We start from the raw sequence: 72089 nt of genomic DNA, 5'->3' as shown, positions 1-72089 counted from the left end.
ATCGCCACACTGTGTACCGTGATTTGTCACTCCACACAACGTTTTTCCACTGTTCTATCGTCTAATGTGTATGCTCCTTACACCAAGTGAGACATCATTTGGCATTTACTGGTGGGTTATGTGGCTTATGAGCAGCCGCTCGACCATGAAATCCAAGTTTTCTCACCTCCCGCCTAACTGTCATAGTACTTGCAGTGGACCCTGATGCAGTTTGGAATTCCTGTGTGATGGTCTGGATAGATGTCTGGCTATTACACATTACGACCCTCTTCAACTGTCAGCAGTTTCTGTCAGTCATCGGATGAGGCCAGCCTGTACGCTTTTGTGCTGTATGTGTCCCTTTGCATTTCCAATCACTATCAATACCACTAGGGATGTATAGGAGTGTGGAAATCTTGCTAACAGATGTATGTCACAAGTGACAGCCAGTCACCTGACTACATTCCAAGCCCGTGAGTTCTGCGGAGTGCCCTATTCTGCTCTCTCAGATGTCTAATGACTACTGAGGTCGCTAATATGGAGTACCTGGCAGTAGGTAGCAGTACAATGCACCCAATATGAAAAACGTATGTTTTTGAGGGTGTACAGATACTTTTGATCACATAGTGTATATTTTTCTTCCATGCATTTACATCCAAGCTTTGTTTCTGCTAACAGAAGGAATTAAGGCACCATATTCATGATTTCCTTTTCATCAGTCAACCGATAACTTATCATGATATTGATCCAGTAATCAGTAAATTTGCTGCAAAAAAATTTTCAAACCACATCTGGTACTTAGTTTCAGAAACTATGGCCTTAGCATAGTTTGATGATGATGTTCCAACATGGGTCAACGCAAATATAACTTATTTTGGAATTAGAAGAGCTGGCCAGGATGGCCGAGTGGTTCTAGGCGTTAGAGTCTGAAACTGCGTGACCACTACAGTCACAGGTTCGAATCCTGCCTTGGGCATGGATGTGTGTGATGTCCTTAGGTTAGTTAGGTTTAAGTAGTTCTAAGTTCTAGGGGACTGATGACCTTAGAAGTTAAGTCCCATAATGCTCAGAGCCATTTGAACCATTTTTGAATTAGAAGAAGGTCAATACAAGGAAGAAGAAAATATCAAATTGAAAGATACATTATACACAAAAATGATCTTTCTTCTTTTATGATTAATTACTTTTCATCTTTTATAGCATCTGTTATGAAAGCTGTCTTCACAAGGTCTTCTATCAGTACCATTTTTATGTACAAGAAACCTTCAGTATGGGAAGATGACTCCCATTACAGAAGTGCAACTTAAAAGTGGAAGAGAAGGTTGTTGTGAATGATATTGCAGAAAGATGTGTCAAACTCATTTGGGACTACAGTAACATTCTCAGAAGAGATGAAACTGTAAAACAATTTGTTTTATATATTGTTCTGGAAGCCCTAAAAATCACTCAACTGTTACTAAATCTCCTCTTAGAAATAAATAATGTTTAGTGTTCATTCAATGAAATTATCTCTTCACTGAACAGAAACGAATGATGTAAAACAATTATTGTAACTAAAAAATTCCTCCAATTGCAAAAAATTGTGCATTATCAAAATGAAACTTGATATTTCTTAAATTTTTCATGCAGTATTTTGAATTCCTTGAAGGATCTCTTCAGTAATAGAGGAAAATGATTTTAAACAATTGCTGTGTTTGCTTGAAGGTCCCACACACATCACTCTCACGAAAGGCAAGTATACAGTGGAGATAAGGAAGAATAGGTCTTGTGGATGCTATGTTCCAACTTCAGGGCATTTGAGGGTCACATAGAATTTGTTGGAGTGAGATGAACATTTTCACAGGCTGTTCTTTCCTTTCTTTTTTTTTTTTTTAAAAAAGTGAGGGAGTGGCAGAAGCAAAATTCTAACTTTCAGAAAATTATGTACAGCTTATGTCCACCCTAATAGACACATTATGTTTGAACTGATGACGATTACTAGACCCCTTAACTCTTTGCTTTTGCTGCCCTTTGACACAAGACAGTAGGTTTCCCAACAGATGAAGCAAATCTCACTAGCTCAGTTTCATTTCCAGTGGAAGACAGCTCCTGCAACCTGTTTGTTAGTTGGATGGATGCAGCATCCCGAGTTCTCACTGACACCTGTCTCCTCTGTACAGCACGGACAGATCTAGCATTGGCATGCCACTCACAGCCAAGTGGACCAGAAATGAAAATGGAGTTAGGCATTTCTGCTTTTGCTTTGCCACTCTCAGTTCCATATTCTGTTTCATCCATGAGTGACCAGACTCTTACTTTGATGCCACTAACAGCCTTTAAATAAGAACATCCTTGGATGCTGTGAAAGATCTTCTGACGATATTTTGCTATGGTAGTTATTGATGGCTTCACACATTGCTCTCTTGACTGCCAAATGCATTTCATTCAGTATCTTTCTATCTATAGCCTCATTCTTTGTTTTATATACATTATACAGTGGTCTTTGTTTCTTTAGAAGTTTCTTTGCAGTGGCTGTACACAATAAAGAATCTCCCCCCTCATCATTAACTCTTACAGTGGGTACATATCTATCCAGTACATGCTCTGCTATTCTTTTAAACTTTAGCCATATTTCCTCTACATGCTCTTGCCCTGAGTTAAAAGTTGCAAGTTCCTCATTAAGATATGACTCTTCTACTTCTTTGTATAGTTTACTAAACATATAAATCTTTAGTGAAATATTATTAATACTGGCACATGTTCAGGCGACACCCATGCGTGCAGGAGTTTTATGAGGATGTCAGGATGTTTCCACTGGATTAGCAGTCTGCTTCATTAACGTTCTTCATTGTGATCTTTAATCTTGTTCGTCATTTTACTGTTTGTGTTCAGATGCTGGCAGCTGATCTTACTTACCTTACTCTGCCGTGTTAAAAACTGTAGCAATGAGACGTTTCTTTATGCAATACAACTGTTGCAACTCATTCGCAAACGTAGACTGATTGTGATAATAACTATAAAGTGGAAGTAGACAATCCTCTTTTTAATTCAAAGGTTGTTTCATTTGAAAAACAAAAATAAATATTTTTGACCTTCATTTGCAAGAACCAGTACAACAAGTTTAAAAAATGACAGGAGGCAAAATGGTAATAAAATAAATTATTTTACACGGAAACGAATACTCAAAACAATCACGCAAAATAGCTCTGAAAATAAGATACAAATGTGGACCCTCCCCAAAAAAGTCACAAAAAATCTTTTAAAATGTGTTAACAAAACTGGATGAAACGCTATAAAACTATAGGCTAATTTTAAAAAAGCGAATTGTGTATTTAAGCATTTTTATGTCAACATCAAATCATAAATTATTTACAGAAATCGAAAACGTAGACTCTTTTCCGCTTCGGCATAATCTCTGCCATCATTTGGTACAAAACACAATTAACCCACATCTCTCTGGGAGTATCTTGAGAGAACTGAAAGGGGACGGCAGAAGAAAATGGTAACCCACGAGTGCATTTTGCGTTATTGTATGTTATATGTTTGGTTCAGTTCAAAGATAAGAATACGCGTATAGCAAGAAAAGCGCAATTTATTTAGTAAGAAACATTTTGTAGCCGTATACACGGAACTATTTGCTACCGGCACGTGGTGCCTTCAAAAACACAACAGTTGAAGTGTCTCTTCAATGGCGACAACAGGAAGTAGGTGGAATGGAGAAGTCCCCAGGGAATAATGCAGTGTTTAAATAGTGAATATACTAACCCCACCTAAGAAGATATGCGCTATGTAACCTAAAGACGGTGGTGACTGAAGATGTATTTCTAGAAAACAGCTAAAGCTTCTTGAAATTGCTTAAAAAAAAAAGAAAGAAAGAAAACGACACGCTAAGAAAATGATTTCCTATACCTGAGAAAAGTTTGCAGTCCAGAACAAACGCCATTTCGCACTATATTTAAGCGAAATTTACGATAGCAGTTGTTTCGCTTTTTTTTATTGTTGATATTTGAAAATTTTGTCTGTTTGGATTTTGGGTTAATATTTGTTTTGGAATTGTGCTGTTATTGATATAGCTGTACATTTAGTTCGGCCTGTCAAAAAACTAACTTCACACGGCTGTCCCATTAGTTTCAATTTTTTCATTTTTTGCTGGAGTAAAATATTTTGCGTGATTTTTGTGTTTGTTAGGGGTTACAATAACGGACGTCATGTTCACCATGTTGCCTATGCTTGAAGTAGGGGTATACACCCTTCAAGCAGGTTATAATGATTTCTAACCTCCTTACCTCCCTCTTCATGACATCACGGGCAACTTTCGGTTTTGCCGTTGGGAGCATGCAGAACACTGATAAAAGTCTGACCACAAGTAATCAAGGGCGAAGACATCTGTCATATAATGATTCTTGCTCACCCCGTCCCCCACTCAACGTGTCCACTTAGGATGACACTCAGACCCTTGCTACGTGTTCACTGTGTCACTTAAAATTGCATTTACATGTCAGACGCTATACTACTGCATATTTTATGCTCATAATTAAAGTAACTTTGAACCTCTGCATCTGTTTAACGGATAATGAAATTGAAGAAGAAAGTTTCCAAGTTACCCGAGAATATCACCTTAAGTACATACGGTAAAAATTTCGACCATACACCATGAACACAAATTATAGAAATGGCTCTCCTACAATTGGTACTTTTCGTACCCAAAACTCATAGTTTTTCGGGGTTTTCTCAGGAACTGCCTATGAGCAAATGGCGCTTTTATAAGCCACTCAGTGTCCACCCTAGATCCCACCTAACAGAAAAGAACCAACCGATTTACCCAAATTATCTGGGCTGCAGGAAATGTGTAATGTTTTAAATGTTGACAATGTACTATAGGGTAGCTGTAGTATGCCCATTCTTCCGATAGGCACACAAATGGTCGCTAGGCCATGGACTATCCAAAATATGTGGCTTCTTATCTCTGTGATCAATGGAATGTCTTGTATGGATCGATTCCTTTACTTCACTGAAGTCATTAGTCTTAAGATCTCTGAATGATGAAATCGAATTCGTCTATTTTGGTAAACCAGTTTCCACCACCTGGTGGAATTTGCTGACCAAGATGTTTACAGTCATACTCCTGAAACCAATGTAGCATGATTCCATCCTTTTGAGAAGGATAGATTTCCTGCTGGAGGATGGCATCATCATCGGGAAAGATATTTATGCATGAAGAGATGCAGGTGGCCCGCAACCATGTTCTCTTAGTCTGCTGTTGTCATGTTGCCTTCGACTACGCGAAAGATCTTGCCCCCCTTCTAACAGCCGTTACCGCAAGTCTCTAGAGGAACAGAAGGTTCCAAATGATTGGAAAAGAGCACAGGTAGTCCCAGTCTTCAAGAAGGGCCGTCGAGCAGATGCGCAAAACTATAGACCTATATCTCTGACGTCGATCTGTTGTAGAATTTTAGAACATGTTTTTGCTCGCGTATCATGTCGTTTTTGGAAACCCAGAATCTACTCGGTAGTAATCAAGATGGATTCCGGAAACAGCGATCGTGTGAGACCCAACTCGCTTTATTTGTTCATGAGACCCAGAAAATATTAGATACAGGCTCCCAGGTAGACGCTATTTTCCTTGACTTCCGGAAGGTGTTCGATACAGTTCCGCACTGTCGCCTGATAAACAAAGTAATAAGAGCCTACGGAATATCAGACCAGCTGTGTGGCTGGATTGAAGAGTTTTTAGCAAACAGAACACAGCATGTTGTTCTCAATGGAGAGACGTCTATAGACGTTAAAGTAACCTCTGGCGTGCCACAGGGAAGTGTTATGGGACCATTGCTTTTCACAATATATATAAATGACCTCGTAGATAGTGTCGGAAGTTCCATGCGGCTTTTCAAGGATAATGCTGAAGTATACAGAGAAGTTGCAGCATTAGAAAATTGTAGCGAAATGCAGGAAGATCTGCAGCGGATAGGCACTTGGTGCAGGGAGTGGCAACTGACCCTTAACATAGACAAATGTAATATATTGCGAATACATAGAAAGAAAGATCATTTATTGTATGATTATATGATAGCGGAACAAACACTGGTAGCAGTTACTTCTGTAAAATATCTGGGAGTATGCGTGCGGAACGATTTGAAGTGGAGTGATCATATAAAATTAATTGTTGGTGAGATGGGTGCCAGGTTGAGATTCATGGGGAGAGTCCTTAGAAAATGTAGTCCATCAATAAAGGACGTGGCTTACAAAACACTCGTTCGACCTATACTTGAGTATTGCTCATCAGTGTGGGATCCGTACCAGGTCGGGTTGGCGGAGGAGATAGAGAAGATTCAAAGAAGAGCGCCGCGTTTCGTCACAGGGTTATTTGGTAACCGTGATAGCGTTACGGAGATGTTTAGCAAAATCAAGTGGCACACTCTGCAAGAGAGGTGCTCTGCATCGCGGTGTAGCTTGCTGTCCAAGTTTCGACAGGGTGCGTTTCTGGATGAGGTATCGAATATATTGCTTCCCCCTACTTATACCTCCCGAGGAGATCATGAATGTAAAATTAGAGAGATTCGAGCGAGCACGGAGGCTTTCCGGCAGTCGTTCTTCGCGCGAACCATACGCGACTGGAACAGGAGAGGGAGGTAATGATAGTGGCACGTAAAGTGCCCTCCGCCACACACCGTTGGGTGGCTTGCGGAGCATAAATATAGATATAGATGTACTATTGCAGCTCCCATGGTCAACAGTGTGCGCTGAATGATGTGCTCCGAAACACTTGTGCTTGCATTAGCACTGTAGTCTGTTGTCAGATCTGCCATGTCCATCTTGCTTTACAGAGTGGCCAAGCCTCTGATCGTGGTTTCATCGTGTTTCGACCACTTTCATATATGCTGAAGATAGCGGTACGCGAACAGCCGATCACCTCCGCCGCCTCCGTGGCGCTCGTTCCCAAGCTCCGGGCCATAACCACGTAAACTTTGTGCAAATCTTTAGTGAATTTCTCCATTTTCGGCCTGTAACGACGCTAGAATTATACCCTGCCACTGAGCTTAATGCATCACGTGCCCGGAACGTCATGAGGCAGCATTCAGTCTCTCCTTGGGCAGTGGTCATAATGTTTTGATTTAACAGTGTAAGATCAGCAGGACTATTTGTAAAACTTTTTACCCATTCGCGTTACTTACAATACAATGATTGCTGCTTTCATCTAGCATAAAGGTTTTTCTCAGCTACAACTTAGTGAAATGTTTCTATTTTTTTTTACGATACGGCTGTGACATGTTATTCATACACCTTTAATTGCCAACCAAGCAAAACTCTATTATTACTTTCCAATTTTTTCATCTGTGAACGAAATTTCAACGAATATTCGTTGGCAATAAATCTTTCAAAGAAAATAATTTTGTGACGACACGTCCTTCCGTATACTTAAGGGGATGTTCTGGTCGAAATCCATGAAAAAAAATGGATTTTTTTTACAAAATTTGCATGTCGGAAGTATGTAGATTATGCCTGCAAAAGTGTTTTTTGATTTTGAAAGTGCTTTAGAAGTTACAGCTTGTTAAATGGAATCCTGCGCCGACCAAAATATAGGCAGTTGTAGCCGTAGATTCGATCAGTATACGAATTTCTGTCCACTGAAGATTTTCTTAAGAGGTACATTGCTGCCAATACACAAAATGACAACGATAACTTAAAAGCGTGCATTCGGAATCTGGTACCGAGACATCTTCATCGTGAGGTAAAATTTGTTGAAATAGCAGCGTATGCAGCTGCAGGTATATTCAGCGGAGGTTGTTCACCAATTCTGAAGGCGATGGAGAAGTTATAAATCGTCAAAGGCAGGAACAGTAAAAGCTTCGCGGAGTTGACGGCAAACGCGTGACCGCCACGGAGCAAGGAATGTCTCAGTTTGTTAAAAGAGCTCTGATTGAAAAAATACAGCATCGGATTCAGAACTAGAGGATGTTTGAGGAATAGTAAGGATGCGTTTATGGTCCTGATAGCAGATTAACTGTAAGATCTGAAACAGCTTGTTTCTTGTGACTCCAAACTTGAAACGCATTTTTCTCGAAACAACAGTTCTCAGCGCGCGAAGCGCTCTGGAGCCTCAACAGACTACTCGAGTCACATGATATTTTTTCAAAATGAAAGATAAATAAATCTAGGGGGCCTTAGCGAGACCCTTTTCCGTATTCGAATTTTACATATTTTTTTAAACATTTGAACTTAAAATAACATGCAAAAAATTGAGATGTTTCCAAATAAGTGCCATATTCTTGTCTCGAGCTGTTCTTGAAAGATCCATTGTCATCCGCCCCTTCCCAATTCATTCTAATTTAAGAATTGTAGTTTTTATACTTTTCAGAAATAGCCACGAGTTCGCGCAACGCTTCGCGCAAATCGGTACGCGCCGCGAGGCGCATATAATACTTTGACAAGGGCTACAGCCGCCATTTTTGTGAGGTAAAAACATTTTTCTTCGTACACGAACGTATGTGTAATAAAGTGGCAGAAACTTCATTTGAATAAAAACAATTCTTGTATGAAAAAAAGCGATTCTAAACTTCACCGATTTTGCGTGGCTCTCGAACAAAACCGCCTCTTAGACGAAAAACACTAAAGACACGTTAGGAGCATACCTAGTAAGGCATTGTGATGCTCAGATGGAAACACCAGGGAGGCAGTTAACTGGTGGCTATTGTATACTTTATGAATCGTACGAAAGACACGTCATTACTGTAGAGGAATTTTGTTATGAATCAGAAATAGAGAGCAGTAACAACGACCAATTGAATTGATAAGCGACAATAATTGGGTTATACGGACACGCTACTATGCAAAACCACTGTTTAAAAAGAGGGAGCGATGATGTACACTGTGGTGTAAACAACACCATCGTAGATGTGCGAGAAAGTGTTGTGAAGTGATTTCTAATTAAATCATTAAGGTCGCTTCTTCACTACGTTACTATGAAATAAGGCTACTGGATAATACAGTATATTAGTCACAGCCACAAAAGAGCACACTGATCGCTTTGGTGCGCTGCAGATGGTATACGACTTCTACCAGACGCTGACCGACATAAGAAATAGCGGTCGATGGAGTCAGTGCCATAAGATATATTAACGAAGAGACGTGACAGAATGGTAGAAAGGAGCTATCGTGTTTGGATGTGCCTACGAGGAGGTACGGATGCGTTCTTGACGTTTTCTAGTTAAAACTGATGTGGATTAATTCTGATGTTTTGGCATTAAATTTTGTTCTTTACATAATAGGTGACAGTAATTGCGTATCGGTAACTTAGGTTATTATTTTTCTGTGCAGGTCTGAAGTGAACAGAGCGCAAGAACACAGAGAATTCACAGTGAATCAGAGTAGTGCTGTTACTGAGTATTTTTTTATGGGAATACGGCGGAACAAATCTATGATGATATGTCTGCTTCAGTGGATGATAACTGCCCTTCCTCCTCCACTATCAAGAAGTGGGTTACGGCATGTAGAGCACTTCAGCACTGAAGGTGAAGAGTGTCATGGAACGCCAAGTCAAGTCGTAATTCCAGAAATGGTGGACACTGTTCATTCTATCATCGTGGGTGATCGGAGGATAACTGCTAAGAAGATTGCAAAGACCTTAGCCATATCTCGAAAACGTCTGGTCATATTCGTGAGACAGTGGTCATGAGAAAGCTCTCAGCCAAATGGATTCCCAAGACCACGAGTATGAACGAATGGTTGCTTCACAGTCCGTTTTGGTTCAATTTCGCCGGTATTCTGTGGGATTTTTGGATCGTCTCGTCACCATGGGTGAAACATGGATATGTGCTTATGATTAGATACCAAAGAACAGTCCAAAGAGTGGATATATAGTGGTTCTCCGCATCCAAACAAGTTCAGATAACAAGGATCAGAGACGAGTTGCTCGCATCAGTCTTTAGGGATGAAGATGGAATGCTACTTACTGCCTATTTTAATAAAGTAAAACCATCACGGCAAACTACTATGATGGACTTCTCGACAAACTGAAGCAACAATTGGTCTCTAAACGTTGAAGAAAGCTGAAAAAGGGATACTTGTTTCTGCAAGACAATGTCGCTTCTCACAACACGCCAACATGCTGCAAAAAATTGTCTGATTTTCACTTTGAAATACTCAAACCGCCGCCCTATTCACCAGACTTGGTCCTCTCAGACTATTATATGTTCCCAAAATTTAAGAAACAGCTCAAAGGAATACGATTTCTGAATACTGAGGAAGCTGGGAAGGCTGCGCATGGAATCTAACAGCATTCCCCCATCGGATCATATCGTAAGTGAAGTTGTTCAATTTATTAGTGTTTCAATGCGGACTTTCCAGCTGTGTACCACTCACAGCCATATATTTATACAGCACTAGGCGGTCTTGGACAATCATAACGACATTAACAATTACAAGCAAAGAAACTGTAAGTAAGTACTTACACTGTCTGACAATAAAAGTGAAGCACACAGAAGACATGGTTGGATGTCAATGTAACTTCATACACGTAAATGTACGGGTTCAAGAGTGGGATTAAAATTCAAAGTGAAAGGATATCAGTGATAAGATTCAAATGATTCAAATGGCTCTGAGCACTAAGTGACTTAACATCTGAGGTCATCAGTCCCCTAGAACTTAGAACTACTTAAACGTAACTAACCTAAGGACATCACACATATCCATGCCCGAGGGAGGCAGGATTCGAACCTGCGACCGTAGCAGCACCGCGGTTCCGGACTGAAGCGCCTAGAACCGCTCGGTCACAGCGGCCGGCTATCAATGATAAGATTCGTCAGTGCCATTCGTAACATCATGAAAGTGAAGAAGAATTACAGGACATGTTCAATGGAATGATTCAAATGGTTGAAATGGCTCTGAGCACTATGGGACTTAACTTCCGAGGTCATCAGTCCCCTAGAAAGAACTACTTAAACCTAACCAACCTAAGGACATCACACACATCCATGCCCGAGGCAGGATATGAACCTGCGACCGTAGCGGTCGCGCGGTTCCGGACTGTAGCGCCTAGAACCATTCGGCCACTCCGGCCGGCTCAATGGAATGAACAATCTAACATATAGAGAATACAGACTGACAACAAGTCAAAGAAAGACGAAAGTAATGAGAAGTAGCAGAAATGAGAATGCCGAGATACTTACCGTCAGAACGGTGGATCAAGGAATTCTGTTGCCTAGGCAGCAAAATAACCCATGATGAATGAAACAAGGAGGATATAAAAAGCAGTCTAGCGCTGGTAAAATGAGCATCCGTGGCGAATAGAAGTATACTACTATAAACATAGGCCTTAATACGAGGAAGAAATTTCTGAGAATGTTAAAAAAAATGTTCAAACATGTGTGAAATCTTATGGGACTTAACTGCTAAGGTCATCAGACCCTAGGCTTACACACTACTCGACCTACATTATCCTAAGGACAAACTGCAGCGCCTTAGACCGCTCCGCTAATCCCGCGAGGCTGAGAATGTTCATTTGGAGCACACAGTTGTATGGTAGTGAAGCATGGGCTGCGGAGAAACCGGAACAGAGGAAAATCGATATAGTGCTAAAGAAGATTTTTGGAAATTGAGTGGACTGACAAGGTAAGGAATGAGGGGGTTCTCCACAGAATCGGCGAGGAAAGGAAAGTATGGAAAACACTGACAAGAAGAAGGAACAGGATGATAGTTCATTTGTTAGGACATTAGGCAATAACTTTCATGGTACTAGAAAGAGCTGCAGGGTAATAACCGTAGAGGAAGACAGAGACTGAAAAAGATCCAGCAAATAATTGAGGATCTAAGTTGCAAGTGCTGGTCATAAATGAAAAGGTTGGCGCAGAGGGACGAATTCGTGCGGGCTGCATTACACCACTCAGAAGAATGATGACTGAAAAAAAATCAGTGGGTATATAAATGATTAGATTTGCATTTTTCTGTGACCGTTTGAACACCTACTGGAGTGCCTGAGATTTATTCATGTTTAGTGTTTTTACCAGGCCAGATGCTAGTGACTACTGTGATGGACACCGAGATGCTGCATACTCATTTGAGACAGCCTTACCAGTTGTGGCATGATTTTGCAATGCACAGCACGTCTTGTTTCCTGCACTGCCCAGCCGGCTGTTAAGTGCTGCTCTCGTGCTAGGGCTTCAATGTGGAGTACAGTCAGTGGCGTCTGTGACGCTGATGGAGCTTGGACGGAATAGCATGAGACAGGATCTTGGATTGACCAGTGAACGATTTGGACGGAGTGGTCTGTCCATGGACTGCGAGTAGCATGATGGACCTCACTCTGGTAGCGGCAAGGCCACCACAAGTTGTCTTACGGACAGCAGGGGAGTTCTTGATGCTGTGCGTGCAGGCCCTTCCATGCAGTCCGACCGTTGCCTGTGGAGCAGCTGGAGACAGTGAGTTGCTGGAGAACCAATAATGGGAAGCCTTCTCTACACTGTTACACCAAGGAGCTGTGGGTGGTATCTCACTAACGGTCAGCACTGAGTGTAGCCGCTCTGTGGACACAGACAGCCCAGTTGGGCTCTTTTCCCAGGCGAGAGGACAGCATTCCAGTGGAGACGCAGAGAGGGGCTTCCAGATTACAAGGGGAGCACTAAGTGGTGCTTTAGTGACCGACAGCAGTAATTCGGTCAACTGAATGATGTAAGGTAATGTGCAATGATGAGTGCAGGGAGTGTACTGAATGTATCCCAAGATCAATATATTACACACAGATGGTTATTTTGTGCAGGCACACTGTACGTGCAGGCATTTTCTTAAAAAGCGAGAGCCATATTGAATTTGTTATTCGTACGCTATTAGCGTGATTGATTTTCTAAGTGCCATTGTACATAAGAGGGCCATGTTACTATCACACTGTGAGCGTGATTGAAATTACGCCATTCTAACCAGAATCATCTTATTATTTTACCCTGTATGAGTTATCTGTATTGTATGTCATATTGTACAGAAAATTGTATTGAGAAAATTTGTGAAGGTACTACAATAATAGTTGGTAGTAGCTTCGCTTTAATGAGTTGTTGGTGATATGAGTGGTCATATACCTATGCTTAGTTGAGTGCTGAAGTAAGCAGCCTTACTTAAATCAGAGTTGCCTTCTGGTTTGTTATCCTGCACTTAACTGCACAAGTAATTTTTTTTGTCGTATTTCTGGATGTGACCTTGCGTCAGACATTGTGAACTGTTATTGTAAAAGGCAGTGAAAGAAAAAATCGCAACACCAAAAAGTAATTAATGTAGAGTAATGAAATTTCGAGAATACATTTGTCTGGATAACTTATTTAAGTGATTAAAATTGCAAGCTCACAGGTTAATGTTATGTGCGAGATGAGTCATTGCAAATGTGAAATGCTGCTACATAAATAACCAGTGTAGCTGCCAGAATGTTGAATGCAAGCATTCTGTTGTACAGATGATCTATGTTAGTTTGTGGGATGGAGTTCTATGCCTAGGTCGGTCAATACAGGGAAGGTTAATACTGTTTGAGGACAACACTGGAGTTGTCGTCTGATGAAGTCCCATATGTGCTCGATTGGAGACAGATCTAATGATCGAACAGGCCAAGGTAACTTGTCGATATTCTGTGGTACACGTTGGGTTACCACAGTGGTACGTAGGCGAGCGTTATTCAATTGCAAAACACCTCCTCGAATGCTGTTAATGAATGACAGCACAACAGGTCGAATCACTAGATTGCTCTACAAATTTGCAATGAGGGCGCCCGCTACGGTCGCAGGTTCGAATCCTGCCTCGGGCATGAATGTGTGTGATGTCCTTAGGTTAGTTAGGTTTAAGTAGTTCTAAGTTCTAGGGGACTTATGACCACAGCTGTTGAGTCCAATAGTGCTCAGAGCCATTTGAACCATTTTGAGGGCGCCCTTGTTGTCATGAGAAATAGCATCCCAGACCCTAACACCAGGTGTAGCTCCAGTGTCTCTAGCACGCAGACAGGTTGGTTGGAGACCAACTGGCCTCCACCTGATCAACAAACACCCATCACTGGCATCAAAGCGGAACCAGCTTTCATCAGAAAACGCTATAGTCTCGCCCCCCCCCTCCTCCTCCCCGCCGTTCAGTGCTCTGTCACTTGACACCACTAAAATCGCAAACAGTGGAATGCACGCTACAGTGAGTCGGGATTGGAGTTGTCCTTGAAGTAACCAATTTGTAACAGTTTGTTGTGTCACTGTAGTGTGAAGTCCTGCTCAAATTCCTGCTGCAATACAATGCACCAGAGCCATACCCCAACACGATGATCTTCCTACAGGGTAGTCCACAGCTTGTGGTCTAGTGGCCAGCGTTGCTACCTCTGGATTACGCGGTCCCTGGTTCGATTCCCGGCCGTGGACTAGGTGTTTGTGTTCTCCTCATCATATCATCATCATCATTTGTCACAGTGGCTTGATTGGACTGGGTGAGTATTGGAATGTGTAAAAAAATTGGCCGGTCTAAGGCGCTGCAGCCATGGACTATGCAACTGGTCCCGGCGGAGGTTCGAGTCCTCCCTCGGGCATGGGTGTGTGTGTGTTTGTCCTTAGGATAATTTAGATTAAGTAGTGTGTAAGTTTAGAGACTGATGACCTTAGCAGTTAAGTCCCATAAGATTAAAAAAAAATGGCACTTCGTACGGGCGCTGATGAACGCGCAGTTGAGCGCCCCACAAACCAAACATCATCATAAGTGGTGGTGAGGGGGGGGGGGGGGGGGGGGGGGGGAGTGTATCTGATTCGGTTGGCAATGTTGTCATAAAGCTGTTGTATCCTCTCGTTAGACAAGATGGAGCCCAGTCTTCAAGCGACCGTACATTCTCTTGACCACCGCTGCCAGCAATCATGTACAGTGGCTAATTTCCTGCCAAGTATTTCTACATCGTAGCAGAAGGAACATGCAGCTTCTCGTAGCCCTATCGCACAACTCATGAAAACTGAATGTAGTGTTGATAATGCTATCTTTGTCACCTCAAAGGCATTCTTGACTAACTTCAACTCATCACGTCCAGTCTCAAAGGTAACTCAAAAATGTTCAAATGTGTGTGAAATCTTATGGGACTTAACTGCTATGGTCATCAGTCCCTAAGCTTACACACCACTTAACCTAAATTATCCTAAGGACAAACACGCACACCCATGCCCGAGGGAGGACTCGAACCTCCGCCGGGATCAGCCGCACAGTCCAACAGTCCATGACTGCAGCGCCTGAGACCGCTCGGCTAATCCGGCGCGGCTCAAAGGCAACTAAAGCTCACTAACGGTAATGTAGTCTCACAGTGGCGCTACTAGCCCCACTCTTAAAGGACTGGCTTGAAATTTGAACAGATATCATCTTTAAGATGTAGAAACATGTCCATCAACTTCCGTTTATGGCGCACAATTCCTTGGTTTTGCAATTTTTTGTCCATCAGTGTATTATTGGCATGGTTCCTTCTGTTGGGGTAAAGTGGATTTCAGTTTTTTCTTCACTGTGCTAAGGTATTTGATATTGTCATTCTTCTGCTGATACCTGCTTCCAAAAACTATTGGGCTGTAAATTAAGTACTGTTTTGTTATCTTTTTCTATTAACAAGAAGAATATTTTATATTTTATAGAATCTTTACAAAAAGTGAGTCCACATCTGCACAACCTCCAGTCGTGGTTCTGCACTGCCCTGGATGATCATCGTCGGTGATTATGGCGGCGACCTTGGGAGAGGTCCCATTTTTCCAATATTTTGAAGAAGCACAATGGTGTTACTCTTGGTGTCATGTTGTGGGGAGCCTTCAGATACGTCTTTAGGTCACGGTTGGTAGTGATAGAAGCAGCTCTGATGGCACAATAGTACTTCACGGACATCCTGTGTCATCATGCAGAAACACAGAAGCTTGGAAATGTATGAACGCAAAATGAGGTGGAGCTCTCATGTGACAGTATTGTGATAGCATTTTAACACTACAATGCTCGTCCACACAGGGTATGTGTCTTTATGAACTGTCTTTTTGGTTTTCAGGTACTCCCTTGGCCAGCAACATCCCCAGACCTATCCCAACAGAACATGTTTGTAATCGTCTTGACCATCAACTCTGTCCCAGTGCCAGTATCCAGGAAATCAATGACCAGATACATCCCCCTTCCCCCCCCAGTCGTTTTCCATCTTGCTCATGAGAGGATACAACAGCTTTATGACAACGTTGCCAACCGAACAACCGAACCATTGCATGCACCCAGGCCAGAGTGGTTGCAACGTAATACTGATAAGTGAGCTCATACTGTCGTTCTGTGTAAAATGACTCGATTTTGTAGTTACTGAAATAACATCACCTACCCTCTTAACCCATGAATTCCATTGCCCTTCTACGTGCTTCGCTTTTCTCTCAGATCTTAACCAGTTTCTGAGAGAACATAGCGAAGGGCACTGCATGCAGTGGGCATTTAGAGTCAGGTACACTACTGGCCATTAAAATTGCTACACCACGAAGATGACGTGCTACAGACGCGAAATTTAACCGACAGGAAGAAGATGCTGTGATATGCAAATGATTACCTTTTCAGAGCATTCACACAAGGTTGGCGCCGGTGGCGACACCTACAACGTGCTGACATGAGGAAAGTTTCCAACCGATTTCTCATACACAAACAGCAGTTGACCGGCGTTGCCTGGTGAAACGTTGTTGTGATGCCTCGTGTAAGGAGGAGAAATGCGTACCATCACGTTTCCGACTTTGATAAAGGTCGGATTGAAGCCTATCGTGATTGCGGTTTATCGTATCGCGTCATTGCTGCTCGCGTTGCTCAAGATCCAATGACTGTTAGCAGAATATGGAATCGGTGGGTTCAGGAGGGTAGTACGGAACGCCGTGTTGGATCCCAAAGGCCTCGTATCACTAGCAGTGGAGATGACAGGCATCTTATCCGCGTGGCTGTAACGAATCGTGCTGCTACGTCTCGATCCCTGAGATCCCTGAGTCGACAGATGGGGACGTTTGCAAGACAACAACCATCTGCACGAACAGTTAGACGACGTTTGCAGCAGCATGGACTATCAGCTCGGAGACCACAGCTGCGGTTACCCTTGACGCTGCATCACAGACAGGAGCGCCTGTGATGGTGTACTCAATGGTGTACTCAACGACGAACCTGGGTGCACGAATGGCAAAACGTAATTTTTTGCGGATGAATCCAGGTTCTATTTACAGCATCATGATGGTCACATCCGTGTTTGGCGACATCGCGGCGAACCCACATTGGAAGCGTGCATTCGTCATCGCCATACTAGCGTATCACCCGGCGTATGGTGTACCATTGGTTACACGTCTCTGTCATCTCTTGTTCGCATTGACAGCACTTTGAACAGTGGACGTTACATTTCAGATGTGTTACGACCCGTGGCTCTACCCTTCATTCGACCCCTGCGAAACCATACATTTCAGCAGGATAATGCACGACCGCATGTTGCAGGTCCTGTACGGGCCTTTCTGGATACAGAAAATGTTCGACTGCTACTCTGGCCAGCACATTCTCCAAATCTCTCACCAACTGAAAACGTCTGGTCAATGGTGGCCGAGCAACTGGCTTGTAACAATACGCCAGTCACTACTCTTGATGAACTGTGGTATCATTTTGAAGCTGCATGGGCAGCTGTACCTGTACACGCCATCCAAGCTCTGTTTGACTCAATGCCCAGGCGTATCAAGGCCGTTAACGGCCAGAGGTGGTTGTTCTGGGTACTGATTTCTCAGGATCTGTGCACCTAAATTGCGTGAAAATATAATCACATGTCAGTTCTAATATAATATATTTGTCAAATGAATACCCGTTTATCATCTGCATTTCTTCTTGGTGTAGCAATTTTAATGGTCAGCAGTGTAGCTTGCTAAAGGATGTTTCTCCCAGTAACACAAACACTGCATGGCTTCAATGGCAAAACAAAACAGAAACTTGGAAATTTATGAACGCAAAATGAGGTGCAGCTCTCATATTTGCACTTACGCTGATCAGACAGAACGTTATGACCACCTATCTACCAGCCAGTATGTCCACCTTTAGCATGGATAACAGTGGCAATGTGTTAGGGCATGGAAGCAATGAGGCCTCAATATGTCGCTGGAGGGAGCTGGCACCACATTTATACACACAACCTGAGTAACTCCCGTAAATTCCGGGGATGGGGCAATGAGCTCTTACACCATGTTCAGTCACATCCTAGATGTGTTAGATCAGGTTCAAATCTTGGGAGTTGGAGGGGGGGGGGGGGCAATATATCAATTGGAACTCGACACTGTGTTCTTCTAACCACTCAATCACACTGCTGGTCTTGGGACGACTTATTATCTTGTTGAAAAACGCCACTGCTGTCGGGAAACATTATCACCACAAAGGGGTGTTCATGGTTTGCAATCATTGTACTATACTCCTTGGTCGTCATGATGTCTTGCACGAGTTTCACTGGACCCATGGATGCCCATGTGAGTGTTCCCAAGAGCATAATGGAGCCACCGCCAGCTTGTGTCTGTCCTGCGGTACAGGCTTCAAGGAGCTGTTGCCTTGGAAGACGACAGATTCGCACCCTACCATCGGCATGATGAAGAAGGTATCGAGTTTCATCTGACTATGCAAAGCTCTGCCACTGCGCCCATGTCCAGAGCCGCGTGCCCATCTGAATTGTAGTTGCCGATGTCGTGGTGTTAACGTTTGCACATGTATGGGTCGTTGGCTTCGGAGGCCCATAATTATGAATGTTTGGTGCACTGTGTATTCACACACACTTGTACTCTGCCTAGCATTGAAGTCTGATGTTAGTTCTGCCACAGTTCGCCGCCTAGCCCAGCCTACGAAGTCTGTCATCTGTAATGGGAGGTGGCCGCCCAACACCACAACATGGTGGATGTGGTTTCACCTTGGTTTCGCCACATACTGAAGACACTCACCACAATACCCCTCGAACACCTGGCAAGTCATGTAGTTCTCGAAATGCTCGAGCGGAGCTTCTGGGCCATCATGATCTGTGCTTGGCCAGACTCAGATTTTTTTTTTTTTTTTTTTTTTTTTGTTCGATATAGTTCGTTGCGTTTGGTCTGGGCGGACGTCACAAGACATCCGTTTAAGTTGATCGTTGATTCCTTGACTCAGTTTTTTTATTACAGAGAGCACGCAGCCCTCTGACCGAACACGCTGAGCTGCCGTGCCGGCGAGACAGATTGCGCGCCTTCCTCATTCTACACATGGGCAGCACGCTCACTGATACTACGTACATGCACCATGTGTTTGTCTGACTAGCCGTCATTCCTTACTAGGTGATGATGCTATCGCCTGGGCGGGTTTATACCTTTACCAGGTCGGTGGTCCTAATGTTCTGGCCGATCAGTATATGCAATTTAATTATGTGTTTTTCTGACTACAAATATTTCTAAATTGCATCTTGGACACTGCCTGGCTAAAACAAAAGTTGAGAAACACTTTATACTAATTTATTTAGATTTTTTAGAATGGCCAATGAGAGAAACGAATGAGGAAAAATAATGGAAATCCCACGGTGAGGCCATGAAGACCATTGATAGTTGACTGATCGTTGGGTCATCCTCAGTCATTCATTACTGGATACGGTATGGAGGGGCATGGAGTCAGTACACCACACACGCTGCCATTGCCAACGCTCTGACGTCGGAGCCAGTGCCTCTCAGTCATGTAACTCCTCAGTTGCCATCACAAGGCTCCATGCACCCCGGTTCAGTCCTATCATCAAAGAAAAATCCCCAGCATGAGAGTCTTTCGCATTGACCTCTCAGCTGTGGAGGAGGACAACAAGTAAGGAAATAAATAAAATATCTGTGATCCATAAAAATTAAATACAGAACCTGGACAGTAGCTGATTAGATGGTTCAAATGGCTCTGAGCACTATGGGACTTAACTTCTGAGGTCATCAGTCTCACAGAACTTAGAACTACTTAAACCTAACTAACCTAAGGACATCACACACACCCATGCCCGAGGCAGGATTCGAACCTGCGACCGTAGCGGTCGCGCGGTTCCAGACTGTAGCGCCTAGAACCGCTCGGAGCTGATCAGAGCTGTGCGGTTTGGTGTGATGGAAGACGTCAAGCGCACCAGCAGCTCAATGCTGCATTTAATTTGTAGGGTATGAAGGCTATAGTTCAAGCCAGATGAGATTATGTAATGTTTTTGGGGGTGTTTTTTGTACCGTGACTTGGGCCTATTCACTCAGGTTACTGTGAACATGGAACAGGATGTTTATTTCAATATTACCCTTGACTGAGTGTTGCCATTTCTCCCACATCTACACAATGAATATGCTGTGGACATTCCCATTTTCCAAGTCGACAATAGCAGAGTTAACGGAGCTGTGTGCATGCATTTTGGGTCTGATGATTGATCTCCATTGGATCTCTGAGTCATCCAATCTTAAGCCCATGGAAAATAACTGTACTTACTTGGAACAGCAGACGAAACGTAGCACTCAACATCCATACAATTTGATAGCTCTATGGGATCCAACCACCACTGAGTGAACTAACTACATGTGTGCCAACGCTCTTGCCACTTTGGTAACACTGAATCCTGCCCAATCACCACAGTTAAGCAACATTAGGCCTGATTCATACTTGGGTGGTTGGCTATCGGGGGAAAAATCGGGTGCTGTTGGCTCGAGTGGTGTCCAACTAAAAGACTTGGACCGGACGGTGGTGTCATACGGCATCATCATCTTCAACTGATTATTGTGGCGTATCTGAAGGTAACCTGTTTGCTCTCTTCCTCGCAGAACTGGGGGCGTTATTAGGTCTAGAGATAATGATACCTGATATTAATGTGATATCTCCTGCCAGTGACTAATATTTTATCCTGTGTGTTAACCTCATCACTGAGACAATCTGAGCAGCCATCTTAGGTCGTTTGCAGATGACACTGTCGTTTATTGACTAATAAAGTCATCAGAAGATCAAAACAAATTGAAGAACGATTTAGAAAAGATATCTGTATGGTGCGACAATTGGCAGTCGACCCTAAATAACGAAAAATGTGAGGTTATCTACATGAGTGCTAAAGGGAATTCGTTGAACTTCGGTCACACGATAAATCAGTGAAATTTAAAGGCCTTAAATTCTACTAAATTACAAACAACTTAAATTGAAAGGAACGCATAGAAAATATTGTGGGGAAGGCTAATCAAAGATTGTGTTTTATTTTCAGGACACTTAGAAAACGTAACTGATCTATTACGGAGACTGCCTACACCACGCTTGTACGTCCCCTTTTAGGATACTGTTGCACGGTGTGAAAGTGGGATCCGTACCGGATAAGATTGACGGAGTACAACGAAAAAGTTCAAAGAAGGGCAGCACGTATGTATTATCGCGAAATAGGGGAGAGAATGTCACTGAAATAATACAGGATTTGGGTTGGACATCATTAAAACAAAGGCGTTTTTCTTTGCGTCGGAATCTTCTCACCAAATTTCGATCACCAACTTTCTCCTCCGAATGCGAAAATATTTTTTTGACAGCGATCTACATAGGAAGAAACGATCACCATGATAAAATAAGGGAAATCATAGCTCGTTCTGAAAGATGTAGGACTGTAGGTGTTCGTTCATTCCACGCGCTATACAAGATTGGAATAATAGAGAATTGTGAAGGTGGTTCGATGAACCCTCTGCCAGGCACTTAAATGTGATCTGCAGAGTATCCGTGTAGATGTGGATGTAGATCGCTTCCAGTCCGACACCTGACGTTCAACTGCTACGGAGATGCCATAATTTGTTGTTGGTTACACACTTACTTATAGTTACCAGAATTTGAGTAAATGCTGTTCTGCACATGAGGATTTTGTGTTGTGGTACTGGGACTGAGTTGAACATGGTTTTGGATCTCGATATTTCTCATTAACAAATAAATGTCTTTACTTTTTTGTCAAGATTGTTACTTGCGTATCAGTTTTTTGTACCGTTTTGAAAAATGAAAAAAAAACTTTTATAAAGACAGAGGAACTTAGACTTTTATAAAGCTGACTTTGTCAGATTTTTAAGGACATAAAAATTACCTGAATGTTACTATCATTGAAGTTAGAATTTCTGTGACAAATTTTTATATGTTTAAATATGAGTTTCATCAGGATTTGTTACTCAACGCATGTAAAAACATCTCACGTGATGGTACAACAGGGCATATAAGCTTGCACCAAATAAAGGAAATATGTTAGACTCAGACAGATGTTTAAAAATAGAATGTTGTGGGCAGGCACCAAAAGAGACCTTGTGGAAACAAGTGGATGTTTAAGTTTAGTATAAACGCATTCGTGACTTAAATTAATTTTTTTACTGTTTCCAACTGGAACACTTGAAGATTTACATTTGTAACTGGACATGAAAAGATAAGCATATGGATGAACTTGAGTCATAATGAGGGAAGTGCCTCGGCTCCAGCCCATCTTCAGGGCAGATAGGTCACCACCAGCTGTAGGACGCGATGCAGCAGCAGCTCATAGCCGTCTCACAGTCCTCATAAGATACCTTTCCGTCCTGGAATGCTGCACATTTTGATTTGTTTCCTGGAACACAACAGGTTTGAGATGAAAACAGTTTTGCAATGTTTTGTGAATTAATTGTCTGATATTAAGAAATAAAATGACCAATGAAACACTTGACGCGCCTTTGAATGATGCTCGAGCAGATACTAGTTGAAATCTGATGTCGAATTTCGCTCAGCTTTTTTCTTACGTCACTAATGCACGATTCTCCACGCTGTTACGGTTAATTATTTTTAATTATTTGCTTTGCAGTAGTAACTCTGTTGGTAAAACATTCAACCTCTTGACTATCCATACCAGTAGTATCTTAACTGGTAAAACATTTTGCCACTTGACTTCATATGGCAGTAGTCTCTCAAGGCCCCACAATAGCAGACTGCACAGTGTACATAATCCACCAACCGACCAGACAACTATTCTCTACTACTCATTAAAATCTTTAGTTACACACTGAACTTTAAATCCTCAGTTCTTACCTCATTAGCTGCACATGTTTTCGAGTATCTTTCAGAGAGACGTGAAATGTTTCTCTAATCTATTTTATTTCTTAGTATTAGACAAATCATTCCACACAACTTTTGAGGTATTTTTCAAGTTGTTATTTTCAATTTTTTGACTGTTAAGTATGACTCCATTGTAACTTTTTATCCATAAAATAGCTAGGCCTTGAAGACACGCACTTTTTGATGCTTAATTTACAAGCTATTCGGAAATACTTCAATTTTTCCTCAAATAACTAAATTTTTCTTAACTAACTTGATTACTTTCAAACAGTTAAATCTTTTTTTCGAAATTAGACCTCAAGCTGGTCAATTTGGTTCCTCATTTGTCCATTTTCCACTCTTCGTTTGGGTATGGAAATTCTGCCAAACATTTTCGTACTATCAATAATTAAGTTTTTCTTATTACCCTAATTATTTTTAAACAATTAAATTATTTTTCCAAATCTAGACCTCACGCTGATCTATTTGATATCTCATTTGTCCGTTTCCAACTCTTTGTTTTGCAATGAAAATTTGAATGTGTAATTTTCCCTCAAATCAGTAACGGCTCTGAGCACTATGGGACTTAACATCTGTGGCCATCAGTCCCCTAGAACTTAGAACCACTTAAACCTAACTAACCTAAGGACATCACATACATCCATGCCCGAGGCAGGATTCGAACCTGCGGCCGTAGCGGTCACGCGGTTCCAGACTCAAGTGCCTAGAACCACACGGCCACACCGGCCGGCTCAAATCAGTAATTAAGTTTTTCTTAATTATTATGGTTATTTTCAAGCAATTAAATATTATTTGCCAAACTACATCTTATATTGGTCAATTTGATACCCCATTTGTCCATTTGACTCTCTTAGTTCGGCTATGAAAATTCGAACAAAAATTTTCCTTTAAATTACCAATAATGTTTTTCTCAATTACGCATATTACTTTAATGATCTTAAACCAATTTGTCGCTAAACTACACTGCACTCTGGTCACTTAGATGTCCCATCTGCCCATTTTCCACTCTTCGTTTGTCAATGAAAATTCTGACAAAAATCCGTTGTGTAATTTCTATGGAATCTTATTTTCGCTCGGCTGAAACCTACGATTAAAAGATGGGGAAAAATAGTAGTTCTCGACATCAGTAATGAACGTTTATAGTATAATTTTCTAGTTGACTCAATGAATTTTTTGCGAAGTGACTTGATTTTATGTTACCATGTTTCATTTTAAATTCAATTTGCCATTTGAAATCGTTGACGTGCTTGCAGCGCTAAACTCAGGTTAGAAAACACATAGGTAAATTGGGACAAGGACATCCGCGTGCTCTCCCTCACACACACATACTCACACAATGTGGATATAAAAGTGAGCCACTTTACATTGTCTGCTTGATAAAGGCCTTCTCTGGAGGTTCTTTATGTGTTGACCCCCACCAGAAATTCCCTTATCAGAGCTTCGCATAGCCACACGTTCTACCCACCACCGTTTCCTTCTCACTACGGCCACAATTACACCCTCCTCTCCAGTCGTTCTCTCATCCATTTATTAATCTCCAATATCTTCTACCATTTCCCAACGACAATCTTTCCATTTTTCTCTCAGCATTTGTAAGATTCTGAATGACTCTCGTATCAGAAGTTCATGTCTTACTGCCTTAAGTCAGAAATTGTAGGTCACTTCGATTATAAACGATCAGCGCTTCTTACCAGTTTTGATTTACTATAGTGAGACATGAATTTTCAGAAATTGAGGATCGAAAGGACCGATCACCAGCCTTGGACAAAGGTATGGCCTGAGTGACACAATCAGGACGTTGACGACACTGCAATCTGAGGTGGGTCACCCTTTAACGAAGTGTGTGTGAGAAAGTTTCCCAGGACGCTTAACAAAGACGATTTTGGAATGAAGAGGAGAAGTTGTTAACTTTGTAAGAACTTAATATGGGTGCAAACGCTTAAGGATTCATTTTAAGAACAGTTAATTTCTCAGTAGTTCAACCGTATTTGGAAAAGTGTCTTACAGTGGCTTTTATATCTTTGCGAATCAATGCGCACACCCTACCACTCTATATCTTTCCCAACAACACTCGGCTCCTGAGTTCTACTTTTCGATATCAGAGACAAGCGCTCTGCTTGCAGCTCTCTACGGCAATACACAATCAAATACTTTAGCCGTAACGGCGGACAAGTGTGAAGCAGCATTTGTTCCTTCCTGTATTCTGGCTCGCAGAAAATATCGAATATTACTAGTAGCAACTATACGCAATAACTCGCGGTAGGAGACAAGTCCGAGTCAGTTTTTGTTCCCCTTTATACTCTGACACACAGAAAATATCGACTATTAGTCGTTGCTACTACACTAGAGACAAACCCTTTTCCGTAACAGGCGGAAAACTCAAGATAATAACTGTCGCCAGATACTGGAAATTCAGCAGTACAGACATCTCGTAGTTTTACTGCATCGAAGTGTCACCCTATAGTGAGCGCTCCCGGCGACTCGGCTGCTGCATTGCACCTAGCTGCTGTCTGGTAATGACTGCTTCTGACTTAATGGTACTGGCTGTGACTGCCTTGGTCCTGTGTACTGATTTTTCAGCGACTTCTTGATAAGTTTCCTGGCAGCGTTGCTTTCCCCTGACACAACTGAAGGTCTTCCTAGTAACCGAAATCTTTCCAGAACCTACCAAAAGTTTCTCTAACATTCTGCCTTTAGGCATGCACTTGCTGTTAGTAGGAACACGGTGGGCATTCTAGCTGAGATAACGATCTCATCTAAAGGTTACTGGTAAGGACATCCATTGTCAGGTTACACATCTGGGCATGTCGCTTCCGTCTCTCCCTCTCCCCTGGCGAACCGCCGGGAATTGTTCAAGGTCATCCAGGGGAATCACCAAGGCAATTGTGTCATATGAGATAAAACTGATGGGAACCCATTCTGTACCAATGAGAATCGAGTGCCCTGTCCGCATCTTCATCTTTTATAACTGGGACACTTGTGTAGGAGGAGTTATTCAGTAGCTGGAGAGCATAGGGAGAGAATTCGTCTATTTGTTAATAACAAACTGCGTTAAGTCATGTCAGGTGAGTTCTATTTGATAATAACAGTGTTATGTGACTTTAACAGAGACAGTATTTTTCCACACTTGTCGTTGTTTCCCCAATATTTTCCAGTTTCCTATTTTATAACTGGAGGAATTCTAGAACTGTGTAGGACAGGGAGAGGCTGAGTCTATTTGTTTATAACAAATTACATCTCCCTGGGTCTATTTGTTAATGATACGTGGCACCAGAAGAGACCTCACCTAGGCAGGTATGCAAGCACTCTCAGTTTTACGTATTCTTACGTATTTTGCTCAATTTTACGTGTTTTTACCTGGTTTTCTACAATTTTATATATTTTTTCCGATAAAGGAAGACTGTCTCATCGACGTCATGGTGATGTAAGCTTCGGTCCCGGTTTTGTATCTCCGCGAAGTCACCACTCCATTACTAGTGTGCGACGTCATTGTGTTAAAAACGAACACGTTGATAAAAATAATGACGTCTTAGAGAATTCTGTAAATGCCCAGCAGTCGCTGAGAAAGTTGTGATTGGTGCCTAACATTGATAACCGAGAGATCTCCCGTTCACGGCAATAATGGCAAATAGATCCCAAGATGTAGGTGGAATATCAAATACTAGAGCTCCGACAATACGATGTCGTCGATGTCAAAGCACACATCTGGTAATTTTGGAGACCAATTCTTCTGAGAAAAACGGTTGCAGAGTCTATCTGCATAGCGATGTACTAGGAGAGAAATGTTATAAGACAAATAGACAGCAAATTTGGTTGTGTTTGCCACTGTGACAGGACTCATTAAAAAGAAAAAGGGTCTGACAATGTATGTAGTGTTACATTATGATCGGTGTGTATGTAGTGTTACATTATGATCGGTGTATCACAATACAGCCTCATACACTGTTTCCTATGAAGAAGAGAAAAAAAATAGCTATATCCAACCAATGTGTTTTATAGCCGGCCGGAGTGGCCGAGCGGTTCTAGGCGCTACAGTCTGGAACTGCGCGACCGCTACGGTAGCAGGTTCGAATCCTGCCTCGGGCATGGATGTGTCTGATGTCCTTAGGTTAGTTAGGTTTAAGTAGTTCTAAGTTCTAGGGGACTGATAACCTCAGAAGTTAAGTCCCATAGTGCTCAGAGCCATTTGAACCATTTTTGTGTTTTATAAGGTTGCTGATCAACTTCGTAGCACTGGTGCTCGCTTCTGTCGCTCACGTAGGACACAGTCTTACCCTTGTCCTACTTGAGCGACGGAAGCGACTGACAGCGAGCGACCTCTGGATACGCGACACTCCAGCGACAAGCAGCAGCATCGGGCGAAAAGCTCGGGTGTCCTGCGTGCGAGATGTCTGCTTAGAGCCAACCAGCTGTTTCTATAAAACGGCGCCCCTAGCCTGTAGAATACTGTAGTTGGAGTAAGACTGCAAAATTAGGTTCACTTTAGAAAATAAAGCGAAAAAGAATGCTGTGCATGATATTTACAAAGGGAGGAATCTCCATGGAGAATTTCATAAATATTATCAACTACGAAGATCACCTGACAAATTCTTCGAATACACGTGAATGAGCACAGGAGCATTCGACTACCTCATCAATAAATTAAATAGGAATGTCTTTTTACATGATCAAGAACTTTTAACAGCCAATAAATGTGGAAGAATGACTACTACATGACTAACTACAATAAAAAAACACATAAATACACAACAGTGGGTTGTGGCTTAGCGGAAAGGTCCTGGGCTCGATTCCAAGCAGTTCTTTCATTTTAACTGACTCAGTTATAATTCTGTACACAAAGTTTTATGTATACTCTTTACACTGCATCACTAAGTATATTTTTAAGGTCTTGCCAAAGAACTTGGTCTTCACACCTATCCCTGTATATCAAACACATTAAATTCTTAATTAATTACAATGAACCATGAAATTTTACAGATGTTTGATGTTGCGAACGTAATTCATGAGCAGTCAGTGTTAAGGCCAAGCGTTTCAATTAATCTAAATAGTTTGTAAAAGTAAAGCATACCAAAGTTATGGAAAGAAAGTCAAACATTTTGTGTAATGATTTGTCTAAAAGTATGAAATAAAAATTATTCGGGAAACGTTTGGTGCACATCACTTTCTGTTTATGATTTCGAGCATCATTCAAAGGCACGTAGAACGTTTTTCTGATCTACTTATTTCTTTCACACAAATCATTTCATAAAATATTTGATCGATTTCTTTCATTGTTTATTTTCAGGTCTTATTCAGAAAGCATGATCTTTCTGACTCCTCGTTTGCCTTCCTAACGTTTTCTGTTCTCGAAAATCCTAACTTTGGTCTTTGATTGAAAGGGATCTTTTTTGACATTTAAATCCATAACAGTCGATATTTATGTGCAAAATAGCTAAGCCTAGAACACGAAATTTTTGACAGTTCATTTACATAGCTTGGCAGCAGCTTTTCATGAAATATTTCAATTTTCCTCAACTCATTAATTAAGTTTAATTTCAAGCAGTTAAATATTTTCATGCAAAATTAGACCTCGTTTACCTTTTTCTCTCCCTTTGTTCGGCCATGAAAATTCGGACAAAACCTCATGGTGTAATTTATAGCTCGGCTCAAGCGTTTACAAAAACGTATCGAGTGTTAATCATACGATAAAATAATCCTTTCTGCGTGCTGCCATTTCCAAAAAATCGTCGTTTCGATATTTTGAACCATTTAAGAGATACGACGATTTTTACGACCAATTGATTCCCGAAGCGCAGGAAAGGTTCGGCCGATCCGCGAGTGACCCGTCTGCGGATATAACAATCAATATCTCAAGAATGAAAAGAGATAAATTCCAGTCTCCACTTTAAATACAATTTAGCTATTTTGGCTGCATTTCATACGCAATAATGTAGAGCCTTAAATGAACTATACGGAAAGTCTACGCAACGTGATGTTACCTCTGCAAATTCTTAAAAATTTCGTGTACCTATGAACTCAGTTACGTGCAGCACAGTAACTATGACGAATAACGCAAATAAATTCAGACCTTTATCGAGCAAAGATATCAAGCTGTAAAATGCGGAAGAATCAAATTATTTCATCAAATAGTTTTCTTGAAATCGGATGATAAGTATTTCATAGCTGCCGCCGTATTCTGCTAGGCACTTCATCATGTCCATGAGAGTCCTTATTCTTCAGTGATTTAATTATTGACTCAGTCTCTCTCTTTCCAGTATCACGGAGCTGTATTTCAGACATCAGTCTCGGAAAAGCATTTTCGAAGAGAGTTATATAAAAGTAAAACAGAGTAAGTATATTCATGTCGCAGTTCGATGTAGCAGTCAGATGGCGATCCAGTAACAGTAAAAAAGGTAAGGAACAGTTTTGGGTTATTGGATCGCCATCTGACTGCTACATCGAACTGCGACATGAATATACTTACTCTGTTTTACTATACTCTATTAGCTGCTGGTGAGCTTTCATAATAAGTGGCTGTATTTATTACCAAAGCTGACGTTATTCTTTAATAGCAAAACTGACGTTATTCTATAATTAATTTGACTGAAATTACGTAATCCACAGTTAAACTTTTTCTTGACAACAATAAAATTTTGCAAAGTTTTACGTTGATGGTTTTTGGGATGGATTACAATTAGAAATGCAATATTGCTGGCAAAAGTTAATTATATTCTGAATGAAATGATTTTACAAACGTTCAAATGGGACTTACTTTTTACAATAATCTTACAACTAGCAATGCGCAAACATACCTTCAGTAGTCTTGAGTTTCTCAAAAAATTAATTCAATAATATTAGTTCCTCTTATTATAATAGTTAGCTGATGTCTCTGTACATCCGTTTATAATCTCTTGTAAATCATAGGTAGTGGCTGGCTGGCAGGCACACCACTCCTCTCAACCTCTCGCTTCTGACCTGCTACCGACTCGCTTCACTTCTCGCTTACTGCTGACTTCCTACGAACGCTAAAGTGCGGTCTCTCCTGCCAACAATGCTTTCTGGTGCAGACAATCCCTGCTACCATTCAAAAATGTATCAATGCGCGGTCTTTCCCGCTCTTTTCTTAAAATGTATCCATACGCGCTCTCTCCCGCCCTTTTTAAAATTATATCAATTTGCGGTCTCTTTTGTCAACAATACTTTAGTGCAGGCATTCCCTGCTACCTCAATTATTTCCATCATGACAAATATTAATTATTCCTACTTAATCCTATTAATAAAATATAAACATCTTGCATAAATTTTGATTTGACAATAAACAATAGAAATATACACGTCTTACAATTTTTCACAACTACTAGGTTGGAGAAGATTATACATACATTGGTCACATTTCTCTACCACGTCTGGCGAGATGGTCTGGCGTAGTGTTAGACAGACATGTGGATCTCTCCCGCACGCGACCTGGTGGCCGCGATCCTAAGATTACCTCCAGACCATATCGGTATTATCTGGTGAATACAGGGGAGGAGTTACTCATAATCTGGGTGTGTATTAGTCTTTAATATTCCACCTACAGCGTGGGATTTGTTTGCCGTTATTACCGCGAACGGGAGACCTCTTGGCCATAAATGTTAGGCATCCACCGCAACTTTAATCAGCAACTGTTGGTCACTGCGTCCACGAACATCGGCGATTGCGGCTACACACCCACACGTCGGAGTCTGAGGGGGCTTATCTACCCTCCAGCAGGCGACATAACTTTTCCTCTCTAGAAGTTTGCTACAAATCCAGTATCTTTGGTTAGAGGTATCAGAATTTTACTATGGCGTCACATAATCCAGTAATGTATGTGGTGTTTCTTATAAAATACCTTTGGCTTATAGAATTCTCTATGACGTCACTACTCTATCAACACATTCGTTTCTAACACTATGACATCACACATTAGTAATGGAGTGCTGGCTTAGCAACGATGCATAATTCGGGACCACAGCTGATAACATCACAACGTCGACGGGGCGTCGAGAACAGTCTTATTTTATTGGACAAAATACGTAGAATTGTGAAAAACAAGATAAAAATACGAAAATTGAGGAATATACGTAAGGATACATGAAACTAAAAATACTTGGCTATCTGCTTTGGTGAGGTCTCTGCTGGCGCCACATAGTATTGTTATTTGTTACATAGCGTTATGTAATTTATTATAAGCAAATTTACACAGCCTCCCCCTGTGATACACAGCTCGACTTATAAAGTAGATAATTGTGGAAAATATTGGAGAAACTATAAAAAGTATGGAAAAATACAAAAAAATGCGAGTCATTACATATCTGCTATTGTCACGTAATATTGTTATTAACAAATAGAATTCAAGTGACGTGAGTTAATGTAATTTGTTATTAGCAATTAGACAACTCCTCTTCCTACGCTCTCCAGTTCCTGAGTAACCCCTCCCACGCAGGTGTCCCAGTTATAAAAGACAAAGCTGTGGAGGGGAAGCTCGATCTTCTTGGGTCCAGGGGGCAGAGGGTTCCCGCCTTTTTATCTCACGTGACGCAACTGCCTGGGTGATTCCCCTGGGTGACCGTGATCAGTGGTTCCTCAGGGAAGGCGAGAGGGGGAAACGAGGTGCCCAAGTGTGTAATTCAACACCGGATGTCGTTATCACTTGAAATAAGATCCTTATCTCACTGTCAGTCAGAATGCCGACTTCATTCCCACTGCTATTCGCCCTGGCACCCGAGAGTGTTGTCCTCTTTACTCCCTAGTGCACAGCCGTGGTTTTGGCAGTCTTGTAAACAAGTCTTACTTCACACAGAGTGCTGCCATCATTCTGGAGTCCTGCCTGGCATTATGCCTTGTGTCTTATCCGAATATTAAAGCTTCTCTCTATTCTTCGTAGCCAAGCCACATTTTACAATACTGGCCATTAAAATTGCTACACCAAGAAGAAATGCAGATGATAAACGGGTATTCATTGTACAAATATATTATACTACAAATGACATGTGATTACATTTTCACGCAATTTGGGTGCATAGATCGTGAGAAATCTGAACCCAGAACAACCACCTCGGGCCGTAATAACGGCCTTGATACGCCTGGGCATTGAGTCAAATAGAGCTTGGATGGCGTGTACAGGTACAGCTGCCCATGCAGCTTCAACACTATACCACAGTTAATCAAGAGTAGTGACTGGCGTATTGTGACGAGCCAGTTGCTCGGCCACCATTGGCCAGACGTTTTCATTTGGTGAGAGATCCGGAGAATGTGCTGGCCGGGACAGCAGTCGAACATTTTCTGTATCCAGAAAGGCCCGTACAGGACCTACAACATGCGGTCGTGCATTATCCTGCTGAAATGTAGGATTTGGCAGGGATCGAATGAAGGATAGAGCCACGAGTCGTAACACAGCTGAAATGTAACGTCCACTGTTCAACGTGCCGTCAATGTGAACAAGGGGTGACCGAGATGTGTAACCAATGGCACCCCATCCGTCACGCCGGGTGATACGCCAGTATGGCGATGACAAATACACGTTTCCAATGTGCGTTCACCGCGATGTCGCCAAACACGGATGCTGTAAACAGAACCTGGATTCATCCGAAAAAATGACGTTTTGCCATTCGTGCACACAGGTTCGTCGTGAGTACACCATCGCAGGCGCTCCTGTCTGTGATGCAGCGTCAAGGGTAACCGCAGCTAGGGTCTCCGAGCTGATAGTCCATGCTGCTGCAAACGTCGTCTAACTGTTCGTGCAGATGGTTGTTGTCTTGCAAACGTCCCCATCTATTGACTCAGGGATCGAGACGTGGCTGCACGATCCGTTACAGCCAAGAGGATAAAATGTCTGTCATCTCGACTGCTAGTGATACGAGGCCGTTGGGATCCAGCACAGCGTCCCGTATTACCCTCCTCAACCCACTGATTCCATATTCTGCTAACAGTTATTGGATCTCGACCAACGCGAATAGCAATGTTGCGAAACGATAAACCGCAATCGCGATGGGCTACAATCCGACCTTTAGTCGGAAACGTGTTGGTACGCATTTCTCCTCCTTACACGAGGCATCACAACAACGTTTCACCAGGCAACGTCGGTCAACTACTGTTTGTGTATGCGATATCGGTTGGAAACTTTCCTCGTGTCAGCACGTTGTAGGTGTCGCCACCGGCGCCAACCTTGTGTGAATGCTCTGAAAAGCTAATCATTTGCGTATCATAGCATCTTCTTCCTGTCGGTTTAATTCCGCGTCTGTAGCACGTCATCTTCGTGGTGTAGCAATTTTAATGGCCAGTAGTGTGTATTAATATAATTTGACGGGCACGACACCTCATGCATTAATAAAATTTGGTAGCCATGACAAATAGAGGGTTACGACGGCGTGCTGAAAAGTAATGACTCCAAATTTTTTATGCCGGAACTCATAAGGGTTTTTTAGAAAAACAAACGTTATTAACATTCTACATTTTTATTCTTCGTGTCTAAAAATTTGCATGCCTCTGCCGCTACAGGACTGCGAATCGTAGCGTGTAACACGGCGATGTGTAACGTAACTATGTTGGTGCTTGAGAAACAGCATGCGTAATCGTGTTTCGAATTCGAAGAGTTTTTTAACACATGGAGCACCGGCCTTGATCATCTTCCATGCAGCCCCGACTTGGCCCCATCCGATTTTCATCTGTTTCCAAAGCATAAAGAACATCCTCGAGGACTTCACTTCATGGTGAAGCGGTGTAAGCAGAGATGAGGTTGTGTCTCCGTTAATAAATTGATGCATTCTAGAGTACCAACAATCTTGTCTCTCGTTGGGAGCAATGTATTTGCCACCAGGGTGACTGTTGAGAAATAATTATGTAGACATGAAGAACAAAGATGTAGAATGTTAGTAACGTTTGTTTTATTTAAAAAGTTTTAAGAATTTACAAATAAAAAATTCTAAGATATTACTTTTCAGCATGCCCTTGTGTAATACTGGACTAGGAGAAGAACGTTTTTCGGTACAATGATGAAAGTTTCGAGATTTGGGAGTGTGTCTAGGAACAATGAGAAATTGCTTTAAAATATATTTCATGAAACGATAGGTGGTTGAAAACCGTATGTCCCAGTGGTTCCAAAGTGTAACTAAGACTTAAAATAACTGATTGTTTATTTTTTGCTAATTTCTTCTTGTATTTATTACTTAGCATGATGATAAAAGTCAAATTGTTGAAATATTTTAAAATTAACTTTCTTTTTAAATTGATTGGACTCAAAGGGGTAAGGACATCAGTATACGAAATTCCTGCATTGATTGCATCAACTTACCTTCTTGACTGTTGCCGAAAATCCAGCAGCGTTCTCCCTCTTCGGGCGATCGGAAAATTATGGACGAGTCCAGCACTTCCTGTATCTTTGCCAAGCGAAGAATTGGCTCTCCAGTGCAGCACTTGACATGCCAATGCTCGTCCTTTACAGTCACCTTTTTTGCTGAAACAATATTAAGTTAGACGTTTAAGAAACTTGAACTTCCTGGTATTTCACATCTTTTGTTAAAAACTACTCATGGGTGCAGCACAGATATTTTTTTAAAAAATGTGTTGCTGCCGCAGCTATACAGAATAAGAAAATGTTTTTTGGTCTCCCACTTCCGTCCATTGAAATATCGCTTCCACGAAAGTGGTATATTAACGCGGGTATGTCAGGGGTAAAGAAAAGTCTGACAGTTATTCACTAAAACATTTTCCAAACAAATGTTTGGTGTCAGTGAGCTGTGCATTCCATTTCAGTACAACGAATAACATGCTCTTAATTTACCATCATCTTCTTCCTCCCTTCTTCCGCTCAACCTTTCCACCCTCAATCTCCCTACAAAGGACTGCACACTCACCAATGAACATTCACCATCGAATATTCACCAACAAATATTACGGCAAAGCGACCCAGCTATACCACGCGTTGCAGCTGCAGCGTGCCGTCATTTAGTTCCATTATCTAGAATGGGTATCTAAATTAACCATACATGTATTTAATTATTCATGTACTAGCTCATTATATGACCTTAACCGTTTACTTACTTTTATATCAATAAATTCTAATCCCCTACCTACCAAGGAGCAGCGAAACGTCATCGGAATTGTCACCAATCAACCATCGACCTGCGGTCCGCTAGGTACGACTGAAATACCAATAATTTTCCGTTGTTTCCCAGTTGACAACCTTACTACTCAGTAGATAGCGATATGCGTACCAAATTTACGTACAATTGCTGCATTCTTCTCATCCTCACAAATGGGACGCTGATAGGATTGTCCGTTATTTATTTTAAAGTATTGTACGTTATTTCGGGCAACAGTTCTCTATACTTTATAAGAACAATAAAATACATGAAAACATATTTTTTGGATTCATTTTTTGTTAAACATTAGAAGACCACAAAGTTGATCACAATTTTGGATGTAACAGATTGAACCATCAACTGAATACTCGTCTTTGTGCACTACCTAACCGCAAATGTCAGAGTTTCAATCGAGAAAGAGTGCGAACCGATTAATTTCATATTCTTTGCAACTAATAAGCACCGCCAATGAGTATGCTAGACTGTGTGAGGTAATAAACATTTCTTAGTACTGCTCGTTACATATTATCGCAAGACGCAACATTTCGTGTTCTAACCAGATAACAGCTGTCTACCTCATCAATCTAGTACAGAGTCCACCAGAAAAATGTATACACTCTTTGACAGCATCTATCGAGATATCGATATTGAAGCTAGATTTGAGTTACGAGTACGTCGTAGTTTGGACTTCGACTCAACAGAAGTTAGTACTTTCATCTCGGTAGGCAGGCCACTGTGACCGAGCGGTTCTAGGCGCTTCAGTCCGGAACCACGCGGCTACTACGGTCGCAGGTTCGAATCCTGCCACGGGCATGGCTGTGTGTGATGTCCTTAGGTTCGTTGGGTTTACGTAGTTCTAAGTCTAGGGACTGATGACCTCAGATGTTAAGTCCCATAGTGCTTAGAGCCATTTGAACAATCTCGGTATTGAGAAAACAAGATGGCTGGAGCACGCTTGACATTCGAGCAACGAAAATGAATTGTTAAGTGATTTTTCAAGTTCGATAATGCCTTTGAAGTGCAACGTCGGTGGAGACGGGAGTTTGAAACAGTACCACCAGCCCGCCTAGCAATCAAACGCATCATTGACAAGTTTATATTGCATGGAACGATTTGTGATATTCACAAAGGAACATCAGGAAGACAGCGTGCAGCTACAAGTCCTGCTTCGTCGGCTCTCGTGTTGGAAACGTTTGTTAATTCTTCACAGAAGTCTGCTACGCAATGTGCACGTGAAGTGGGGGTTAGCAGTACAAGTGTACGAAGAATTCTGAAAGCTGCAAAAAAGTTTACATTCCACGATTACTGCACGCGGTTAATGATGACGGACCTGATCGCTGAATGCAGTTTTACGAATGGTGTCAGTAAATGGTAACTGATAACGAACAATTTGTGACGAAGGTAGTGTGGAGCGACGAGGCACAATTTAAACTTAATGGAACCGTGAATCGGCATAACAGTGTGTACTGGGCACCGGATAAACCGCATGTATGCGTGGATAAAGCGGTCAATCCGCCATGTGTGGTGCGGACTGCCATCTAGGAGCTTAGTAGGGCCATTTTTCTTTGATGCTACTGTCACTGGAGAAGTGTACCTGAAAATGTTATGCACATCAATTTTGCCAGGTATACGTGCGCTTTATGGAGCTGATGAAGAGGTCTTCTACCAACAGGACGGGGCGCCACCACACTACCACCTAGCCGTACGAGCTTTCCTGGATGACAGTTTCCCGGGGCTTTGGATTGGACGAAGAGGGCCCATTAGGCCAGATCTAACACCTATGGACTTTTACTTGTGGGGAACTGTGAAAGATAACGTCTATCGACGGAATCCACGCACGCTGAAGGAACTTCGCCAGGAGATTACAGCTACATGTGCAGCGATCTCCACTGTAGCATTGACTGAAGTAGTTACGGCGACCGAACGCCGTTCTCTTATATGTGTAGCCGCCAACGATGAACGTTTTGAACATTTAAAGTAATCATGTGCTAAACTGAAGATTTTGCAACATGTGTGATCAATGATTAAATGTAAAATAAATACGTAACACTTTTAGTTCCTTAAAGTGTGTGTTCATTTTTCTGGCGGATTCTATAGGTGTGGCGCTATTGTTGCGTGACAAACTCTTGTGTTATGTGTTTGTTTTGTGTGAGACTCTCTGAGTACATTGAAGTACGGTTCTTCGGTTTTACAGCTTGTGTAATAGTGAATAGTGGATAAAGACAGCTTTAGAAAACTCGATACACCCATTACGCCTACAAAACGTGATCACAGTCGTGGAGTAGATGAAATAGATATTGAATAATTCACCCCAAAAAATGCGCCAAAAGGACTGATACGTCGGTGCAGATGAGAACACGATTTCAGAAGTATGAAAGTCAATGGGATATAGAACACAGTACTTGGTTAACTGCACAACTGGCCATTAAAATTGCTACACCAAAAAGATGACGTGCTACAGACGCGAAATTTAACCAACAGGAATAAGATGCAGTGATATGCAAATGATTAGCTTTTCAGAGCATTCACACAAGGTTGGCGCCGGTGGCGACACCTACAACGTGCTGACATGAGGAAAGTATACAACCGATTTCTCACACACAAACAGCAGTTGACCGGCGTTGCCTGATGAAACTTTGTTGTGATGAGTCATGTAAGGAGGAGAAATGCGTACCATCACGTTTCCGACTTTAATAAAGGTCGGATTGTAGCCTATCGCGATTGCGGTTTATCGTATCGCGACATTGCTGCTCGTGTTGGTCGAGATCCAATGACTGTTAGCAGAATATGGAATCGGTCGGTTCAGGAGGGTAATACGGAAAGCCGTGCTGGCTCCAAACGGCCTCGTATCACTAGCAGTTGAGATGACAGGCATCTTAATCCCATGGCTGTAACGGATCGTGCAGCCACGTCTCGATCCCTGAGTCAACAGATGGGGACGTTTGCAAGACAACAACCATCTGCACGTAACAGTTCGATGACGTTTGCAGCAGCATGGACTATCAGCTCGGAGACCATGGCTCCGGTTACCCTTGACGCTGCATCAAAGACACGAGCGCCTGCGATGGTGTTCTCAACGACGAACCTGGGTGCAGGAATGGCAAAACGTCATTTTTTCGGATAAATCCAGGTTCTGTGTACAGCATCATGATGGTCGCATCTGTTTGGCGACATTGCGGTGAACGCACATTGGAAGTGTGTATTCATTATCGCCATACTGGCATATCACCCGGCGTGATGGTAAGGGGTCACCTCTTGTTCGCATTTACGGCACTTTGAACAGTGGGCGTTACATTTCAGATGTGTTACGTCGCGTGGCTCTACCTTTCATTCGATCCCTGCGAAACCCTACATTTCAGCAGGATAATGCACGACCGCATGTTATAGGTCCTGTACGGGCCTTTCTGGATAAAAAAAAATGTTCAACTGCTGCCCTGGCCAGCACATTCTCCAGATCTCTCACCAATTGAAAACGTCTGGTCAACAGTGGACGAACAACCGGCTCGTCACAATACGAAAGTCACTACTCTTGATCAACTGTGGTATCGTGTTGAAGCTGCATGGGCAGCTGTACCTGTACACACCATCCAAGCTCTGTTTTACTCAATGCCCAGGCGTATCAAGGCCTTTATTACGGCCCGAGGTGGTTGTTCTGGGTACTGATTTCTCAGGATCTATGCACCCAAATTGCGTGTAAATGTAATCAAATTTCAGTTCTAGTATAATATATTTGTCCAATGAATACTCGTTTATCATCTGCATTTCTTCTTGTTGTAGCAATTTGAATGGGCAGAAGTGTAATAACGCGTGAAACGGATTTAAGGGAAAATGCAACGTACGTGGAGTTAAATTTACAACTGCCTCTGCTGGAACAGGACAGATGAGTGAAAAAATCTTTTGGGCACGCATATGTTGCGTATACGTGCGTGTACGTTCTCTTTGGTTATGATGGTAGGCTGGACTACTGGCTGGTTATAAATTTCTGAACTCTGCTTCTGCTTTCATATCTAAAAGTTCATGTTGCGGTGATCAACAAAAAGTTACTGCAGCTGAACTAGCATTAACATATCACAATGTAAAACATAATTTGTCCCACAACAGTATGGACTGTATTGTAAATCTGAATAAAATTATTTATGTCTATTTCTCTACAGATATTTTGGCATGAAAGAAGATGTAGGGCCTAGATATAGAAGTGTTGGGGCCATCTGCTGTTAAAAATGTAGTAGATGATCTAGACACAGACAACGGATTTTACAGTATACAAACTGATACTTCTAACAAGAAAAACGTGAAACACTTTCTTTTAGTTCTACAGTACTGTACAGCAAAAAAAGTTATTCAAAATAAGTTCATAGATATTTATGATAATAGCGATGATTTCAAGCAATTTAAAAGTCAATGGAAAAACAAATTGTTTTCATAATGTATATGAGATAAGTGCCAACAACACAAATGCTTTGGAGTTAAGCAATCTTTGTTTACAAATGTGAGAGATTTGGGACCAAAATTGATTAAGGGAATTTATTAGGCATACATAGTGCATAAATGGATGACATATGCTTATTTTTCGCAATCTACTGAAAAAAGAGAACAGAAGAGATTTATGGAATCAGCGGAAGGAGACTTTCATGCAGTGAAATAAGCTGGCACTCTCTTACACCTGGCGTAGATACATTGATATTAATTTGCAAAGCGTTATAACTTCTTAAGCTTAGACGCAAACTGTCCCATGATTTTGCAAAACTTATTGATGCTTAACACTGACAATGACTTTACTGAAATTTACTTGCATTACTGTAGCCATATTTTAAATTTGTTTAGTAAAACTCTAAAATGCTTGGAGGCAACTGCATAGCAATTTTGGATGCGCATAATACCATGGATAATCTTAAAAACGGACTAAGAAAAAGAAAAAAGCATCTGTTCTTTGAATACGAAACAGGCAAAAAAAGTTAATCTGTTCCCTTCACCCTAATTGACTAGTATAATTTACAGGAATTTTTTATTGTTTGTTGAAAAAGCTTTAGACTTCCTAAGTAAATTGTTTAATTTTTATAACACAAACTGGTTATTTACGCTAAGTAATATAAATTAGAAGGCAGTGCTGTATTTGACAATTTTGTTAACATAGTTGAAAATTAAAACTGCAAAACTCTGTTTAAATATTGATGATATTTAGGGGCAAGTAACATTATTAAACAAGTTATGTTATCAAACATACACTTCTAAAGGTTTTGCAGAATTGTCGACTGCACAAAAATGGTAATAAATGTTTACGAAGACAAATGATGATTTTACAAATTAATTTCATTGCTACTGTTTATTCCCACCATTTCAGCATTTACACAGACAGTTTCATCTGTGACGAATATTTACTGGCTGGTCGAAAGAAACAAAGTGTCTATGAATTTGATAAAAAATGAATTATTTATTTATCTTAACTAAAATGTGAACTACAAAGATGCTGTGAAGCTGTTTAGCAGTGACAGTTATTTGTTAAATATTACTAAATACAATAAAAATATTTTTAAACAAGATAACTAAGCAAATTTGTAATACTACTTTATTTCGACACGATATACTGTTTTTCCGTCCTTTAACAACCAGTATACTTCATTTGCTCAATAAATAAATAAATAAATAAACTTGGCAGCCCTAGGTGCTAGGGATATCTTATTCCCACATGAGATGTCTCCGGATTATAAATTATTTTTTTACCTTTTTTGGGTGAAATGGCCCTTGACCTCCCAAAGCAATTCCTATGCTGTTTCAAGCAGGATAAAAGCCGTTTCTCAAAGAGAAAAGTTATGTGTCATGTGAGAAAAATATCTAGGTAGCATTTTGACACTTCAAACTGAAAAATCCAGTTGGTCTCATGTGGAGACCAGTGGAAATAAGCTCTTCAAAAACAATGTTACAAATTTTGCGGACAGTTTACTTACACCAAAACGAAAAAGCATGTCCATATGAACAGACGTATGAAAATCCTTTGCTTCGAGCTATTAACGAAAGTTGACGTTCAGCGGTTTTCCAGGCAGAACCCAACAACTTATCTATGCACCCCATTGACTCATTATACACTAGACGGTGTTGTGTTGCCAGGGAGAATTGTTTGCATTCTTCATTCGTCTGTCTACAGCGTGTTTGTTGTGTACATGTTCTACAGACAGAGAGTTTACAGGAGGTGCTCCTTTCAAGCGTGGTAGGATATTTATTTCGGGAGCAGGCCGACATAATTTTTTTTCTACGGCTGGGTAATGGATACGAGGCTGCACGGCTGTATTAGGGGGCGTTTAAAGATCGAGTCATCCAACCTTTGCTACTGTGAACCGTCGCGCTGCCGAAACGGCATCCGTAGTGCCACAGAATATTGATCGAGGAAGACCTCGTGTTGCTCGGACGCCTGATCAGGAAGGGCACGTCCTGGGCTGTTGAAGAAGAACCAGGTATCAGCGCAAGACAAGTGACCCTGAAATTTGGTACATCTCAAAGTTCAGCAAGGAATATACTTCACGAGCAACTCATATGTCCTTATCATCTTCGGTATGTGGAGGACCCAACGCCTGCCGATCACCCTACACAGAAGAACATTTGATGATGGTTTGTTGCGCAAACTGCCAATCCGTTGTTTGTCTCTTCGGCTTGTTTACAGACGAAGTGACGTTTCGAAGAGATGGAATAATAAATTTCTGCACCTAAAACATATGGGCGATCGCAATTCTCACGCTACAGTAGAGGGTAGATATCAGCATTAACGTGTGGGCTGCAATCGTGGGCCATTGTCTAGTAGGGCCATACTCTACCACTACGTCTTACAAAGGGAATAGAGCAAAGACGAATTCTATCCGTCTGCTTTGACCCATCACGTCAGGTCTTGAGTAAATAGGATAGTTTAAACGAGTTATTAGGACAACCATACATAACATTTAATAAGAGGCCGATTACATTCTTCAAGATGCCGAACACAAGACAGACCATTACGATCGAAAAAAATCCTTAAAAAACCGGCGAAATATTTCAATCAGGAGACATTCGTCCTCAAGCCATCCCTGTTTAGCCATTTTGTATTTCATGTCGATGTCATTTTTGAGACGTTTTACTGTATTTTTATATTTACTTCTTTCATCTATCAAATTCAATATCTGTTGTGTTACCTAAGTATTTATACTAGCCCTCGTCTTTATACCTACTTGATCCTCTGTTGCCTGCACTAATTCATCTCTCAAAGCTGCCCAGTCTTCTTCTACTGTATTCCTTAACCAAGTTCTTGTCAATCGTTCTCTAATGCTCCCTCTGAAACTCTGTACAACCTCTGATTTTTTCAGTTTATCCAGGTTCCATCTCCTGAAATTCCTACCTTTGTGCGATGTCTTCAGTTTTAATCTACAGTTCATAACCAAGAAATTGTGGTCAGAGTCCACATTTGACCCTGGAGCCGGTCGTGGAGGCCGAGCGGATCTAGGCGCTGCAGTCTGGAACCGCGCGACCGCTACGGTTGCAGGTTCGAATCCTGTCACGGGCTTGGATGTGTGTGATGTCCTTAGGTTAGTTAGGTTTAAGTAGTTCTAAGTTCTAGGGGACTGATGACCTCAGAAGCTAAGTTCCATAGTGATCAGAGCCATTTGAACCATTTGACCCTGGAAATGTCTTACAATTTAAAATCTGGTTCCTAAATCTCTGTCTTGCCGGTATGTAATCAGTCTGAAACCTTCCGGTGTCTCCAGGTCTCTTCCACGCATACAGCATTCTTTCATGATTCTTAAACCAAGTGTTAGCTATGATTAAGTCATGTTCTGTGTACAGTTCTACCAGGCGGCTTCCTCTTTCTTCCCTTACCTGCAGTCACATACTACCTTTCCTTCTCTTCCATTTCCTACAATCGAATTCCAGTTCCCCATGACTATTAAATTTTCTTCTCCCTTAACTATCCGAATAATTTATTTTATCTCATCATACATTTCTTCAATCTCTTCATCATCTGCCGGCCGCGGTGGCCGTGCGGTTCTGGCGCTGCAGTCCGGAACCGCGGGACTGCTACGGTCTCAGGTTCGAATCCTGCCTCGGGCATGGGTGTGTGTGTTGTCCTTAGGTTAGTTAGGTTTAAGTAGTTCTAAGTTCTAGGGGACTTATGACCTAAGATGTTGAGTCCCATAGTGCTCAGAGCCATTTGAACCATTTCTTCATCATCTGCGGAGCTACTTGGCATATAAACTTGTACTACCGTGGTAGGAATGAGATTCGTGTCCATTTTGGCTACAATAATGCGTGCACTATGCTGTACATAGTAGGTTATCGATTTTCTATTTTTTTATTCATTATTAAATCTACTTCTGAATTACCCCTGTTTGATTTTATATTTATAACTCCGTATTCACCTGACCAGAACTATTGTTCCTCCTGCCACCGAATTTCACTAATTCCAACTATATCTAACTTTAATTTATCCATTTCCCTTTTTAAATTTTCTAACCTATCCGCCCGAGTAAGGGATCTGACATTCCACGGTTTGATTTTACCTCCGGAATATTTTACTCAAGGGGACGTCATAATCACTTAACTATACAGAAGAGCTGCATACGCTCGGGAAAAATTGCGACTATAGCATGACACGTGTCATGTGCAACGAACGTAGGTCTGTTCCGAAATGACACCAAGGTACCCCCCACACAATGGCTTCCCACACTACGGCGCCAGGAGTAATACGTCTCTACCTGTGCAAAACATTCAAATAAAGGGACCTCTATACATGCTGCCGCCGTACTCGCCGACGATGGTGGTCTGGGGCACCGAAGAACCACAATTCATCGCTGAACAGAATACGATGCCAGTCATTTGTAATCCAAGCTTCTCGGTCACCACCCCAAACGCAGCCATTTGTGTTCACGTTCTCTTCATGAGCGTGTCCATGGTGTCGAAACAGGTGTGCATTGTGCAGTTAGTGTAATTAGAATTATTGGACCTATCTGTTTCCATCAAAACATAACTTTTGATGTGTACGCTGAAGCGCCAAAAAAAGTGGTACAGGCATGCGTATTCAAATACAGATATATGTGAACAGGCAGAATTCGGCGCCGCGGTCGGCAACGCCAATAAAAGAAAACAGCTGTCTGCTGCAGTCGTTTGTTCGGTTACTGCTGCTACAATGGCAGATCAAGATTTAAGTGAGTTTGAACGTGGTGTTATAGTCGGCGCACAAGCTGTGGGACAAAGCATCTCCTAGGTAGCGATGAAGTGGAGATTTTCCCGTATGACCATTTCACTAACGTACCGTGAATATCAGGAATACGGTGAAGCATCAAATCTCCGACATCGCTGAGGCCGGAAAAAAATCCTGCAAGAACGGGACCAACAACGACTGATGACAATCGTTCAGCGTGACAGAAGTGCAACTCTCCCGCAAATAGCTGCAGATTTCAATGTTGGGCCATTAACAAGTATCAGCATGCGAACCATTCAACGAAACATCATCGGATTGGGCTTTCGGAGCCGAAGGCCCACTCGTGTACTCTTGATGACTGCACAACACAAAGCTTTACACCTCGCCTGGGCCCGTCAACACCGACGTTGGACTGTTGATGACTGGAAACATGTTGCTTGGTCGGACGAGTTACGTTTCAGATTGTATCGAGCGGATGGACGAGTACGAGTATGGAGACAACCTCGTGAATCCATGAATCCATTGTAAGTAGGCTGTTTAGGTTTTTATGTTGGTAACGCCACGTAGCGCTCTGTATAAAAATCGCTGACTGCGCTGTGTGCAGTCTGTGGCTGGTTGGACTCATTGTTGGATTATTCGCTAATATAGTGCTGGGTGGTTGGATGTGAACATCGTGTAGCGTAGGGCAGTTGGAGGTGAGCCGCTAGCAATGGTGGATGTGGGGAGAGAGATGCCAGAATTTTGGTAGGTTACTATGAGCGGACGATCTGGACGCGTGTCCGTCAGAAAAAGGAAATTTGTAAGACTGGATGTCGTGAACTGATGTTTGTTCTCTATCAAAGTCTTTCATTTGCTAACTATATGCCTATTAGTAGTTAGTGCCTTCAGTAGTTAGAATTTTTTATTTAGCTTGACAGTATTGGCGCTCGCTGTGTTGCAGTATTTCGAATAACGAAGATTTTTGTGAGGTAAGTGATTCATGAAAGATATAGGTTATGGTTAGTCAGGGCCATTCTTTCGTAGCGCTAAAAAAATATTGTGTGTCAGTTTAGTGATGATCAGAATAAGTAAAGAGAGAACTGTCTGAGTACGTTCAGTTTTGCTCAGCTGTTTGAAAATCAAATAACGTAAGAGTTCTTCCAGCACATTTTTTTACATACAAAGGGGAAGTTTCACCATGAATCCTCCATATCAGGAGGGGACTGTTCAGGCTAGGTTCTGTCACGGTGTAGAGCGTGTTCAGTTGGCGTGATATGGGACCCCTGATACGTCTAGAAACGACTCTGACAGGTGACACGTACGTATGCACTCACGTTCATTGTGCATTCCGAAGGACTTAGGCAATACCAGCAGGACAATGCGACACCCCACACGTCCAGGATTGATACAGAGTGGCTCCAGGAACACTCTTCTAAGTTTAAAAACTTCCGCTGGCCACCAAACTCCCCAGACATAAACATTATTGAGCATATCTGGCATGCCTCGCAACGTACTGTTCAGAAGAGATCTCCATCCGCTCGTACTCTTACGAATTTATGGACAGCCCTGCATGATTCATGGTGTCACTTTCCTGCAGCACTACTTCAGAAATAAGTCGAGTCAATGCCACGTCGTGTTGCGGCACTTCTGCGTGCTCGCGGGGGCCCCACACGATATTAGACAGGTGTACCAGTTTCTTTAGCTCTTCAGTGTATGTGAATAATATACTGCAACTTATACCAGAAAATTAACAAATAACAACCAGCCTAACAGTTATTTTGTGGAGGACAATGCAGGAGCAGTCGTCACCAATGCACCCATGACGGTATTGTGAGGTGTTTTTCATGAAAGAGACTATCAGTTTCAGATCGCAAACTGCTGTTTGAGTGTATGTTACTGATACATCAATCTGACGCTGTTTTTTCGGACTTCCTTCCAAGTCAGCACCTAACTCGTAAAATTCTATCAAAAACGATTCGCCACCTGCCAAGGTACGAGAAGCGGGCCGCAAGGTTTGCAGAGACCAGAGTCTTGCCTTCCCGGTATAGGCACATAACACTACAGTGGACACCGAGATTGCGTTGCATGTGACAGTCACTGTAGCCATGTAGGTTCTAAATGGTCAGCTTGTATCCATATTTACATATTAATATACGGTATAATATGAACGAAGAAGACTCATTCAACGACATTACGATGGACGGATAGATCGTGCGAATGATCCCTGTAACACGGAGCCAACAAACAACTAACTATCAACTAACTCTGGAATGAATGCAACATATTCATTGTGTGTGGTCTGTAAGGAATACAGAATTAGTTAACATGTCATCCTGTCCTGTGAACTCTTCGTGCTTGTCATTCATCCTTACGTCGGGAACCAAGCCTGTATCAAGAAAGGACCTGACAAATATGGCACAGTATTTCTATGCAGTGCACCGGACAAATTTACGATCCTATGGTCCCTGTCTCATTGTACCCTATTATTCTATGAGCCTACTTTTTCGTTTTAAGCTTGTCATTAACTCCTAAGGTGATGGGTTTTTGCAGATGCAGTCAACTTCTAAAAAATTGTTTCTACCATTACTGATGCAGTATGCAAGAGAGACGAGTTTTAAGTAAATTTAAAGGTTGCTGCACAGTCTGTATTTGTTAAGACATACGAAGTTCAAATGACAAATGTCATTACACTCTGTTCTGTTAGCCAGTTTGTAAGACGTCGTGGTCTCCTGACCTTCATTGCTTACAAAAAATGGTTCAAATGGCTCTGAGCACTATGGGACTCAACTGCTGTGGTCATAAGTCCCCTAGAACTAAGAACTACTTAAACCTAACTAACCTAAGGACAGCACACAACACCCAGCCATCACGAGGCAGAGAAAATCCCTGACCCCGCCGGGAATCGAACCCGGGAACCCGGGCGTGGGAAGCGAGAACGCTACCGCACGACCACGAGATGCGGGCAAGGCATTGCTTACATATTCCGCCCTCACAATCATATTCCGAACATCAAGACGCTTCATTCGAACCCAAACTCGATAAGATAAAGTCAATGTTGTATGAATTCATGTAAACGATATGCAAATAACTAGTAAATCGCAAGTGCTCACCGAGATTGAAATACTCGAGGCTGGCGTACACACACACATTCAAGACATGACGGTCGCCGGGGCTTTTAGTTTGGGAGAGGCAAACCGCACGCTGGGGGGCCGGTCCCTTCAGAGGATGAGTCAACCTATCTACGTCGGCTGGCGACCACCCGTAGAGCAGACAGCGTTTGCCAAGTGAAAGGGAGAACGACCCCGTGTTCGACTTAAAAGCAAATTCCGCTACATTGTGTGGGAGCATTCTTTACAAATATAGCACACAGTTTCAGAGGTTTTCACAGGGAGGCAGCAAACGCCAAATGCCGATGCTACAGATTTCCAGATTGGTCGCCTTAAACGAAACATCATTCTCCCGCTTTAGAAGAGCAATGCTGATTGGCAGACAATATTCCTGACGCCTTGAGATGAAGGAGTAATGGAAGAGACCGAAAGATATACCCCTTCACGTCTGTCATGGAGAGGGGCCGTTCCGTTGTCGCTCTTGGAGCGAGAACACGTAACGAGAGCGTGTGCGCTCATACATGTACTCAAAGAGCGAGGAACAAGTCTCTCCTCAGTACTTCACTGGGAGAGCGAATCAGAGTGTGACTCTATATTGTGTCCTTGCGATTAAGCATTGTTCACTGTGTTGGCCACCACACTTACTGTGCAGTGTGGATGGACAGAGCTATAGTTAAACGCCTGCGAGCGAATTTTTGAGTGGCATCGCGGTGGACTGGTTATCTGACCGGTGAACCATTCCAATAGTTAGATTAGGGGTGAATAGGAGTCCTTGAATTCATCAAGGTGTAGGGAGAGTTTGGTTGGCGAAGGTCAATCCAGGTAGAACGAGAGTTATCTTATTTGTCAGCAGCGAGTGGCACAGATAGCAGTCATCGCAGCTTACGTTATAGTGCGCTACAGCTAAATGGTTCAAATGGCTCTGAGCAGTATGGGACTTAACATCTGTGGTCATCAGTCCCCTAGAACTTAGAACTACTTAAACCTAACTAACCTATCACACACATCCATGCCCGAGGCAGGATTCGAACCTGCGACCGTAGTGGTCACGCGGTTCCAGACTGAAGCGCCTAGAACCGCACGACCACACTGGCCGGCCTGCGCTACAGCTCTTGCAAGCCCCATATTTCCTCCACAACAGTACACTTCACTGCATTTCGAATGCGACAGCTTTGACCATACCTAACAACATTCTAATGGATAATTATTCAAGTTGAGTAGGTGCGGCTCTCAGCCATTCTGCCAAGTCAATAACAATCTTAAACTTTGTACAGAAATTTCATTAGCGAATCCTATCCTTAAGAGGTAACTTCACATTCAGAAAAGAACCCAGAAATAACTTGTTCACTTCATAACTAAAAGTGCCACTGTGATTTCTCAGAATTTTTGCAAAATAAATAATAATTTTCGTTAGTTTCATGTTTTTCTTACATTAACTAGCACTACTCCAGTACCCAAGTATCCCTCTAGTTACGTAAGAAATTTTGTGAATTTTTGTGTCATTTCCTTACAGCGAATGACTCCAGAAGATATTTATTGCTGAAAGTTTTTCAGGCATTTCTCTTTGGAACGTTAGGAGCGTCTGTCTGACTTCTGTAATAGTGATGGGGTGGAAATTGCATCTTGCAGGAGCCACAGGGTAAAGGGTACATCTCAGATTAATCCGTTGCACACAATGACAGAATAGCACCCACACGCTCACAAGTTTGGAGTTCTTTTGTAAATGAATCTACAAATGCAGTATTCCAGAGTCAATGGAATACATACTAAAATTATTCATTTACATAGACAAAGAATCAACCTAGCGCAAAAATCCGAAACGTAAGCTGAAATGAAAGGTATTTATTCGCATAGATACACAGAGTGGTCAGAAACAGGCTGAAAAGCTTGCAAGCGTGTTTCAGGATAGGTTATGCTGAGAAACAATCGTTAAGAAAAAAAATTCGGTACCTTGCACTGTTTCCGAGTTAATTAGCATTGAAATTAGCCAGTCAGGCTATTGTGTGTGCAGATTTAAGCTGTCCGCCAAACGGGTTCTTTGGGTTTGGTTTCCTAAAACAGAACAAGTGAGCGATATAAAAATTGGACGTGGCACGGTAGTAAGGATCGAATTCGGGATAAAGGCTGAGCAGTCTCGTGTGCTATCATCTTAACGCTCTGACAACAACTGACACTAACTGTATACGGCGGGCCACTGGAATTTGCTCCCGCATGGGTCTGATTGGCTAAATTCAGTGCTAATCAACTCGGAAACTATGCAACACATCGAATTTTTTTCTTAACAGTCATTCCTTGCAAGCTTTTCAGACTGGTTCTGACCACCTTGTAGAATCGATCTGACTCAAGAACCCACAAATTATTGTAGATATGTAAGTCACTTAACTGTGTGCTAAAATCATCATGATCAACCGCAAATAACAAAGACACTGTGTAACGCAGGATCATTTGAGGAGGTAGGAAAAAGAGAAATAATTATCCGTGACAAGTAAGGATCCGCGTTCGAATTTCAGCCGGGATACTGTTTCAATCAGTGAGGAACTTTTTTGACAGCGCAGAGATTCGTTATGGAAAGAAATGCTTTACACGAAATGAGACATTTCATATTGTTGCAGTTATCACATATTGTAGAAATAGATTCGACATAATGCATAAAGTTTTTATAAGAATGCCGTAAGGAATCCCCCGTATCTTTGCTCAAGAAAATATCTCGACAGCCTGTTAGGACAGTCTATGTAAACGAAGGAAAACCGATTTAAATGGTACTAATGACATCAGGATTTTAATCTGACTCCTTCTGTGCTATTTTGCCTCACTGCCGTAAAACTAACGTAAAAAGACCTATACTAAAGAAAAGAAATGCTGCATTACTCAACGAACGAAGACCACCGGGTTGAGTTGGTACCATGTGCAACACCAGGCTAACGTATGGCTCAGGGGAACAGCTCCAGGACAAATCATCCATGTTGAAATCCGCTGCCTTATAATCCCTCCATGTATATGCCGCCTGCAACACACGGAGGCACACTGTAGAAAAGAAAGCAGGCACTAATGGGAATCAGTCACATATATCGCACCATTGCTATTCTGACGGGAGTGAAATGATCTGTTTCATACTTACCAAAGGTCGAATATTTCTTATAGCAATAAAGGCTAGTTGCAACACTTTTATATCGACCCTTTATCAGCGCTGAATTTCTGGAATTGTTGGTGCTGGAGCATACTTCTTCAACCATACAACTCTCCCTGCCTCCTCCCCCCTTCATTATAAATCATAAGTTGCGATTTTTGAAAACTTGTGATAAAACTTGCTATGATAAATTATTTTTTACAAAATACTGTTCTGAAGCTCAAATTTTTGAAACATAATTTCTTATAATCACAGCAACAAAACCACAAGACTTAATATTACGCGTAGTACCTCACCCCATGCCCTTGCCAATCGCATCACATTGGTCATCCATTGTGACGTTCACTGTTGCCGGCGCAGCGGCGAATTGCAGTCACATTGGGATTTAGTACACATGTACTATTTTAAATTCCGGTGCCGGCTTGTTCCAGCCCGTTTCGGCAGAAATTTGGACCTACCCTGTATGACGTTTTTCTACTGGTAGCATATTTTTTGTCTAAGGTACACAGTCCCACGTACTCGTAACGAGTTAGATAAATTTACTCTACTAGAAAAAAAATGTACCTGTAAGATTAGCTACTTTCTCCTTCCTTTATAACTTCATCTGCACGTAGGTTACACGAGTCAACACCAAATTTTTTATGAACGGGTGAGATTTAGTGTCCTTTCCAGTCGCCTATCGAGCGAAGAACAAAAAGCAGGCCTGCCTAACAGGATTCGTGAAAATACCATTGCCTCTCTTTAAAGTTGCCTCTCTTTCGAAGCTTGTCGTTCAAGTTCCGTAAGCATCCCCTTTATACTTCTGAACGAACTGCACTGGCCTACTGCGATTCCAGCAGCGTGTCTCAGAACTGGTTCAGTTGTATGTGCTTGACAAGGACCCAAAGCATCACTCTGAAATTGCTGTCTAGTGTGCGGTTTCTTTTCCTGTTTCACGACAGTTTGTCAAAAACCTCCACACAAATCTGAGTCTTCCGTTGGCCTTCCACCTACGAGGAGTCGTTATAACGTTTTAATTATCACCTCGAGAAAACCAAGTTGCGTCCGTGAAATTTGGCGATAGTGTTGATTCTTACATATTTTTCTCAACGTAGGGTGACTTGACGAAGACCTCGGTTCTGGAAGTCTGCTTTCTGAATAATCACCTTTTCGTCATTCTGTAAATACCTGCCATGGGATAATTTCTTCATGCCGGGAATGAAGAGGAAGCCGTCGGGTGCCATATCAGAATAATACGGGATACGGGGCAAAATTTCATTGCCCAAAGAAGGAGTATATGTGACTATGTCTTGAGCAGTATGAGGTGAGGCGTTGTCGTGGAACAAAACACCACTTGAACAGTTTCCGCCTACGCTTCTTCTGAATGGTCTCCCGTAACTTGGTCAGGAGATTTCAGCAGTAAGCTCCTCTTCCGTTTTGCCACTTACGGACATACTCTATTAATACGACACCACGGCAGCCCGAAAAAACACTCAGTACTCGATGACGGTTCGGTTCTTGTCGAAGGTGGATCCAAATTTTTTCAGCTCATTGAAAGACGGTAACTAGTTGTAACTAAAATTAATGAACTCTGGCATACAGCTGGAGCAGGATAGAGTGACATACCCGTATCTGTTATCTAAACTTAGTTTGACTTGATGTCAGCCGGTTTACAGCCGTTGTCATCAGAGGTGGCACCTAAGTGTAGTAAATTTCGCATCCTATGTACCCCCAAATCACCAACAAATTTAATAATTTGTTGTTCCTGTAATGCTGTATACACACAATAAATAAAATTTCGTTATTTGGTAACTGTCCTGCTGTTACAGTTTTAGTGGGCAGCAGTGCAGGCAGTAAGTACTCACCCGCCTTGCAGTGTTGGGTTCCGCGAAGCATTTCAGTCTGATGTTGACGGATCCGTAGTCAACTGCATGAAGGGATTCTAGTGACACCATCTCTGCTAGTACGATCAGCATAAGAGCCTTGCTGAAACGAGATTTCACCTGAATTATATTGATTTTACGTCATCACAATTACAGAAACATTTTCAGTTTGAGAATGAAAATACTATTCGGCAATGACAGCAGAACTGAATTTTGCTGTGCCTCAATTCTTTAATTTTGCTGAAAAAAAAAGAAAAAAGCTGAGAGCGGCGTCTCTAAAGGAACAATCTGCAGTAACACTAGCTGAGTACTCGGCATTGCTTTGGTACGTGTTTATTCCAAAATTCTCCACCTCCCTCATCTCTCTGTACGTCTGTTCCTCCCCAATCTCTGTATATTTCCTACTCCCTCCTCCTTCTTCTCCTGTCGACCTTCTCCACCTCCCACTCGCTGTCCTTTCCCTTTTGCCCTTATCTCCGTCGATCTGCTCTACCCCCCACCCTGTCTTTCTGTCCATCTGCTCCTCCGCACTACCTCCGTCCACATACCCTCCCCCATCTGCTCCTTTCCCCTGCATCCATCTCCTCCTCACCCTGTATCTTCTCTTTATCCCCTTTAAGTCCATCTCCACCTCCACCCTCTCTCTGCCCATCCCCTCGTACCCCTTCTCTGTCCACATTATCACCGTCACCCCAACAGGAGATTTCTGGTTCTTACCCCCACAATATTAACTTCCAGACAGTAAGTAATACGTGAACAAAATTTCGTTGAAATCGATACAGGGGTTCAGAAGGTGCTTTCCACCTGTGGCTTTGCACACGTACTAACACTAAAAAATTATATTTCATATACATTTTACAGATTTCAGACTGCATTCGTGCAAAATTTGACCTGTATCTCGTGCCAATTATCGCCCTGCTAGTTCGTTTTCACGAATATCAATGTTTATGACGTCATATCTCGTGAACTATATGTAGTACAACGATATATTTTCGCAAATATATTCAGTGGTATATGTAAATACTGTCTGTACAATGTGCTGCAAATATGGTTAGTAGTAAAGTAGAACATATTTAAAGGTCGTGCCCTATGTGGCAGTTTACTGTGTGAACAGCGAAAATACGTAGTAAGAGAGAAACGTTTTTCCTTTCATCGTTTTGAGGGGGAATCATCGAGAAAAAGTATCGTGAGGGTTGAAATTACTTAAAAAAGTTTTTTGAGAATCGCTAAGTTCTCTCATTCTCAAACAATGCCGGCCGCACTGGCCAAGCGGTTCTAGGCGCTACAGTTTGGAACCGAGCGACCGCTACGGTTGCAGGTTCGAATCGTGCCTCGGGCATGGATGTGTGTGATGTCCTTAGGTTAGTTAGGTTTTAGTAGTTCTAAGTTCTAGGGGACTGATGACCTCAGAAGTTAAGTCGCATAGTGCTCAGAGCCATTTGAACCATTTCTCAAACACTGGATGAATAAAGTCTGGCTATTTGCGCGTCGTGAGCTACACTTTTCTTTTACCTCCACCCTTTTCTGATCTTACACACACAGTGGTTCTTTCCAGACAGTAAGTGATAACGTGTACCAAGTCTGGTCAAAATCGATCCAATGGTTTAGGAGGAGATGGGGAACATACATACTTCCATCCAGTTTCATAATATGTATGGTTTAAACTTTATGAAAGAAACTAGTAAGTAGAAAATAATAGTCAACCTATTGTTAGTCGAACGGTATTCACGTGCTACTAATGAAGCACGCTCTATAAAAAGTAAAACTGCGAAGTGTCTGGATTGCCAATAATATTAACAACATGACAGTTGAATAAAAATTAAGCTGCAATTATGGAAGAATATAAAACTGGCTCCAGAAACTCTATGATAAATTCAGTGACATAAAATAATATGCGCCTTGACCAATGATTCGAACTGGTGTAACCTACAGCAGATAACGCTGGTCAACAACCGTTCTGGTAAAAAGAATGTGAATGGTGTTTTTAGCTCATTTGTGGATCCTCAGTTCAAAACTAAAATTAGTTTTTGGCTATCGGGCTTAATTTTCTTGTGACCCTCTTCCGTCTTAAAGCAATGCTGTAAATAACTTCAGGAGGTGCACACATATACCCGTACATTAAAAGTGCAACTTTCGTCAATTTTCGTGAACTAGTCAGTGTGTTAGTGGTCACGAGAGGCAGACTTTGTCCCTGGCACCCATACATCACAGCTGCATACTATGTATTTACAGGCTATTTAGACAAGCATAGTGGAAGTATGAGGCAGTTAGAACAATGTATAAATGCCTGTATCCTCCACTGCCAAAGTTTATAACAGTTGATCCCATAAACAGATAATATGTACAAGTCGAATATGCAGATGGTATACACATGTATGTCATTGCTCCTATAGGGTAGAATGTGATTCATACTGAATATAAGGCCTGTAAAAACCTGTTGGTTGCACAGTATTGTAGAACTGAATGAACGATATGTATATATAAAAATATCTACTACAAAATTTATCATATTTCCCCCACCCCTATCCTATCGATGAAATGTTTTATAGTTCACTGAAATTATCCAAAGAAGAAGCACATTAAAAAAATCACACAGACTGTAGCTACATTCCAAATGTCATCGTTTCCATCATCACTACCTAGGCTGGGCACAGTGAACAGAGATCCTCAAGGGCCTGTGCATAAAACAGTACTCTGACTAATTGTACCACAGCAAAGGACTACCGTCAACCTGCTGCTGTAGCTAATGCCACCTGGGGGGATGGATGGGTTAACAGCGAAGCCATATCCCTCCAACTCTTATATGACCAGTCCTGACTGTCTGACATTCAGCCTCATCAGCCTGCTAGACAGTCCACCCCACCAACCCCCATGACCATCCCTGGACCCTCGCATTGTGATGGTCGCCACACTCCATCCCATAGCTGCCCATTTTGGGTGAGGTCACAGCAACAGCAGCCAGCATGTCACAAGTACTTAGGAGGAGAAGGGCTCTAGCTGGTTGCCCACACACAAGCAGCTGAGGAGGAGATAATAGTTGCTCCAATTCCTTCCTCCATAAGCAGTCAGTGCCCAAATGTGAAATAAAAGTTAATAAAATCTCTGTAGCTGCTGTAGTTGTAAGGGTAAGATGCTTGATTCATAAACACAAAAAAAAAATATTTTATGTATAGATTATTTATGGGAAGCAGTTGATAGTTCGTTCATTAAGTTGTGTCAGAACTTTCGAACAGTAAGCATGTCAAAACGCATAGCAGGACGGCCCTCACCTGAGGAGATGCCGCCCAATATGAAATTAACATTATTTAACGTGACTTACACGCTTAACATCAACGCCAGCAAACACATCAGTGTGGGAGTGATGATAGATCGTGAATTCCATCCAATGATGGTTTTCTAAAATCCACAATATAGTGATAGCAAAGTCGTGTTATCTGTGGATGAGTAGATGCATCTATGAAAGACATCAATGCAGATTACCTTCTTGTTCCACAGAAATTCCCACTTTGCATCAGTGTTTCTGGGTGATATATGATCGCAGCAACAGTCTTCTCACCAACAATTAAGCTGTATTGTGAGAGAGAGTGAACCAAGCTACAAGAGGATACTTTTAAAAGTCTAAGAGGATACTTTTAAAAGTCCAATGTACATCAGTTACACGATCCAGCGTGCTCTAGACCGTCGATTAATCTGGCAACAGCATGTCCATCGATTGTATGGAGCCAGCGTGCATAATTTATCATCCATCAGAAGAAATCATCGCTGAACTTTATGATTCATCTTGTAAGATCAGTACAGGTTAATATGTGTGAATCAACTGTGCCAGATGTAGGCACGGAACTACGCTCGTATTTAAGTATGTTCACATATCGTGATATATTAAAGTATTTGTAAATACTAGCACACTAGTGAAAATGCATAGTCATCATTGTCGCTGAGTGGAGAAACTTCGTAGTATCTGACTGGTCCTGCAATGATACTGAAAACAGGAAAAAGAATAGATCTCTACTCCCCAACAATAAAAGTGCTGTAATTATCAGACCATCTGACTGCAGAAAGACCGCTACGGTCCCAGGTTCGAATCCTGCCTCGGGCATGGATGTGTGTGATGTCATTAGGTTGGTTAGGTTTAAGTAGTTCTAAGTTCTAGGGGACTGATGACCTCAGAAGTTGAGTCCCATAGTGCTCAGAGCTATTTGAACCATGACCTCGATGGAGTGCCTACCAGAAATTCCTACGTCAATATCGCAATTTTTCTTTACTGATTACCGGTTTCAGCTCATTACGGAGCCATCTTCAGGTAAACCTAAAATGTCGTTCATTGTATGACACTCATTACACACCGTCGTCCGTCACACAGACACTTCCTGTTTCCCATTACAAATGATAGAAATGATATCTTGTTTACATCCAGGAATGGAAGATGCAGCTATCATTGCTGTGGATCGTTTGTACGTGTCTGTAGAAAAATGGGCACTGTAACAATATTTGATTAGTGATTAACACTGTCAATTTACACCACCAACAAAGATTTTTACTTCAGGGCGACCTAGCTCTAGAAATACGACGATGTGTATTGAATGTCACACACTGAATGAAATTGTAGACTGATACGAAGATGGCCCTGTAATCCACACATGTTTAAGTCAACAGATCGCATATCTCCCCACAGTGACAATGTCAAACAATAATACGAATTTCAAACCCAGCCGCAGAGTCTCATGAAATAAGGTCATGCCACACTACTGATGGTGTCCCATCTGTCGAATGAGGTCGTTAAGCTCAGCAGCCCCCGCCGTGCTATTTGAGAGGAGTGGACCGTGTACCCGCACCAGGCTTCACTATCTTCCTTCTCCTGATCATCGTCCTACGACAGAAACACGACACTACCCACGCATCCATTAAATCAGCTACACTCTATGTACAGAAAAACTATCACATCTCCACAAGGAAAGAGACCAATGTGCGCGAAGGAAGAATACCGTTTCCGACATATGGCCGAACTCACCCCATGGGACATTCCAGCAAATAATGCGATACGACTTTTACGTTTTGACTGACGTGTTTAAGTACTTGTTGTCAGCCTAGATGGCTTCCATGCGGAGGTTGCGGATTCGGTTCCCGGTACTGCCAAAGGATTTTTCCTTGGTAGGAGGACTGGTACAGGATGCACTCAGCCTCGTGATGCCAGCTGAGGAGCCATTTGATCGAGTAGTAGCCGCTCCACGTTCTGGAATGCCTACAAAACGTCCGGGAGAGCAGTGTGCTCATCACGTGCCCCTCCATACCGCACCTACGCAAGGCAGAGGATGACAAGACGGGCAGGCATCCCTTGGGCCTTCACGGCCTGACAAGGAGCTCGTTGATATATTTATTTCATAGGATATTTTGAAATATCATTTGAGTGGAGACGGAAGGCAAGTGGGCTTCAAAAATTCGATTTTTAGATTTTAGCATATTTGAAATGCCTGGTATTTCTTGAGTGAAACAGTTTTGTTTTATATAAATACGACAATTTTTTCGTCAGATATGACGGTTTTCCTGACGCTCTGTGCAATCTGGGGACGGTGACAGCGAGGGTTGTGGCCGGGTGTGTGCAGAACAACCCTATGGTCCTAATGTCACAATTTCTAAATTAGAGTGCATTGGGCATGTCCAGAAGAGAATGGGGTCCAGTTGAGAAGATTATTGAAAGAAAAATCAAAAATAGTATTGGAAGATGGTAAGAAGATAGGTGGTAAAGGTCGCCTGACAAATGTTGAAATATCGATTACAAGATTATTATGGCTTGGCCATAAGAAGAAATGTAGGGAGTTTATAAAACATGAAAAAAGCTGTATGGGCTATCTTTTCCTACAAGATTTCCACAAATGAAAATCCAGTGCACGGTCTTTGCCCGAATGATCCCGACACTTGGTGCAAGTACAGGAGAAGTGCCAGATATTACCACAAACATTCTTTACCTGCATCAGTAATGAATGAAATTAAACTCATATTTAGAGACCTTTGTAGATACTTTGTTGAAGAAATGTCTTCATGGGAAAATCCAAAATTTAAATGAATATGTGCATTCCGTCATTTGGAACCGATTGCCGAAAACTGTATTTTTTCAGCTTACAACCGTCAAATTTGGTATTTGTGATGCTATTTTATGCTTCAGTGATGGTGTAATTAGAAAACTGGATGTTTCGGAATTATTGGGCATGAAATCTAGTGGAAATACTGCAAAATCCTTGGTGCAAATAGATAAAGAGATAATCCACAAAGCAGGTATTGCTAATTTAAAATGCACAAAAGAAGCCAGACAGAAAAGAAGAGGGACCAAGAGAAGGAAAGAAGATCAGTATGATTCAGATGATGCTCAGTATGGTGCAGGAAAATATTAGTGGTAAGTAATTCTCATCAATAACTGACTAGAATTGCATATTAAACTTTAAATGAATTTTTCTCAAAACTACATTTTTTTTTACTTTTAGGTTCCATTATTTGATAAACTACTGGGGTCAGGAAAATGAAATTTGGTCAATTTGTACTGCAGATGGTAATAAGTTATTACAAGTAAGCTGACAACCACCAAACAATCAGAAACTGTTTTATAATAATTAATGTACAAAAAAAGTTAAATTTTACTAGTGAAAGAATTAGATTTTTTCCTTCAAAACCATAAGCGGTATTATGTTCATTTTACTTGTAAACTGAGGCATATATGTTATATATATGCAATAAAAATTTTATTCTTCTATCACTTATAGTTCTTTTGAAAAGTGTACCTATTCAAAGTGAAGTGTAAAATAGCATTGGCAGAATAGGGATAAAAATTGCCTTCCGTATCCCCTTAAAGCAAAATGATAAGAGCTACACGATTTACAATTCATACTAGACAATACAATGCTGCTATGTAGCTTCCTTCATCACGAACTTCTAAATAAGTAAATATGTAAGAATCAACACTGTGAACAGTGCTCTGAAATATAACACCTTGCAGTTTCCTTTGATATTTACCTGAGTTTCTTTGACCACAACGAAGCGCCCATGTTGCTGCGTTGCTTCTTAACTACCTGTCACAATACGAATGGCAATACTGCCGATGGTGCTGCAGTCGGCCATGTCTGGGGGATCAGGGAGGATTAGCCTAAGCGCCTCAGCTGGCATTTGTTGTTTACCTGCAGGCTATTGCACATAGTGGTTACGTAAAGTTATTGGTAAAAGGACGACGCATTTCTGTTTCTAAAGCCTACTAAAGTGAGAAACAGCGCCTGTTTATCAAACGAACACTGAAGAACTACAGAAGGTCATTTCAAAACTTAAAAACAACAAAGCGTCCGGAGAAAACCAAATAGTGGCCGAACTATGGAAAAAGGCTGACAAAAATGCAATGACATCCCTTAAGTGTGTTTTCGATAAAATCTGGAAAGAAGAAGAGGTCCCCACATAATGGAGAACAGCTCTGATCCACCCTATTCACAAGAAAGGTTTGAAGACGGACCTGAACAATTACAGAGGAATATCACTGCTGGATATAACATAAAAGATTCTTTCTAAAGTCCTTTTGAACAGGGCAGGGCTGCAATAGGACCTGCAAATTTGGGAATACCAGGGAGGTTTTAGAAAAGTTAGATCATGTTCGGAACAAATACTAAACCTCAAAAGCCGGCCGCTGTGGCGGAGCGGTTGTAGGCGCTTCAGTCAGGAACCGCGCTGCTGCTACGGTCGCAGGTTCGAATCCTGCCTCGGGCATGGATGTGTGTGATGTCCTTAGGTTAGTTAGGTTTAAGTAGTTCTAAGTTTAGGGGACTGATGACCTCAGATATTAAGTCCCATAGTACTTAGAGCCATTTGAGCCATAAACCTCAAAAACATCATGGAATACCAAAAATCAAGGGCAAAGTAATACGTAATCACCTTCATTGATTTCAAGAAAGCATATGATGCAATTTAATAGAGAATCTCTATTATCAGTCCTGGCACAAACGGGTTTGGATAAGAAAACAACTAATATTATAAAAGCGACCCTTACAAATACATTTTCGAAAGTTAAATTTATGGGCGAATTATCGGAACCCTTTGAAATAAAAACGGGAGTGCGACAGGGGAATGGGCTCTCACCGTTGCTGTTCAATTGTGAGCTTGTGAAAGTAGTCAGAGAATGGAACATAAATATTAAAGTGGTATAAGATAGGGTTGCAAAAAGAAGAACCTTAAAGTAAATTGCATTGCTTTTGCAGATGATATGGCCCTGTTTGCTGAAACAATGGAAGAAGCGCGGGAGTAAATCCTTGAACTAAGGAAACAAGCAGCTAAAATAAGTCTTCCCATCTCCTTTCAAAAAACTAAGATACTGACAAACATCAAGCGCTCGTGTAAATACCTCAAAGTTCAAGAACAAAAGATTGAAACAGTAAAAGAATTCAAATATCTCGGAGAATGGATTAGTTGGAATGCTGAAGAAAGCAAAGCAATGGAATCCAGAAAAAATAAACTTGAATTACCTTACAACTAACAAAAAATACATACAACAAAAATTCCCTTTCATGGGGGTCCAAAATTACACATTACAAGACAGCAATTAAGTCAGAAGCACTGTATGCGGCAGAAACACTACACATGAATTTCAAAGGCCAAATGGAGAAACTTGAGCTAAAGGAAAGGAAAATTTTAAGAAAAACCATAGGGCCAAAATTTCAAGACAATAAGATTACGTACATCAAAAATGAAACTCTCTACAAGAGAAGTGAAAAACTTTCAGATACTATGCGAGAAAGGAGAATACATTTTTATGGTCATCTTCTCAGAATGAATTCCAACAGATTAACTAAACAAATCTTTGACTTTTTCTGCAACCGCAAAACGAAACCCAACTGGTTTAAAGAAACTGAGAAAGACCTAGCAGAATTAAAGATTTCAGAAAATTTACTTATCGATCGAACAGCCAAATTAATTACTAAAGATTAAAACATAAGGTTCCACGACGAATCCACACAAAAGTCCAAACCCTTCACCTCGGAAGAAGAGAGCAAAAGAAGATCAGAAAGAATGAAGAAATACTGAGCTCTAAGGAGAAAACAACGCACAAAGTAATGATTGATACAGCGTAACCGACCGGGGTGGCCGAGCGGTTCTAGGCGCTACAGTCTGGAACCGCGCGAACGCTACTGTCGCAGGTTCGAATCCTGCCTCGGGAATGGATGTGTGTGATGTCCTTCGGTTAGTTAGGTTTAAGTAGTTATAAGTCCTAGGGGACTGATGACCTCAGAAGTTAAGTCCCATAGTGCTCAGAGTCATTTGAACCATTTGATCCAGCGTACCCCAAAGAGGGTGAAACGAAGGAAGAAAGAAGAAGAACGCTGATTACAGATGAGCGACTGCATTCGTTCTCAAGAAAATTTAAAAATGATTCATTGTAAAATCAATACTGGTAACAACGTCTTACAATACCATGTAGGCTTTGTGCAATAAAATAAATTGGTCTTTTGGTGTACGAGAGTAACACGGTAAATGGAAGATACTCAATCTGTGTCCAACATACACGCACATTATCTGATGAAAGCTATACGGACACCTTTTAGTGGACATATACCATTGGCGTTTCTGATAGCTTGAACTATGCTGGCGACATTTTAAATGATACTGCCTGTGTAAGAATGGCAACCCACTCTTTCTCAAGAGCCGAAACCAGAGAAGATAGGGATGTTGGACGCTGCAGTCTGGAGCGAAGTCGACGATCTATCTCGTCCCAAAGGTGTTCCACTGGATTCAAGTCGCGATTCTGGGCAAGCCAGTCCATTCAAGAATCTTATTGCCCACAAACCATTGCCACACAGATACTGCTTTATGGTGGGTTGCATTGTCGTGTTTGCGCAATACACAAAGCTGTAAAATGTGTTCAAATGCTTTCGCATTTAGCCTTTTCTTGACTTCTGCTTCTACATGAATACTCTGCAATTCACACTGTAATGCCTCGCAGAAGGCTATTCGAACCACCTTCAGATTCTTTCTCTATCATTCGCGTCTCGAACTGCGCGTAGGAAAAATGAGCACTGAAATCTTTCTGTATGAGCTCTGATTCCTCTTATTTTAATATGATGATCATTCCTCAGTGTGTAGACGGGCGCCAACAAAATATCTTCACGCTCTGAAGAGAAAGTTGATGATTGAAATTTCGTGGCAAGATCGCGCCGCAACGAAAAACGTCTTTGTTTTAATGATTGCCACCCCAATTCGCTTATCATATGCGTGACACTCTCTCCCCTAGTTCGTGATAACAGAAAACGAGCTGTCCTTCTTTGAATTTTTTCGATGTCTTCCATCAATATTACCTGGTAAGGGTCCCACATGGCACAGTAATACTGTAGACAGAGTACGGGCAAGTGTAGTGTAAGAGTCTCTTTAGTAAACCTGTTGCATCTTATAAGTGTTCTGCTGATAAGGTGCAATCTTTGGTTAGCCTTCCCCACAACATTATCTATGTGATCGTTCTAATCTAAGTTGGTCGTTATAGTAATTCCTAGGCAATTATTTGAATTGACAGCCTTAAAATATGTGTGACTTATCGTGTAACTAAAACTTAACGGATTTATTTTTGTTTTCATCTGGATGACCTTCCATTTTTCCTTATTCAGAGACAGTTGCTACTTTTCGCACCGTATACGTGGGTTGGAACTTCAATAGTGGCAACTATTTATTTACAGCTCGTACAAAATAGACACGGGTTTCAAAGTTTTACTGACCTTCAAAGCATTGTGTATAACCCGTTCTCAGCGATGTGAAGTCTACATCTACATTTATACTCCGCAAGCCACCCAACGGTGTATCTATGCAGTTCGTTTTTGGAACACAACCTACGACCAGCATAGAGACAGTAGTGATGACACTTTCTGCAGGACCTGACCATCATTTTGCAGGACAATGCTCAAGCACGTACAGTGCAAGATGTTACTGATTTGTTTGACTGATGGGGCTGCTAAGTGCTATACCACCTACTGTACTCCCCTGACTTAAGCCCTCGTTAGTTCAACTCGATTTTTAAACTGGAGAAAACACTTCACGGCATTCGCTTCAGAACTGCTACAAATTCGTCGGGCAATAGACAGAGCCTCTCGAACTGTCAACACAACTGGCACTGCTAAGAGTATCCTACGACTTCTACATCGCTGACAACGGGTTATACACAGTGGTGGTGACTACCTTGAAGGTCAGTAAAACTTTGAAACACGTATCTCTTCTGTACGAGCCTCTATTAAAGTTCCAACCCTCATACATATCGTAACTGATTCATTTTGGAAATGGTTTTGATCTTCTGATGCCTTTACTGGATGGTAAATGAAAGCGTTATCTGTAAACAATCTAAGAGCGCTGCTCAGATTGTTTCCCAAATATTTTATACAGTTAAGGAACGGCAATAGCCTGACCCACTTCCTTAGGGAATGTTATATATTATTTCCGTTTTACTCTATGATTTTCCGTCGATTACTACGTACTGTGACCTTTCTGACAGGAAATCACGAAACCAGTTGAGCAACTGAAGCGATACTCCATAGGCACGCAATCTGAAGTCTTTTGCGAGGAACAGTGTCAAAAGCCTTCTGGAAATCTGGAAATACGGAATCAATTTTGATTCCCTGTCAATAGCACTCATTACTTGTGCGAATAAAGAGCTAGTTGCGTTTCACAAGAACAATATTTTCTGAATCCGTGCTATGTGACGATAGATCGTTGCTTCGAAGTAATTCACAGTGTTCGAACATAGTACATTTTCCAGAATCCTAAGTTACTCATGCTGTTGTTGATTCTAATTGTGGAACATTTACTTCGTTTTTTTGGTGAGTGAATTTCGAAACACTGTGTTTATTAACTTGATTTTAGTGAAGCTTTCATCGGTTATATTACCATTGCCATCATACAGTGAATGTGTTGATTGTTTCTTACCGCTGGTGTACTTTACATACGACCAGAATCTCTTTGGATTTTCTGTCAGACTTCGACTTAGAATTTTGTTGTGGAAGGTATTAAAAGCATCTCGCATTGATGTGCCAGGTAAGTTTCGAGCTTCAGTAAAAAATCGCCAGTCTTGGAGGTATTGTGTTCTTTTAAATTTGGTATGCTTTTTCGGTTGATTGCAACGGTGTTCGGGCCTGTTTTGTGTACCATGGGGGATTAGCACCATCTTTTATTAATTTATTCGGTATAACTCTTTCAATTTTCTGTTTTTTGAATTTAAGCCACATATGGTTTACAACTGCATGGTTGAGAAGAACTAGAGACTGCCAGCCGGTGTGGCCGAGCGGTTCTAGGCGCTACAGTCTGGAACCGCGCGACCGTTACGGTCGCAGGTTCGAATCCTGCCTCGGGCATGGATGTTTGTGATGTCCTTAGGTTAGCTGGGTTTAAGTAGCTCTAAGTTCTAGTGGTCTGATGGCCTCAGAAGTTAAGTCCCATAGTGCTCAGAGCCATTTGAACCATTTTTTTGAACTAGAGACTGCCTCTTAGAAGGTGTCGAGCGAATTTTTATCTGCTTTTCTTAAATAAAAATATTTTATGTTTATTTTTGGTGGGTTTGAATGTTGGTGATCGGTCTCGCTACAAAAATCTGGTGACCACTAATCCCTGTATCAGTCATGATGCTCCCTATTTTCTCAGGATTATTTATTGCTACTAGACTGAGTATGTTTTCGCAACCACTTACAATTAGAGTGGCCTTCTGAACTAATTGCTCGAAATAATTTTCGGAGAAAGCAATTAATATTACTTCTAACGATGTTTTGGACCTATCATTCGCTTTACACATGTGTTTTCGCTAACATATCGAGTGCAGATTAATGTCACCACGAACTATAATTACATGACTGGCGTACCTACTTGAACACGTACTTTTCTTGGAACCGTTTAGCAACTGAATCATCTGAGTCAGGGGTTGATAAAATAACCAATTATTATTTCATTTCGGTTGTCAAGAATGACCTCTACCCACACTAATTCACAGGAACTATCTACTTCATTTCGCTACAAGATACACTACTGACAGCAACAAACACCCCACCGCCAACTGTATTTACCCTCTCCTTTTGAACACTATTAGGTCCTTTGACAATATTTCAGCTGAACTTACCTTCAGTTTTAGCCAGCTGTCGGTATCTGTAACGATTTGAGGTTCACTGGTTTCCATTAGCGCTTGGAGCTCTGGTTCTTTCCCTTCACAGCTAAAACAACTGAAAGCTACAATATTGACTATTGCTCTGTCTACCCTCTTCATTTGTTCATCGTGCACCCTCTGAGACTGAAACCCTTTATGTATCTTCCCGAGACCCTCTAACCTAAAAACCGCCAATTCCATTCCACAGTGCCACTGTTACCCGTGAAACCACTAGCTGTGCGTAGTGGGCCCCTGAACTATTTAAGCAGAATCGAAAACCCCACTTACTTAAGGAGCAAGTCGAGAAATCTGCAACCTACGCGGTCCCAGAACGGTCTGAGGCGCTGATTTAGACCCTCCACTCAGCTCTGTACCTAAGGTCTGCAGTCGATCCTGTCGACGGTGCTACAGATGGTGATCTTTGCCATCATCTCGCAACCAACACTGGCAGTCGTTACCACACCAGTTAGCCGCCCAAAACCGAAGACAGTCGTCTTCGGCCTGGAATCTCATTGACTGGAGTACAATTGTCTTCATTGATATGTCCCGCTTCGAACTGAGACCCGATGACCAGCAAATATGTGTCTGGAAACGCATGGGACAATGGTAGGATACCAAGCTTGCTATCGCCCTCCAAGTGGCCTGGCATTCAGGAATGATTGCCTGGGGTTCCGTTTCATTTCATGCCAGGACCCTTTTGGTTGTCATTCGCGGCACAGCGGTCCATCGACTATATTCAACAGCCCGTTTTGTTGCCCTTCATGGCAAGCCATTCTGAGCTTACATTTAGGCCGGATAATCCCGCCTGCACACGGCGAGGGTTTCTGCTGCTTGTCTTCGTGCTCGCCAAATCCTACCTTTGTCGGAAATGTCACTGAAACTCACCCAAATAGAGAACGTTTGGAGCATCATGGGCAGTGCTCTCCAACAATCTCGGGATTTTGACGGTCCAACTCGCTAATTGGACAGAATTTGGCACGATATCCCACAGGAGGACATCCACAACACTATCAATCAATGCTGTTTGGCTTGATCTAGAGCTTTGTTCTCAAGAAGCAAAAGAAATGCATACTGCAGCCAAAATATTCCTCACGAGGAAACAGCACCCATATTGGAAATGAAATGGAAATGAGCGTTTGGCGTCATTGGCCGGGAGGCCCCTCGCGGGGCAGGTCCGGCCGCCATATCGCAGGTCTTATTACATTCGGCGCCACATTGGGCGACCTGCACGCCGGATGGGGATGAAATGATGATGAACACAACACAACACCCAGTCCCTGAGCGGAGAAAATCTCCGACCCAGCCGGGAATCGAACCCGGGCCCAGAGGACGGCAATCCGTCACGCTGACCACTCAGCTACTGGGGCGGACACCCATATTGATATCTAACAATTTTCATTTATTCTTCCGTCTCGGCTGCACATTTTTTTAATACTTGACATGTTTCGATCTCTCTAGATCATCTTCAGATCTAAATCAAAGTGAAACTAGTGTCAGCAACCTGTCGTATCTGTACAGTATATTTAATGTAAAATAATAGTACATATGTACACTCCTGGAAATGGAAAAAAGAACACATTGACACCGGTGTGTCAGACCCACCATACTTGCTCCGGACACTGCGAGAGGGCTGTACAAGCAATGATCACACGCACGGCACAGCGGACACACCAGGAACCGCGGTGTTGGCCGTCGAATGGCGCTAGCTGCGCAGCATTTGTGCACCGCCGCCGTCAGTGTCAGCCAGTTTGCCGTGGCATACGGAGCTCCATCGCAGTCTTTAACATTGGTAGCATGCCGCGACAGCGTGGACGTGAACCGGACTTTGAGCGAGGGCGTATAGTGGGCATGCGGGAGGCCGGGTGGACGTACCGCCGAATTGCTCAACACGTGGGGCGTGAGGTCTCCACAGTACATCGATGTTGTCGCCAGTGGTCGGCGGAAGGTGCACGTGCCCGTCGACCTGGGACCGGACCGCAGCGACGCACGGATGCACGCCAAGACCGTAGGATCCTACGCAGTGCCGTAGGGGACCGCACCGCCACTTCCCAGCAAATTAGGGACACTGTTGCTCCTGGGGTATCGGCGAGGACCATTCGCAACCGTCTCCATGAAGCTGGGCTACGGTCCCGCACACCGTTAGGCCGTCTTCCGCTCACGTCCCAACATCGTGCAGCCCGCCTCCAGTGGTGTCGCGACAGGCGTGAATGGAGGGACGAATGGAGACGTGTCGTCTTCAGCGATGAGAGTCGCTTCTGCCTTGGTGCCAATGATGGTCGTATGCGTGTTTGGCGCCGTGCAGGTGAGCGCCACAATCAGGACTGCATACGACCGAGGCACACAGGGCCAACACCCGGCATCATGGTGTGGGGAGCGATCTCCTACACTGGCCGTACACCACTGGTGATCGTCGAGGGGACACTGAATAGTGCACGGTACATCCAAACCTTCATCGAACCCATTGTTCTATCATTCCTAGACCGGCAAGGGAACTTGCTGTTCCAACAGGACAATGCACGTCCGCATGTATCCCGTGCTCTAGAAGGTGTAAGTCAACTATCCTGGCCAGCAAGATCTCCGGATCTGTCCCCCATTGAGCATGTTTGGGAGTGGATGAAGCGTCGTCTCACGCGGTCTGCAGGTCCAGCACGAACGCTGGTCCAACTGAGGCGCCAGGTGGAAATGGCATGGCAAGCCGTTCCACAGGACTACATCCAGCATCTCTACGATCGTCTCCATGGGAGAATAGCAGCCTGCATTGCTGCGAAAGGTGGATATACACTGTACTAGTGCCGACATTGTGCATGCTCTGTTGCCTGTGTCTATGTGCCTGTGGTTCTGTCAGTGTGATCATGTGATGTATCTGACCCCAGGAATGTGTCAATAAAGTTTCCCCTTCCTGGGACAATGAATTCACGGTGTTTTTATTTCAATTTCCAGTAGTGTATTTAGTTTTACTTTGTTTTTGATCCGAAAATGACCCAGAGAGATCGAATATGTTATGCATTAAAATATGTGAAACTCAGACTGAAGAATAAATGAGCACAGTTTTAAATTAGAAGTACAATGCATTCACGAGAACCGAGACATCTCTAGCGTATCATCAGCCGCGTATGGCGCTCTTAGCGTGCAACTGCCTATGTCTTTTTATACATGTAACCTGTTGGTAGTCGCCCAGCATAGAAATTGTTTATAATGCTCGTGAAGTGCAGATGATGCGTTGCTGAGTCAGGGGAGACGTTATTTTACCAGATACGCCAGTTGCGAAATAAAAAGAGTTAGGGGTCAGTGGCTAAGTGCATACTGTTAAACTACAGATCATAAGAGCTGGGCCGCTGAATCCACTGTCAGCCTATCAATTCTTATTCCTGTCACCTACCGCTTCTTTCACCTCTGAAAATGATTTGTGGGCAATGACAATTGCACCGAACCACAGAATGCACATTAATCTATAGGTGTCCCAAGAACTGGTGGGAAAAGTCAGTTCAGAAGTGGAGGAACTGAAGGGCATAACACCTCTAACAGGACCCTCTCTAATAAAGTACTGTGGTGCTCAAAGTAACTTACAGGTTGAGGACAGCTTTCGTTTTTCAACTTTCGAACTGTTAACCAATCAGTGTGTTGCTACGTAAAAAAAATGATAATATTCTTGAAGAGCATTAATCACACACATTTAACGAAGCCTGTTAAAATATTGTGCCACATAGAATTTTACTCATTAACAGTAAGAATATAGAAATGGTGCTTGGTACAGTTTAACAAAGGAGTCTCCATTTCTATTACGTTTATCCATTCTACCGCGACCATAAGGCCATTTGCGATTATCACAAAACACCGAGAAAGTCGCACAGTGAGATAGTTAGTATGACAGTGGCGAATAATGGCGCAGTGGCGCGATGTAACTGTCTTCATTATTATCTAGCCACGTCAAGAATATGGTTATTGTCGCCGTAGAGAATAAAACATTTTTTTTAACATTCAAGATCTCTCCCTACCCTATTTTATATATTTGACAGGGCGACATTATTTAAATTACTCCTTCAGCTTACTGCGTCACTGAGTTTCGATAGTTACAGACGACACTGCTCTTTTTCAACCCATATGAAGATTTCTCCAAACAAGGCACAGCTATCCCTATATGTCAAATATTTCCCACATGTGACATCAGATTAGCCAGTTTTCTTAGGTCACTCACCCAAATTAGTTTTGTTAGTACAAACTTTTATGAACTCTTATGTTTACTCGGATCAGCTATTTTGAGAATTTTACTGTGTATTTTTCTTTAAAACGTAGAATTACTGACACAGTGCTTTGTGTGTCTCCCACTTCGGGGATTACGACAAGCCCATCACTTTAGAACCAAGGCTTATTCCTTCATCCAAACTGCGTCTTATTTTCCTTTTCGCTAGAATTTTATTTATTCGCCATCCTTCTAGAAGGAACGAAAAGCCGCATTGGAACTTCCACGTGATGCAACTTCCACCCATGCCAGTGTCACTGCTGCTAGTCTGGCCATTTCTCCTTGCGCTTCTCGGAACAATAGCAAACAAGGCTGCCTTGTCCAACCATGAGTTCCTCTTTTTCACTGCCTTCAAAACTGCATAGAATTCAAACCAAGAATCCTACTTAGATTCTGATTGAATCAATGAACTGGATATTTTCCGCTGCGTATTTGGTAGCCTAATGTAAAATAATCTATCCTTTAAGTAAACTTACATAATCTTGTAATATTACAGTCGGTAATGTGTGTGGGCAGGGTATGAAATGTCACTGTCATGTCTCAAGGTGTGTTTAGATCTACAAGTGGCAGTCAAATGGAAACGAGACATGGAAGAATTAAGTAAACTACTTACCAGTCCAAAATTAATTGCCACAACTGTTAACACGTTTGCCCCACTGTGAGACACGATGAACAACACCTTCATGGAAAAATGTTTGCGATTACCTATGGAACCATGATTATAACCAGGCATGCACCTCTTCACTCGAAGTCGAACAGGCCCAGAGGTTGCCGAGGTTGTTTCGACTGCACTGCAGAAGTTTCGCTGGGAAGCCTTTATACATCCTCCATGCAGTCCCGATCTCTCCCTATGCGATTTAAATATTTTGGGGCCCCTGAAGAAGGACGTTCTTGGCAGTTGGTTTGCTTCAGACAAAGAGGTGAACTCCTGGCTACAATCCCAGTTTTGTGGGCAACCGCAAACATTTTTTTGGGAAGGTATTGACCAGCTTGCATGAATATCAAGAGCTTTGATGGAAACCCAGTTCTAAGCAAAGTAGGGAAACCAGAAAGGTGGAAGGAGTTGGTTGGTTGGTTTGGGGGAAGAGACCAAACAAAGAGGTCATCGGTCTCATCGGATTAGGGAAGGACGGAGAAGGAAGTCGGCCGTGCATTTCAAAGGAACCATCCCGGCATTTGCCTGGAGTGATTTAGGGAAATCACGGAATACCTAAATCAGGATGGCCGGACGCGGGATTGAACCGTCGTCCTCCCGAATGCGGTGGAAGGAGTATATAGGGTTCTATACAAGGACGCTGTACTTGAGGAAAATTATGGAAATGGAAGAGGATGTAGAAGAAGATTAATTGGGAGATATGATACTGCGTGCAGAGTTTGACAGAGCACTGAAAAGACATGAGTCGAAACAAGGTCCCAGCAGTAGACAACATTCCATTAGAACTACTGACAGCCTTGGGAGAGCCAGTCCTGACAAAACTCCACCATCTGGTGAGCAAGATGTATGAGACAGGCAAAACTCCCTCAGACTTCAAGAAGAGTATAATAATTCCAATCCCAAAGAAAGCAGGTGTTGACAGATGTGAAGATTACCGAACTATCTGTTTAATAAGTTACAGCTGCAAAATACTAACGCGAATTCTTTACAGACGAATGGAAAAACTGGTAGAAGCCGACCTCGGGGAAGAGCAGTTTGGATTCCGTAGAAATGTTGGAACACGTGAGGCAATACTGACCCTACGACTCATCTTAGAAGAAATATTAAGGAAACACAAACCTACGTTTCTAGCATTTGTAGACTTAGAGAAAGCTTTTGACAATGTTGACTGGAATACTCTCTTTCAAATTCTGAAGGTGGCAGGGGTAAAATACAGGGAGCGAAAGGCTATTTACAATTTGTACAGAAATCAGATGGTAGTTATAAGAGTCGAGGGGTATGGAAGGGAAGCAGTGGTTGGGAAGGGAGTGAGACAGGGTTGTAGCCTCTCTCTGATGCTATTCAATCTGTATATTGAGCAAGCAGTAAAGGAAACAAAAGAAAAGTTCGGAGTAGGTTTTAAAATCCATGGAGAAGAAATAAAAACTTCGAGGTTCGCCGATGACATTGTAATTGTGTCAGAGACAGCAAAGGACTTGGAAGAGCAGTTGAACGGAATGGACAGGGTCTCGAAAGGAGGTTATAAGATGAACATCAACAAAAGCAAAACGAGGGTACTGGAATGTAGTCGAATGAAGTCAGTTGATGCTGAGGGAATTAGATTAGGAAATGAGACACTTGAAGTAGTAAATGAGTTTTGCTATTTGGGGAGCAAAATAACTGATGATGGTCGAAGTAGAGAGGATATAAAATGTAGACTGGCAATGGCACGGAAAGCGTTTCTGAAGAAGAGAAATTTGTTGACATCCAGTA

At 42.1% G+C, this 72089-nt stretch overlaps 1 protein-coding gene across 1 annotated transcript; it reads right to left on the bottom strand.

Moving 5' to 3' along the window:
• Positions 1-22262: 22262 nt before the first annotated feature.
• Positions 22263-59427, bottom strand: LOC124777649. Its single transcript, XM_047253128.1, has 5 exons — positions 59316-59427; positions 52296-52416; positions 50193-50328; positions 34289-34450; positions 22263-22513 (listed from the first exon to the last, which is right to left on the bottom strand). Exons 1-5 carry the CDS (start codon positions 59345-59347, stop codon positions 22410-22412), a joined length of 555 nt encoding a protein of 184 aa, XP_047109084.1. The 5' UTR covers positions 59348-59427; the 3' UTR covers positions 22263-22409.
• Positions 59428-72089: the final 12662 nt, after the last annotated feature.

The sequence above is a fragment of the Schistocerca piceifrons genome, chromosome 2 (assembly GCF_021461385.2).
Source record: "Schistocerca piceifrons isolate TAMUIC-IGC-003096 chromosome 2, iqSchPice1.1, whole genome shotgun sequence".
NCBI lineage: Eukaryota > Metazoa > Arthropoda > Insecta > Orthoptera > Acrididae > Schistocerca > Schistocerca piceifrons.
The sequence above is the reverse complement of the archived record's forward strand: the minus strand, read 5'-3'. Positions and strand labels throughout refer to the sequence as shown.

What these genes read in the sequence shown, in the direction of transcription:
- LOC124777649 (XM_047253128.1), bottom strand. Translation starts at nt 59,347, where the DNA reads ATGGGCGCTTCGTTGTGGTCAAAGAAACTCAG. An exon ending in TTGTGGTCAAAGAAACTCAG is followed by an intron (nt 52,417 to 59,315) that starts GTAAATATCAAA and finishes ATCTCGTTTCAG; the next exon opens with CAAGGCTCTTATGCTGATCG. An exon ending in TTTCGGCAACAGTCAAGAAG is followed by an intron (nt 22,514 to 34,288) that starts GTAAGTTGATGC and finishes GTTGTGTTCCAG; the next exon opens with GAAACAAATCAAAATGTGCA.